Here is a 72,089-nt window from a genome sequence, read left to right as displayed (position 1 = left end):
GTCCCGTGGTTCTAACACGGTCGCTTTATTGATTTAAACTTGGCTTGAATTATTTTAGGATATTCTTGTATTTTATTAATTATGACTTGTCCATTACCACTTCACTTAATTTTATTTTATTTTATTAATTATTTTGACCTAGATGCGGTATGCACACAAGGACTTCCTTTGAAGGTAGATGTTAAACTAAGGTACGGAATGTACACATGGTTAAAACATAATTATTTTAAATTTAAAGGCATTGAGACGCGGGAATGCGCACATGACCTTTTTATTACTTAAGCATATCAATCCAAGGTTCGGGTATGAACACATGAGCTAATAATTAAAGTACATCCAAAACTTTTAAGCGTATTTAAAGTATTCCATTTATTAGTCCCTTCTTATCCAATACATATATTTGTATATTTTTAATTATTGCAACAATTCTTGAATTGGTTCATGACTATTTCACTCTCCCACAATTATTCTTTATTCTAATAATATATATATATATATATAATGTGAAATGTCCAATTAATTTACAAAGAACAATATTTATGCTAACAAAACAAACAACGAAAAACAATTCAAATAAAGTTCATAAAATGAAAATAAAACTCATGAAAATTAGAAGTTATTCTTCAACAGTGAATTAATAGAAGTATACATTCATAGACTAATTAAGATAGCTAATCACAATATTAAAGTAACTTACAGTGAAGTTAAAGGCATAGAGAAATTGATAGGTTTAACAAGATTTTCTAATTTATAAGGTATTCCTACTAAAATTAATACCTAATTTTTTTTTTAGTTTTCATGGCTAAATGGTTAACAGTTGTAAATATATACTCAAAGAAGAAAAACTTTTCATTATATAAAAGAAACTTACTACAATCTTATAAAGAAAAAATTATTATAGATTATGGCCTATTCATAAGAATGACTGAAAAATACGCTCATTTCTAATATCATAGTATAATTTGTGCAAGCTTAACTGACCACTAAGTTTAACACTATGCAAATATTTATATCATCACCGTAATCGTTTGTCTTCATCTCTTATGAAATCTCTTTCTTTTAGTCTTTCACCAAATAAACTAAATGATTAAAAAATTCAGAAACATATGCTCAAATAGGAAAATAACAGATTAAGGAAATAAATTACTAATAAAAGGAACCAAATCCTAATGCTCTAAATAAAACTAAGAAAATAACAGTGAAGAAGAATAGAATCAAAATCTTAGCAAAAGAGTTCCAGTAATACAAGAAAGGGAACCAGTACAACTCCAATCCAATATCGAAACTCGAGCCGGACAAAGTAGCAGCAACGTCGAACCAGAAGCCACGAACGAAAACTTGACCTCCTAATTATACGAGAATCTCTCAAACTTTTTATCTAATTGAATCTTTTCTGTTTCTTCCTTCCACTTTTCACGTCATTTTCCTTGTTCAAAGATCTCCTCCTATTTTATTGCCCCTTTTTCCCTTTTTTTTTACTAATCTAAATGTATGACTTATATAGAGAACGTGTAATAGTGTGTGTTGATAGAGAAGAAGAGTGGAAGGGTGAGGGGTCGTGGGTAGATGAGTGGGGAACATGAGTGGTGATAGTGGGTGAAGTGGATAGTTAGTGGAGAAAGTAGAAAAATGGGAAGTGAGTGGGAAAAGTGGGAATAAATTCAAACATGGTCAAAAATTAGGTGTTCACAGCATGCCCCTCTTTGCTGGAAACATGAAGAGTTTTCATGCAAAGACAAGATGAGAGATATGACTAATTTTTGGTCATACCATTATTCAAAAGGGCAGAGACAAGACAAAAGAGTGCAACCGAGTTCTGGTTTGGAAAACCTACATATCTCGGGTTATAACAGAATTAGGTCGCATGTAGTTCAAGAAAAAGGTTGGAATGGTGAGTTGAGAAGTCGAGTGAGTTCCCGTCGAGGCTCCGGTCCGTAAGTTTGTTATTACATCAAAAATCAAAAAGAAACTAAACAAAGCCTATCAGCTATGAGTTACCGGATTCCTATCTATGAGTTTTCTGAAACTTGTCCTTGAGTCTTGATTGGTTCTTCCTGCAGACTCTCATCTGAATCTTGATGCTCGTTAGCTGCAACCGCTGGTTCATCCTTCTTCAGATTTTCGAATCAAGACGGGACATGCAGAGCTTGTGACTTCAACTACGTCTTGAGCAGTCCACATCCGCTTTTGCACTTTGGATTCACTTCTTTTTATTATTTTTCTTTCTTTTATTTGAATCGAGACTTCTTTTGGTTGCCTCGAAACTTGTGTCTCAAGGTAAAAACCTGTTCAGGCACCAAAGCAAACAAACGAACGAAATTTTCTGTCCCAGTTTTCACTAGGAAAATTTCGTGAGTTATTCGTAACAAAAATCTAAACTGTTTCTTTATTAAAAGCACTATAGTGTCAGGATTAGTGTACCCTAGGAAAATATGATTCTTTGGGAATGGTGTACCCTGATTGTCTAAATGGTGTCTCAAATAAGGATTGATGTACCTTGTGTTGGAAAACAAAACCAGGGATTGGCGTACCCTATACTGGTAAGGAAATGTAACTAGGGGTTGATGTCATGTATTACTGAAAATGAAATGTAACCAGGGGTTGACAACCTGTATTACTGACAAAAATATTGAATCCCCCTGGGTGATAAAGTTCTACCTGGGTTAAGCTACGAAAACTAAGTATGGGCGAAGCGTACTTCTACCCGGAAATATGAGCTAGATCCCCCCTAGGAGAAAAAGTTTTACCTGAGTTAAACTACAAAAACTAAGCCTGGGCGAAGAGTACTTCTACCCGGTACTATGAGCTGGACCCCCCTAGACGAAAAAGTTCTACCTGAGTTAAACTACAAAAACTAAGCTTGGGTAAAGAATACTTCTACCCGGTACTATGAGCTGGATACCCCTAGACGAAAAAGGTTCTACCTGGGTTAAGCTATGAAAACTAAGCCTGGGCGAAAAGCCCGAAAATATGAGCTGGATACCCCTAGGAGAAAAGGTTCTACCTGGGTTTAGCTATGAAAACTATGCCTGGGCAAAGAGTACTTCTACCCGGTACTATGAGCTGGATCCCCTAGACGAAAAAGGTTCCACATGGGTTAAGCTATGAAAACTAAGCCTGGGCGAAAAGTACTTCTACCTGAAAATATGAGCTGGATCCCCCTAGGCGAAAAGGTTCTACCTGGGTTTAGCTATGAAAACTAAGCCTGGGCGAAATGTACTTCTACCCGGAAATAGGAGCTGGATCCCCCGAGGCGAAAAGGTTCTACCTGGGTTAAGCTATGAAAACTAAGTCTAGGCGAAGAGTACTTCTACCCGGAAATAGGATCTAGATCCCCCTAGGCGAAAAGGTTCTACCTGGGTTAAGCTATGTAAAACAAGCCTCGGCGAAAAGTAATTCTACCCAAAACTATGAGCTGGATCCCCCTAGGCGAAAAGGTTCTACCTGGGTTAAGCTGCATAAAAACAACCTCCGCAAAAAGTAATTCCAGAACTATGAGCTGGATCCTCCTAAGCGAAAAGGTTCTACATGGGTAAGTTACGTAAAAACAACCTGAGCGAAGAGTATTTCTACCCAGAACTATGAGTTGGATCCCCCTAGGTGAAAAAGTTCTACCTGGGTTAAGCTACGTAAAAACAGCCTAAGGGAAGAGTACTTCTACCCGGAATTATGAGCTGCATCCCCCTAGGCGAAAAGGTTCTACCTGGGTTAAGCTGCGTAAAAATAATTTGAGCGAAGAGTACTTCTACCCGGAACTATGAGCTGGATCCCCCTAGGCGAAAACGTTCTACCTAGGTTAAGTGATATTAGGCTATATAGATGATATTTACACCTTAATATTACCATGCTTTATTGTTGTTTTATAGGCGAATTGATAACAAAATGCTCTAATTGGTGTTCTTTTGCTTCGTAGGGAATGATCTAAGTGAGGAAGCACTACGGAGTGTTTTGGAGTCAATAATGTGAAGAAAACGCCCAATCAAGAAGCACCCAAGCATAAAGAAGCAAAAAATGAACTGAGGTGAAATCCACCGCGATCGTGGTGGAACCGCGGTTGAGTCGCGACAGACAATTACGCGAGGCAGAATGTTTAGCCTCCACCGTGGTCTTGCCGCGGCCGCGTTGAACTGTTCAGTTGCCAGAAAATTGGGGACCAAAGTGTAATTTGGGAAAAATTTGTTCCAAACCCTTATAAAATTTAGAAGCTCGCTCCAAACATAATTAAGCTTGTTTTTAGACTACTTTGGAGGCAAGAACAAGTGTGAGAAGATCAACCAAACACTAGAGTTTTTCTATCTCCTTTTAATTCTTGCAATTATACATTATGAACAACTTTGTAGTTTTATCTTATTTTGTTATGAGTAGATAAACAATTATCTAGTATTGATGGAACCAATTGTTGGTTGAAGTTTTGACTCAACTTGTTATAATCGAGACGGATTTATTATATGATTGTTCAACTACGTTTTGTATGGTGATTAATTGAACGGGCCCTTGATTAATCGTGTCTAATTACCTCATATTGCTTGAGAAAGAATATTAGGTTAGACAGCTATTGAACAACACCACTTTTGGGTAATTGAAGAGATTCATTACTTGAACTTAAAAGTGGGTTTAGAGATAACGAAGCTTTGGTGGGATAATTTAGAGCTGTACATATTGTCAGCTAGAGTAGTTCGAGAGAATGCTCTAGTAAATTATTGTAGTTGATCGAGAGATAATTATAATAACTCATAGCTCTTAATCCTCATAGAGTATTACGGCGAGGTTATAGCGAAAGAGTCAAGACCGAAGCTAGCAATTGGGGAAATCACTGCCCTAGATCTTTTTACCATTGAATTATCTTTAATCTAGCATATTGTTATTTTTAATATTATTTGAAGTAATTAAACAAAAACCCAAGATCGATTGATAAAAATCTTGCATCTAGAAATTGGTTGAGTTGATAATAGCATTGCCAAAGACTTGTAATAGATAGGTTAGTTCCCTGAGGATTCGACTCCGGACTTAAAAATCGGATTATATTTGCAACGACCGCTTGTCTTTTAGAAGGCGTAGTTGGGCATGATCATTAAGCTGCGTAAAAATAACCTGAGCAAAGAGTAACTTCTACCCGGAACTATGAGCTGGATCCCCCTAGGCGAAAAGGTTCTAGTTGGGTTAAGTTACATAAAAACAACCTGAGCGAAGAGTAACTTCTACCCAGAACTATGAGCTGGATCCCTTAGGCGAAATAGTTCCACCTGGGTTAAGCTGCGAAAATGGGAGGTATGCATGTTGAAAATAAAAGAAAAATGGAGATGTTAAGGAGCTTATGTTTGGTGACATTCATCTTTTGAGAATCTCCATTCCGCATGCTTTGTTCATGCTTCAAACAAAGAAAAATTTGTGAGTTTTCAAAGTGTTTGTTGGTTTGTGGCCTTGATGCCCTGAGTAGGTTGATTCACGGCCACTGCTGTCGAAGAACCGATTCTGTCAGCATGGTACCAAGATGCTCTGCCGCTCTATATAATTTTCTGGAGACCTTGGATTTGCAATATTTCCCCCAACTGTTTCATACCCAGATGTCCATGGTACCGCTACCCTTGTCTCAGAGGCAATGCATTTTTTCTTTAAAATCAAACTCAATTGTCTTGTACCCAGTATCAGTTTGTGTCCGTAGTGCTTATCAACTTTTCTCATGAAGCAGGTCCTGCTCATGTGACTTTTCAGTTTCTTTGAAACACTTTGTTCGCCTTATTGAATGAGATCTTAGATGTATTCGTGCCTTCGTCAATGCTATATATATCCCAAATTGTGCTCGATATCATGGGGAAACTGTAGCTAGTTTTGCAGCCATTTCTTTGCTTCGCCTTTGATGCAGGATTAGACCGAAAGGGACTTAAAGAAAAATTATGGTAAAAATAGAATAATAATTGAAAGTGAAAAAGAACTGTGTTTAAACAAAAGGTGTCCCTTTCGGGGAAAGGAATAGGGAGACTTATCTGGAGGTATGTGCCGACTTCAATGAATCATGACATGCATTTTGGACTGGACGCCTGATCTATCTAAGTTGTCTAATTCTCAAAATCCGCTGGAAATGTTCATCTTGAATTTGTCTTGGTTGTGCTCATGCCGGAGAATCAAAGGCCATCATTCTGCTAGTAGCGCCCTTTGCAGGTTTTTGCTAACTAACCTCTCTCATTTCTCTACTAATTGTCGCCTTATGGTGCCCATCTGAGTTTTCACCAATAAGACTCTCTCATTTCTCTACTCATTGTTGCCTTATAGTGCACGTACGGGTTTTCACCGATAACACACTCTTTTTTTTTTCTTTTTCTTTTTGATACTGCATGAGGGAGGTTACCCAACGCCCTTGGCATGGGGACTTCAAATATTCTCAAAAAGCATCGATCAGAAGTTCTTGAAGGGTAAAAAATGTGTAATGAACCTTGAACTGAATTACAACTTTTGGAACCGTTTTTACAGAAAAATTGTGAAATAAAACAAACTTCTGCCCCAGTTTTGGAGTATTGGGAATATGGATTTTTTGTTCTGATGGGACCGAACCCAGGGTAAGGCTGCCTACGTATCCTTTCGGAATCAGGTCGGACATAGTTCAATGACTCAGATATTTGTTGTTTGGTTTTATTTTTTTTAAAAGTACACTGGTTCCAAAAGTGAGAAACAAGGAAGACAAATATGGCTCAAAAGGATTAATAGAAGGGTGACACCTATTTGGAATAGCGAGAAAATGATAGCCTTCGTCACTTCGATCTGAGAAAATCAATGCATGAAAATTCTATAGTGGGTATATATCAGACATAATATCTTTTGACTGCATCTGCATTAATAGTCATGTCTGATACCCGTCCTTCTTCATCTACCAAGTGCAAGGCCCATTTTGGTAACACTTTCTTGATGATGCAGGGTCCTTGCCAGTTCGGGGCGAACTTTCCTTTAGCTTCTACCTAGTGCGGAAGGATGTGTTTCGAAACCAGCTGGCCTACCTCAAATTACCTTAGGCGCACTTTCTTATTGTAAGCACGTGTCATTCTTTGCTGGTATAACTGGCCGAAACACACTACTGCTAGCCGTTTTTCATCGATCAACATCAGTTGTTCTAATCAAGTCTTGACCCACTCAGTGTCTTCAATCTCTGATTCCATAATAATTCAGAGAGAGGGAATTTCGACTTCAGTGGGTATTACAGCTTCAGTTCCATATACAAGCAGATACGGAGTTGCACCAACAGATGTGCGAACAGTCGTGCAGTATCCCAAAAGAGAAAAAGACAACTTTTCATGTCATTGCTTGGAACCTTAGATCATCTTCCTAAGAATCTTCTTGATTTTCTTGTTCGCCGCTTCAACGGCTCCATTGGCTTTTGGCTGGTAAGGGGTAGAATGGCGATGCATGATTTTAAATTGTTCGCATACCTCCTTCATCAAATGACTATTTAGATTGGTTGCATTGTCAGTGATAATGGTCTTTGGGATACCAAAGCGACAGATGATGCTGGAACGAACAAAGTCTACCACTGCTTTCTTGGTGACTACTTTGAAAGTGACAGCCTCCACCCACTTGGTGAAGTAATCAATTGCAACCAAAATGAATCTATTCCCATTTGAAGCATTTGGCTTGATTGGCCCAATAACATTCATTCCCCAAGCGACGAAAGGCTAAGGAGAGGACATGGGATGCAACTCCGAAGGAGGCGAGTGAATTAGGTCACCATGAATCTGGCATTGGTGACACTTGTGAACAAATCTGAAGCAATCTCGCTCCATAATAAGACAATAATATCTTGCCCGCAGAATCTTTTGCGCCAAAACATATCCATTCATGCGAGGTCCGCATACCCCCGAATGCACTTCACTCATGATCTGCTCCGCTTCTGTGGCATCTATTTATCTCAACAAATTTAAATCTGTGGTCTTTTTGTACAGAATTTCCCCATTCAGGAAGAAACCACTGGCGAGCCACCTTATAGTTCTTTTTTGATCTCATTTGGCATTCTCTGGATATTCTCTTGTTTTCAGGAACTGTTTTATGTCAAATACCATGGTTCACCATCTGGTTCTGTCTAAATTGTATTGCAGTAACCTTGTTGATTCCAAACTTGGATTTCTATTGGATCAATATGCGTGTTGCCTGGATAAGGGAGCAGCAAGGCTAAAGTAGCTAAGGCATCGGCTAGCTCGTTGTGAAACCTGGGAATGTACCTGAACTCGATGGATTTGAATCTTTTGCTCAAGTCTTGCACACATTGTCTATACGGAATAAGCTTAATATATCGAGTCTCCCATTTGCCTTGGGCTTGCCGGATAAGCAAGTCAGAATCTCCCATAACTAATAGTTCATGCACATCTAGATCGATGGCCATTTTCAAACCCATGATACAAGCTTCGTATTCTGTCGTATTATTGGTACAGAAGAACCAAAGTCGGGCTATTGCAGGGTAATGATGTCCAATAGGTGAGATGAGGATTGCCCCGATCCCAACTCCTTTGATATTGACAGCCCCATCAAAATACATTTGCCATACAGGGTGATCATCTGGACCTACTTCCTCTATTGAGTTGACCTCTTCGTATGGAAAGTATGTGCTAAGTGGCATGTACTCATCATCAACTGGATTCTCTGCCAAATGATCTTCCAAGACCTGTGCTTTCTCGCGGTGCGAGTGACATGGATGATGTCGAACTCTGTGAGCAGGATTTGCCATTTTGCGAGCCTGCCAGTGGGCATTGGATTTTGGAATATATACTTCAAATGATCTATTCTGGATATGAGGTAAGTAGTGTAAGCCAAAATATAATGTCTCAGCTTCTGAGCGACTCAAGTCAAAGCACAACATGTCCTCTCTAAATGGGTGTACCTAACCTCATAATTGGTGAACTTCTTGCTCAAATAATAGACCGCATGTTCCTTTTTGCCTGTTGCATCATGTTGACCCAGAACGTATCCAAAGGAATTATCCATCACCGATAGATATAAAAACAAAGGCCTACCAGGTTCAGGTGGGACTAGTACATGTGGTTTTGATAGATAATCTTTGATCTTGTCAAAATCTTTTTGGCAATCGTCCGTCCACTTGATAGTGGCATCCTTTTTAGCAACTTAAAGATGGGCTCGCACGTGGTTGTGAGCTGAGCAATGAACCTACTGATGTAGTTCAACCTCCCGAGAAAACTCATGACTTCCTTTTTGTTCTTCGGTGGTGGTAGATCTCGAATGGACTTTATCTTAGATGGATCCAGTTCAATACCTCTCCGACTGACTATAAAACTGAGGAGTTTCCCAGATGGAACCCTAAATGCACACTTGGCTGGATTAAGCTTAAGGTCATACTTTTGAAGCCGTTCGAAGAACTTTTTCAAATCACGCACGTGATCAGCTTGTGTCTTTGATTTTATGATAACATCATTGACATGTACTTCAATCTCTTTGTGCATCATGTCATGAAAAATGGTGGTCATGGCCGTCATGTAAGTTGACCTTGAATTCTTCAAACCGAATGGCATGACCCTGTAGCAATAAGTACCCCATGGAGTGGTGAAAGCTGTTTTTTCTGCATCGTCCTCATCCATTAGAATTTGGTGGTACCCAGCATAGCAATCCACGAATGATTTTATCTCATGCTTTGCGCAATTATCTACAAGAATGTGGATGTTCGGTAAAGGAAAATTATCTTTTGGACTTGCTTTGTTCAGGTCTCTGTAGTCAACACAAACTCTGATCTTTCCATCCTTCTTTGGTACAGGCATAACATTTGTCACCCAGGTGGTGTATCTGACAGCTCTGACCACATTGGCGCTAAATTGATTCATTATTTCCTCTATGATTTTATAACTCATGTCTGTTTTAAATTTTTGTTGCTTTTGTTGGATTGGTGGAAAATCAGGATACATAGGAATCTTATGAACCACTAGATCAGCACTTAAACCTAACATATCATCATAAGACCAAGCAAACACATCTTTGTATTTCAAACAAAAGTTGAATCAACGCATATCTGGTATTTTGTTCAGTATGAATGCTTATTATTGTTTCTCTGATTTCTTCATAACTTCCAAGGTTGATTGGCTCAGTTTCATTGAGGTTGGGCTTAGGCTTGTTTTCAAATTGTTCTAATTCTCTTTTTATTTCCTCAACACCTCATCTTCTTCACATTCAACCTCTTGCTGCATTATTTCGAAATTAGACAGCTTTTTAAGCTTTGGGCGTGAATTCGTCATGCATGTTATGTTATTAAAGCTGGCATTAACAAAACTGAAATTGAAATAAAATGACAAGAATTAGGAAAAGGAAAAGATACAAAACTTAATACGAAACTGAACTGCATTTCATTGAATTCGAAAGGATAGAAGGGTTAACATCAAAACAATCATATTAAGATGCCTGGATTACAACCCTAAAAGTAATCTAAAATACCCAAAAGAAGCTGCAAAAGCGAACTACCAAGACTCCTTCCTTGTGGGGAAAGGAGTTGCTTCCCAGTTGTAGAGCATGGTGTCTGGGTCAATTAGTTGCACATCGTCACGACTAGTGCCTTCACCAGCCTAGATCATATTCACTTCAGAAAACATCTGGCTGAGGCCATGGCAAATTTCATCTATGTTTGCATGCGCCGAGGAATTTTGACCCTCTTGGAGTCGTGGCTTGACAAAAGTGTAGAAAATGTGAGGGATAAGTTGTTGCAAGACCCATCCATGCTTTTTGCGGTGCTTGGCTTTGTTTTTGTCTGCTTGTGTTGGCCTGAAGCCTAAGCCAATACTACCTTGGTTACTGAACAGAGAAATAGGCTCTGAAATTCCTTGCAATGATGCCCCCAAGCCTTTTCCTAGCTCATAACCTTGTCTCAACATAACTGCAGCCACCATTACAGATGTGGCATAAAGACGAGGATGCAGAATGGGTTTTCCTTCCTCAACATGGTCCACAGAAACCACTTCGAAAGCTTGATAAGCAATGGACTCACACCATTCCTTGGCCTCAATGCACGGGATTAATGGGTCTTTATAAATGGATGACTCGTCTTCACCGTGAACAATAATCTCTTACCTGTCGTGTTCGAACTTTACCATCTGATGCAATGTGGATAGGACAGCTCGCGCCATATGGATCCATGTCCTTCCAAGAAGAAAGTTATAAGAAGTGTCCATGTCTACTACTTGGAAGACAATTTCAAAGTCAACCGGCCCAATTGTCATGGTGAGGTTGATCTCCCCAATGATATCTCTTGTTGAGCCATCAAAAGCCCGAATGCTAACATTGCTAGGTCGGATTCTGTCTGTGTTGATTTTCATGCCTTGCAAAATAGAGAGAGGGCATACATCTACACTCGAGCCTCCATCAACCATGACTCGCTTTACATAATGACCCTCACATTTGACGACTAGGTGCAAAGCCCTATTGTGCCCGGCTCCTTCCTTGGAAAGTTCATCATCAGTAAAGGAGATTCTGTTCACCTCGAAAAATCTGTTGTCCATCTTCTCTAACTCATTCACTGTGGTCTTTTCTGAGACATGTGCCTCGTTCAGGGTCTTGATTAGTACACGGGCATGCTCTTTTGAATGTAGGAGCAGAGATAGTAGAGAGATTTAGGTAGGAGTCTTTCTTAGCTGGTCAATGATTGAGTAGTCATGAACTTTCATCTTTTTCAAAAACTCTTCTGCCTCTTCTTCAGTGACAGATTTCTTTATTGGCAATTGTCCTTCTCTGATTTGCTTGGCCTTCCTCAACTCCTCTGGAGAGTAACACCTCCCTGATCGAGTCAAACCTCTAGTTTCCCTAACTTCTTCTATGATTTCCTTGCCTTTGTATGTCATCACCGTTTTGTTGTAGTTCCAAGGAATGGTTTTTGTATTTGTCACAGGGGATTGCACGGTAGGTTTGATTATGATCGGCTCTGTTATACCCTTTGTACTGCCATGATTCTGCCTTGTGATGGGGTGGCCTCCGAGGACATATAACCTTGAGCTTGGAACATTAGAGCGAACTTCCAACCTCGTGACCTTGGGCATAAATAAAGTTACCTTTTCTGAGCTCGGGGCGCCTTTCACAATCAATGGCACATCTCGGCTTGGACTTACTTCCAGACTTGTTCCTTCTTGAATTGCTCCCACTATCATTTCTTCTTGACCGACCGACTTGTATTCGTGATATCGTCAAATCATTCCCACGAAATGAACATCATTGTGTGCTGGCAATGGGTTGTTTGTCACATTAGGAGGGTCCTCGCCATTCATCACTACAATTAATTTTTCAGAAATGAGTCTTTCTATGTCTCTTTTTAGAGTCCAACAGTTATCGGTGTTATGCCTCGGGGCACCTAAATGATATTCACATCTAGCATTTGCTTGAAATCCATATGAATCGGGATGCATATGGTAGGGGGCGGTGGGTCCAATCACGCCCATCTGTTTTAGCTTCTGGAAAGACTAGAGTATGGTTCAGCCAATGGGGTGAATTTTTCCACCGGCCTCTGTTCTCGACCGTAATCCTGCATGGGACGAGCATTATAAGGTGCCCGAAAATTTTGCTGCTGAGGTCGGGGGTTCCTTAGAGCTGGTACACATATCTGTTGATTGGTAGGCCAAACATAGGATTGAGCATTAAACACTGTATATTGTGGTGGGCCCACTGAGTATTGAGGAATTGGAGGAGGATAATAATGTTAAGGGTAGCTGGATTGTCCCTGTGGAACTCGTACATAAGGGTGCGATGCCCCTCTTTAAACTTCCCTAGATCCTGAAGTCATCATAAAGCCTTCATCTCTCTTTTTCCTATTTGCAAAACTTCCCGACCCATTTTGGATCGCTTGGGTAATGGCTTTGAGAGCAGCTTGACTTACAATCCTGCCAGTCTTTAGGCCATTTTTGACCATTTCCCCTATCTTGATTGCTTCGGCAAAAGGCCTACCCATTGCGGACATCATGTTTTGGAAATAATCAGGCTCTTGAGCCTCTAAAAAGACAATGATCAACTCATGATTATCCATGGGTGGCTTAACTCTGGCTGCTTACTCCCTCCACTTGATGGCATACTTCCTAAAGCTTTCCGTCGACTTTTTCTTCAAATTGGATAGGGAATTGCGATCTGGTGCAATATCAATCTTGTATTGGAATTGCTTGATGAAGGCCTGGGCCATGTCATCCCAGACATGCCAGTGAGAGATGTCTTGGTCAATGAACCACTCAGAGGCTACCCCTGTAAGACTTTCTCCAAAATATGCCATCAACAATTCTTCTTTTCCACCTGCACCCCTTAGTTGGTTGCAGTACCTTTTCAAGTGGGCAATAGAGTCGCCGTGTCCATCATACTTCTCGAATTTTGGGGTCTTGAAACTTGGTGGAAAATGGATGTGAGGGAACATACACATATCACTGAACGAGACACTTTTGTGACCACCTATTCCCTATATGTTCTTTATGTTTTGTTCAAGATTTTTCATTTTCCTGTCCATCTCATTTGGCTCACTTGTCTTTGCAGGCTTTTCATTTTCTGCTAGTGACTCATACTAAGGAGTCTGATTGTAGGGAGCTGAGCCCCTGAAAGCCATATTTGGGGAGTAGTATTGGCCATCATAAGCCTGAGATAGTGGCTCGTTGTTGGGCCTCGTCACAGGAGGTGGTGGCGAGATTGTATATACTGGTGCGCTAGACACGATGAGAGGGGTGTTCCTGACTGGTGTGACTGGAGGTCGCATATTAGAGGTACCACGATCGGCATGGAGGCTGTAGTTTGGCATATACCCTGGTGGTAGAAAATGATTGCTCGCCACGTGGAGCAATGGTTAAGTAGCTCGGGGTACGGTGGAAGTTCCCTCAGAGGGAACCTGGGGTGAAGGTTTACCAGAAACCCAAGCTTGATATACATCTGACAATTGTTGTCTCAATTTTCTTATTTCCTCTGACTCTTGCTCGGCTGATTGACCCTGCGGATTGTCACTGAGCAACTCGATTTCATCACTATTATCCATTACTACTGGTCCCTTATATCTTGTGAAGTAATGATGTGTTGCTAGATTCACCACAAACCAACCACCTTAAACTTACTGGATAAGAGACATCAAACGTGTTAGGGTTAGGCATTTTATAGATATGAATTACACATAATATGTCATGCTCCTAACATCATCACCATTTCTAAATGCTTTTTGGAAGGCTTCATGTTTCATTCCAGCTTATCAAGTTGCTTCTTATTGGCGCTCTTATTCTCTTCTTCTTTTTTTTTTGTTTTTACACTCCCCTCATTTTGATCCCTCAACTTAGATTCATTGAAAAAATTTTGATCGAACCTTTTATGGGTTGCCTACGTATCATGTTGCCACATGAATTAGATCATTACGTAGTTCAGGGATGCAAGACACTTGATTGATTTTTTTCAAAAAAAAAAACAAACACATACAACATTTTAAAAAATAAAATCTTTTTGGGTTTTCAATATATATTTTTTGTTTTTGGTACAAGATGTTGAAACAAAATGCGCAAAGAAAACTACAACAGACTCGACTGGATTGAAACAAGACTCCACAAAACCAAAGTCACAAACAGACCCCTCATAGACTCAAAAATAAAAATTCACCTACTAAAAAATGTGAATGCAACAAGGACTCTAAATTTGCAGACTATCCACTCGACATCATCTTGGTTAGGGCGCTCCCTGCCCCAATTGGATGGACATATCTTTGTATAGGGCCTCCAGATCTGTAGCAATGTGGCGAGCGGGGTTGATTGCGGATTCGATAAATATTTCTTATTCATTTTCTCACAATCTGTGCACCCCAGAGCAGTGTACTCGGCTATCTCAAGTATCCTTCTCTTGACATTCTCTTGGAACACAAACATGCCATCGATTTGCCGCCCACGGGCATCGGCCAAATTCAGTGCATTTGCCTCGCGGTCCAATGTTGAGTTTCTTTGTTTCATGTATTTGGTCAAATCATTTTGCAGCCGACCTATTACCTCATGATAGTGACATTTCTCCATCTCGAATTCGGCTAGTTGGTGATTCTTAATTGACTCGAACTTCTCCCTCTGGAGATCAAACTTCATTTGTTGTTGGTGCATTGCTTCCTCGACGATTCTCAGATCTTCTTGCAACTTGTGTATTTTAGAGAGTCGACCCTTCTCAGCTTTTTTTAGGGCCGACTTAACCCAGTATGCAAGTTGTTCCTCTAAACATGCCAGATTCATATGAGCAGTCTTTAAATCCTTAACCATAACCTGCAGGGTGGCTCGGTAGTCTTTATTAACCTATGATCGGATCTGAATGATGTTGGCCTGATATTGGGCTTGTTGTTGAAAGATGGTTTCTCTGGCTTGGTCCAGTTCTTGCTTTAGCATTTGTACAACAAGGTGGTCACTTCTTCTTCTGTTGGACCCTTCTGGCCTATCTGTCAATTATGAGGGGTCGTGAAACCAAGCAAGGTACCTGGGGGCCACCTCCCCTCTTTCACGGTCTTCTACCATATTACGAAACTCAGAAATTCCACCCTCAAACCAACTGTTCATGACTTCCTTATCATCGACCGGCTCTTCTGGAGAAATGTCATATGCGAACTTGCTCATGTCCCTTGTTGGTGGTATTTCTTGGCGTCGGCCTAATTGGCGCATCACCCGAAGAGGAGCGTAAGGTTGGACGCTGTTGAGCCCCATTAATATCAGGAAAGGTTGATGAGAGGATTCACAATTAACATCCTTCGTAGAAGGCCAATGGTAATTCCAAGTGACTCGATCTGCATGCTTTCCAAGCTCCAATTCCTTCAGGAAACTCACATGTTTCAATCCTTTATTTATGATTTTGTACAAAATTGGACCAATGCGGGTCGAATTTCTCGATGACAGGATGACGGTAGAAGTGTTCCAAAATCCACATCTATAGTAATATGTTGTAGCCCTCGAAAAATTTCTGTCCTTCTCGGCACTTGGTCAAAGCCCGGAATAAACTTGATAGAATCATAGGGACAAGAGTGGGTTTTTTCATGGTAGTCAAAGCTTGCACTACCCCATCTAATCGGATGTGGATACGCCCCTCTACATCTGGAAAAACCATACGGCCCAAAAATGCAACCATATAGGAAAAAATGCCTATGCATCTTCCATGTTTCTATGTCCCCGTCATTTTTGAGTTGACCCAAGTTGTTTTCAAAAGCATCTCTATCGCTATATCTGTCAAACAAGAATTTCAAAGTGACCTATCGATCGGATAACCCCTTATACTTTCCATGATTGATCTTCAAAAGTTCCAAAAATTTGTATGCATGTACCCTCTTTGGTACGATAGGTCTATCACGGGGAAGATATTGGCCTTTTCCCATGAAGCTCGCGACCTCTTCTAGTGTGGGCGTCATTTCACAATTATTAAAGCAAAATACGTTGTTATTCAGCTCCCAACAAGGAATTAGAGCTTCTATAACATCATTTCTTGGTTTGATCTCTATTATGTGAACCAAGTGTCCCAAAAAGAAGAAAAAATTCTAAGTGCCTAATCTTCCCCGGGAGCCTCATCTTCATCTCCACTCTCGGATACACTCGAGCTCCAGGAACCATCATCTTCAGAGAGTAAAGCTTTGGCTTCAGCCTCTAGCACTTTTGCATTCTCGATATCAGCAATAAGGTCAAAATCACGAGCATGAATCTTTTCGAGAGTCTCTCCGAGACTGGCATTTGGCATGCTCGGCAATGCAGTATGATCGGACCTGAGCAGTATCGGAAATATCCTTTGCTCAAGCGTGAGCGGCTTCAACATCAGCTCAGTAGACGGCCACGACTGCCTCTGCATCGACTTTTACTCGTTCTGCCTCAGATGTGGCCTTTGCAAGCCCAGCGGCCAACCGAGTCTCAAGCTCCTCAATTTTCTTGGCTCGGACCAAGCTCTCTTCCTTCATGCTTTGGAGTAGACTCTTAGTCGAAGATAGCTGGGCTCGAGCAGTATCTTTCTCCAAGGCGAGACAATCCATGTTCTTGTTCTACCCCAAAGTCTCTGCCTCTTTCATCTTAGCCTCCTCGCGAAGCTGCTCAATCTTTTCAGCCTTCTGCTGAACCTGCAGTATCAAAGTATTAGTCGCTATCCCCGAATTGACACACCAAACTTCTAAGAAAATTCTTCATTACCTGCTCGATCAAGTCAGTCTGCTCTTTGTGAGCTTTGGCCAGTTCAGCTCGAAGGTCCTTGATCTCCTATTCTTTTTGCCCACTGAAGAGTTTGAGGTCATCTTTCTCCTCCGTGAGCCTTTTGAGATCGGCCCCACGCCGGTTCAGCTCGGCTTGGGATTTGGAAAATACTTCTCGATGAAGCGTCATGGCCTATAGAGAAAGGAAGGAAATCGGGCAAAAGGAAATAAAGGCAAACGTAAAACTAATAATGGGGGCTAAAGTCTAACTAGTCGGAGTCGCTGAGCCTCATCGAAAATGATCAATGCATCCATATCGGAAACATAACCGACCCCCGTAAAGCAGCCACGAAATAGGTCATCTTTTTTGTGGGTCGTTCACATGCCGGGGGTCTCCATAGCCTGGGCCTCCTTAAATTTCCCCTCAGAAAATGTGGGAAGGGGCGGCGAATCATCAATGTTGATCTCTTAAGCAAGACACTTGGGCCACTCTCTCCTTTTCGGAGGGCCTCAGAACTGGACCCTTCAGGCACACCCGCTGATTGTTCATCACGGCGGACAGGCATACTCACCGATTGATCATCACGGTGGAAGACATCTTTGGCCTCTGATAACTTGGGGACTTCACTCGGACCATCTTTCGAGATCTCCTTGGTCCGAAGATGAGCCTCCTCGACCATCACCGGCTCAACTGCCCTTGAAGCTTCGGCGCTCTCCCTCTTTCGAGCCACCAACTCATAGTCAGCATCTTCTTTCTCCTCTTCTTCATCTCGTAGTTTCTGGGCTACGTCGACAGGCAGAGTGGTAGTTCCATTCTTCAACTTACGAGCCTTGCTCTTTTAAGGCTTTGGAGTATCGGAAGGCGAGACTCTCCTCCTCTTCTGATCCTTAGCCGGTTTTGGGGCCTCCTCTTCCCCAGGTAGGGGCGGCCTCATGAAAACATTTGTCTTCGAGACCTGTATGGGGGGAATCAAGTAAAAATAAAAAAGAAACATTTCACATAAGGGCATCAAACACGGATAGAGAAGCTTAACATGATTTTTGGCCACCCATCGGGCCTTTACCAAATCGCGCCACAAGCGCTCAACGTATGAAGAGGTCGAGGCCATTTTACGAACCCAGCTTTCAAGGTTCGGGAATGCAACGGTCACTTAAGAAACTGCTGCATCATAGGAAGGGATGTCAATACGAAAAGGCAAAAGAAACAAAACGGTAAACAAAAGCTATAGTTGGGTTTGTACTTACGCTTCACGTGCCACTCTTTAGGGAATGTCATCTTCTCGGCCAGAATTATGTCGGAGGTCCTCACTCAAACAAACCGGCCCATTCATCCTCGGTCCTTGTCCTCATCTATGCTTGAGAACAGTACCTTGGTAGCCCGACACTGAAGCCTTATTAGTCCCCCTCGATAAAGACGAGGGTTGTACATTCTGATGAGATGGTCGAGGGTAAAAGGCATCCCCTCGACTTTGCTTACAAAGAGTCGAAGCAAAATTACTATATGACAGAAGGAAGGATGGATCTGGCCCAGGGTTATTTGGTATTGGCGGCATAAATCAATGATAACATGGTCAACGGGACCCAGCGTAAAAGGATAAGTGTAAACACTCAAGAACCCTTTCACATGGGTGGTGATATTCTCTTCGGGGGTCGAAATCACCACCTCCTTGTTTTCCCAATGGCAATCTTTTTTCACCTGCTCAAGATCGCCTTCAGTTATCGAGCATATGTATCTCAACATTGGCTCACATCGACCAGGTACAGACGAGGTTTTCTCGACTTTAAAGTCGGAAGTAAGATCGCATGACCCAGGAACACACTCTTCGATGCGTGGCTCCACTGGTGTTTTGTCGCCGGCCGGCCGCAATGAAGAGGTTTTTTCTTTTTGAGGAACGGTTTTCGATGTTTTCGCTATTTTTTATGAGTTCAGGGAAAAAAGAAGATAAAACTTGTTGTTTGATGAGAAGGTTGGCAAACGGGATTTGAAGAATTGAAAAACTTGAATGGAGAAGAATCGCTTTGAAGATTAGAAGAGATTTTGGAAGTAAAGTTTGGGAAAAATATGAAGATGATCTATTTATAATATTTGCTATGACGGTTCAAAGGCACTAGTGGCCGACCATCAACTGGCGCTAATTAATGATCTTGGGAACCACACCGATGCGATGCTTCAGTCGTTTCTGTCGCTTACGTCATAAGAATGACGTCATAATTGGCCGAAGTATAAAATCGAAGACTCGGATCGTTTCTTCTCATTACACTCCAAAAAATGAAGAGACTATCTGTTGTGAGCACGTAATTTTTTCCCTATATGTATTACTCCAACAAATTCAAAACAAAATAATTTCTTTCAGTGTTTACAATTTTGTTGGATTTCGTGGCATTTTCTATTAATTATTTGCATTTGTCTATGCACGTTTATCTTATTTAATTCATGAAAAATACAAAAAATATGTTGCATCTGCATTTAGGATTTAATTTTATGTTTAGATTAATTAGCAAATTAGTTTGTTTTATAAAAAATGAAAATCGCAAAAATAATTCATTTTGCATTTTTTACTTTTAATTTTGAATTGTGCAATTTTTTCTTAAATTTAGGGTTTAATTAATTATCGTAAATACCATGATGAGTGATTAATCTATTTGGGTAGGTTAATTTAGTTTGAAAAATTATTATTAATTAATTTAGGATTTATTTTGATTTTAGAAAAAGAAAAGAATTGTGGATTGAAAAGGAAAAAGAAAGAATGAAAGAAATCTGGGCTCAAACCCGATTTTATTGCCTCAGCCCAAGTAATAACCACTCAGTACCCGGCCCAACCCACACCTGACCCGGTCTGGATTTTCCCCCCAAACGAAACGACACTGTTTCATTAAGATAGATCTGGGCTGTCGATGTTGTTCCATCCAACGGTCGAGAACTGCCCCCCCCCAGACTATAAAGTTATCTGAAACAGCCCTATGCCCCTCAGAACCCCCCCCCCCCTCTCTTTATCTTCATCGTCTTCAACCCCGAAACCCTAACTGAGCCGCCTCAAAACTCCACCGCCTTCCCCCGACGGTGCCACCGTGAACCGCCACCAAACTTACACCCTAAGACCTCCCTCATCTCCTCTTCCCAAATCCCTAACTTGTGTCCTTCGAATCCTACCAGTTAGTCTCGAATGTTAAATCAAAGACCAGACCAAAGGCTCAACTTTTCCCAAATGACCCCAGATTAACACCACAAAGCCACTACGACCCCCTCGTACCAAATCCTCACTCTGTTTCCCTCGAATCTTGTCGGAGCGTCTCGAATCTCAAGTCTAAGGTTCGAGCCTTAGTGGTCAGAGTCAAATCTGTGCATGCAATGATATTTTCCCAGTTGTTTTGAGTATCCTGGGCCAGTGCTACCACGGAGTAACGTTATTTGACAAAGAACAAGTGGTTGACGTTATTCGGGGGTTTACATCGAAAGTCAGTCAAAGGGTCGAGCCCGAGTTGGTGAGTTTCTTTCTTTCCTCTCATTTACGCTTGTGATTATTTCATCCTTCTTTCCTCTTATCTTCTTCTTTTTCCCTCCGATTAATGAAAATAAAATTGAACGAGTTTTCTAAACTGAGATTGAGTGTTGTCTGTCTTGTTCCGTCTCAGTTTTCCGTTCCAAGTTGGTTCTGTGATATTTGTTTAGTCAGTCTAGTTCTTTTGTTGACAACACGATTAATTTCTGACTTTACTTTGTGTGTTTATCCTTGTTAGTTCAATTAGGATTATATGATAATTTAGTCTCTTAGCTTAAGTTTTAAGTTTTGCGAAAATTGTTTAGCCATTTTCTACTGTTTGCCATAGTCTGCTCAATTTGGGTTCATTTCATTTGGGCTCTGAATTCATTTCATAAACCGTTCTAAGAGTTCGAATGGATTTTTCGAGCCCAGGTCTAGGTTAACCATTGGGTCATTTGACCCATAACCCATTTGAGGTCCCAGGGGTAATAAACAGGGCTGTTAAGGGTAATATGGGTAGTATAGGCAAGGGAATCTTTTATAACAGCCTAAGGAAACTTCTAGGAAGCTAGGGTTGGGGCTAATATGAAATCTGATGTTTTACCCTAAGGGTATGAGAGGAAAAACAAAAATGTCAAAAGGATTAGGGTACAAATCTTAACTTATTTCAGCAGCCCTAATGCCTTGCCTATAAAGGCATCATTACTTGATATTCAAGTCAGATGTTAAGAGATAAAAAATTTATCCAAGCACTGAAATGGCTGCCTTTCTTTAAGAAATTCTGAAATAACCTTAAATCCCCTGCATTTTCTGGAAAACTACATGAGAATTTTGCTCGGATTTTGGTTCTTTTGGTCCTAATAGTCTGGTTCAAATCATTGAAAGTTCACAGTCTTGCATTCTGGTCTAAAATGGTTTGATTTATGAGTATTTAGAGTCTGGTTTGGATTCTGTTGTGGTCTCTACTGTCCTATTGCTGGGTTTAGGGTTACCTTCTGCTGCTGCTTTTCTTCTACTGAACCTTTACTCATCTGTTCCCTTTATTTCCAGGTATTCATCTTCTTGACGTGTGAAATGGAGAAGCACAAGTTTGTTTGCTCGAAGTTTAAAATATAGACAACATCAGTTTTATTAAATGTCTAGTTTTTTTACATTTATGAAAACCTCCAAATTTCATAGTTAGTTTTGGTTCTCATTGTAGTTTGCTGATTTCTATTTCAGTTCTAAGTTCGTTTGCAATACTAGGCAAGTCGCGTGCTCTAGTTATTAGTGGTTTGCATGAATCTGAGTTAAGAGTTTTTGTATAAAAGGACTTCAAAGGCTATTACAGCAGACTATTTGATTAGATTGCTTGGGTTTTAGATGTTTTGCTTACTCTCTGTTAAATTCTGCATTGTTCAGTATAGGTTTCCTTTCGAAGTCGTCAAAGATGCCAAGCGTTAATGGAACAATGTTCAGAATTGCATGTTATGTCTTATAATCGTGTTAGGTTTTAGGTTAATGCTTAATTTCACATTTGTTAAGTGAATAATTTCATTGGATCTCTTTTGTCAATTGTATGTTCTGAACATAGGGTTGAGTAAACCTTGTTCTGGGAAGCATGATGGCTAAATAATTGTTTGGTTTTGAAATCCTTTAAGCTTCAGAATTGTGAGCTTGGTCACTTTGAGCTTAGAACGACCAAATTCAGAGGCTGTCTCCCTGGCATGTTCCTATAGCCTTTGATCGATTTGCTTTAATTGAGTTAGCACAATTGTTGGTTCTGAAAACTTGGGCCTGAAGTTGGCCCCAAATAACATACATCTGGTCTCTGATTCAATGTCACATGTTGAGTATTTGAACGTTTCTCCCTCATTAAGAACTGGGCTCACTTGGGCCCAAGCTTGAAGGTAATTGGAATGGATTCGATTCACGACAACAATTTGGTTTCGAGTTGATTGATTTCTTTTTTAATATGTTGTCTGCTAGTTAGTTAGTAGGATCGAGTTTTTTATTAAATAATTAGAAGTTCCACAAGCCTCCTTTAATTGATTAATTGGACTTTTAAATGTAGATTGGAGGTGCATATATTAGGCAAGACATAGTCTATGGCCCTCATGAGTTAGCTTAAAAGCCATTTGGTTAGAATAAACCGATGTGCGCAACGCCAAGTAAGATGACAAATTGCGTGGCCCTCTTTAATTAAGTATTTAAAAAAAATATTTAGAATTCGAGGCACTCCATTTAGTAAATTTCCATGGCCCTCGCAAAGTTAAAAATGCGTAGTTGCTTTAGGTGCGATATTTTAATAAAATTACTTCTCCTAAATTCGGGTGCACATTTATGTGACCCAAATTCAAATCCCAACGATGTTAAATCATGTCAAAAATCACGGGTGCATTTATGTGACGTGGTTCGAGACATGTTTTAATGACGTTGCAATTTCCTTTAAAAATCAATTAAAAGCGGTTAACAGCTAAAATTTGTACATAGGTTCATAATTGTTTAAAATCAGATAATCTAGCTAAATATAACAGTTGAGCGACCGTGATAGAACCACGGAACTCGGAAATGCCTAACACCTTCTCCCGGGTTAACAGAATTCCTTACTCAGATTTCTGGTTCGCGAACTATTAAACAGAGTCAATCTTTTCCTCGATTCGAGATTGGAACCGGTGACTTGGGACACATTAAATCTCCCAAGTGGTGACTCTAAATTTGTAAATAAAATAATCCCGTTTCGATTGTCCTTTAATTGGAAAAACACCCTTATATACCCCTTTACGGGGGTGTAGAAAAAAAGGAGGTGTGACAGCTCTGGCGACTCTGCTGGAGAACGAACCCAGAATCTCTGGTTCAGGGTTCAAGAATTCGAGCTTAGATGAATTGTTGTATTTGGCTTTATTTATTATCTGATTTTGTTCACATGTTTGGGCCTAATGTGCTAAGTGCTGCTTTTTACCGCTTTGATATTATCTGAACTATATATAAACTGCTACGAAACCCTTCTCTTCTCATCTTCGGGGATGTGCTCGCTGGTCGAGACTCTCTATTCTATTAGTGTCATACCCTGAAATAAGAAAGAGGCTCGGACAAGTTACTAAGCCGGATGACCTTTTTGTTCCCGGTACATAGCCCCCTCCTCGGCTCGAGTTGTCCGCTCGGGTACACAGTCTAGAACAAATACCCAGGTTTTGAACCTAGAATAACTCAGCTTCATGCCGGATCCCTAGTAGGAACGTTTGGTTGCACCATGTGGATTTGACTTTGGAGGCTCAACACACAGGTTGAGTCTGTCTAGGACAGGTGTACCAAAAATGAAAAATGACCATCTTGATACATCTTCTTGCTACTTGTGCATTTATTTGCTTCGGACTTGCATGCTGACCGGCTTTTGAATATTTGAAAAGTTGAGGAAAGAGAAATAGTTGTACAATGGTTAAAGAGAGTTAATCACCTATTTTGAAAAAAACCAATGTCCAAATAGTATCGAAACTCTGCCGAATTTTTGAGAAAATGAAAAATAGCTGTTTTATTTGCCAAACAAAAAAAAGGTTTGTTTTCAAAAATAGTTTATTTTATTTTCCAATGAAAAAAAGTCTTGATTTCAAAAATAGTTTGTTTTATCTGCCCGAACTACGCCAGTTTGATTCTCACAGGGCGTGAGATACGTAGGCAACCCCCATCGGGTCCAACTTCCCTTTTGGAAAAGTAACCCAAAAGAACAAAATTTTACTTTTATCTGAAAATAGTTAAGGTGATTCCATTCTTGTCAGAAATAGCCGAATGTCCTTAAAAGGGGCATCGGAAGGCTGTTTTGCAAGAACAGCCACATGTGGTCATTTTTTTAGTTTTTATCGGTTAGTCAACACAGCCTTAAAATATTCGCCCCGGAGGTGCTGGGAGGCCGTATTTGCAAAACCGGATTATATTTCCAAATGAAAAGAAAAAAAAAAGAGAAAAAAAGTGTGTCCATTTTATTTTGAGTCAATTGAATCGTGATATTTTGCTTAACCACCCTAATAAATGTGCAGAATGAGCACGAGTCAGAATTTGCCAATAACAGTACTGAGCAAGGTCCCTTTGGAATTACATATGTGGTGGGATGAGATCTGGGCAAATCGGGACAAGACACGGTCAATCAATATCTGGGAGGCCTCACTGGGTTGCTGAAGATTAATCCCAGGGGAGACATCGTGAAGGCGTTGGTTATATTTTGGGACCCGGCCCACAACGTATTTAACTTCTCAGATTTTGAACTTACCCCAACATTGGAAGAAATAGCCGGATATATTGGGAGTCCTAAAGTTCCTTTGAGACACCAGTACCTTATTGCTCCAAGGGCCGTAGCCGTGCACAGATTCCTAGACTCTTTGAAAATAAGCAGGGGGGTCCACAACCTAGACTTGGCAGCCGGTTTTTGTACTTTGCAATTTATATACAACAGATATGGTCATGTAGGGGGTTCAACAAGTCGGAAAACAAAATCTACAGCAAAGGAAATCGCCTCAAGTGGGAAGAACATAGGTATTTTGCTTTTATGGTGGCCTTTTTGGGACTCGTGGTATTTCCTAGAAAAGACGGGAATATTGACATACGAGTATCTGGGGTTGTTAGCACTTTGCTTACTCAGGCCAACAGCACCCTCGCGCCCATGATAGTAGCCGAGATCTTCCGTACTCTCATAGCTTGCAAAGCCGAAGGAGACTTTTTCGAGGGGTGCAACATGTTGTTGCTGATGTGGATGATCGAAAACTTGTGCCATCGACCTCAATTTATGAGTTATGGGTCGACAGAAAAAACATGCATAAAAGAATTTTACACGAGGTTTGACGGTATCAGCTTGCCAGAGGGGGTCACAGAGTGGGTAACGCGCCTCCGTTCCATCACTGCAAACCAAATAGAGTGGACATTTGGATGGTTGCCTGTGGATGAGGTCATATACATACTAGCCACCGGGCCTCATTTCCTCTTGATGGGACTCAGGAGTATCCAGCCTTATGCCCTATATCGGGTTTTGAGGTAGCTCGGGAGATGCCAGATAGTTCCGAGAGATGAAGATCTTAGTGCTCAGGTAGTTGAGATTGGACCTAACGGTCAATTTCATGAAGTAGTAGTCCGTCAAATCTGGAGCGAATGTCAATACTTAACAGCCAATACCTATATACCTGATCGATCTAAGGGTGAGGTTTCACCAGGATACCTTGCTTGGTACAGAAGAGAAATTGAGTTTGGAAGGCCGGCCAAAAGACCCCACCTTCAGGAATTTGTTGAGTCGTCACAAGAACAGTGGGTTTGGTTGGCCAAGGAAAACGAGTACAGAGCCACGATAGGAAAATTGGAAAAGTAAATCAGAGAAATTCAATTCGAGAGTAGCTTGCAAGTTGCGGCAGATGAAGGAGAAAAGAAAAGGCTAGCAAAAAAAAATGAGGCCCTTCTAGCTCAAATTCAGAAAATGAAAGTAGCGGCAAAAAATCCAGCCCGAAGCGACAGAGATGAAAAAACTCATAGCTAACCTGAGGCAGAAAGTGAGTAACTATAGTTTCGATTTGAACAAAGCAGAAAATGAACTAGCCAAGGCTCAAAAACAATTGGCTAAAAACGCAGATGAACGGGTATGCCTGGTTAAGCAGTTGAGAGAAAGGTACGACGATGAGGTCGCAGGGTTGAAGAAGAGGGTCATCGCCACGGAAAATAAAATGATTAAGCAGGCAAAAGACTTCAAGGTTGAAAGGGAACACTGTTATACGGCATTGGCGCAGTTAGAAATAGACTTGCAACAGCTTCAGGAACAAAATTATGCAGCTGAGCAAACTTTGGAGGCCAGGGCCCAACCATCCTCTCCCATCCCAAGCTCAAGTAACAGCGCCATTAATTAACCATAATGTTACAACAAATCCTACATTTCTGAACAAATTCATGGAAGACATTGACACAACATCACTACAACAAGATTTAGTCGCACAAATGGCACATTCCTTGACAAGGAACCCTAATTTCACGGCGGCAGTCGCTGCAGCCATCTCCGGGAATTTTTTTGAATATGATTAATTAGTTTTCAGATGAAGCAAAATTACAGCTATTAACGGTTTTTGTTTTTCTATTGAGAAGGAAATGAACATGATGTAAATCTACCATTTGGAATGGATGTTCCTTTGCTATAATAAGTGTTTCTTAGCTGTGTTTTTTGAATATTTGGGCTGTAATTAGGATAAATTTGCAGAATAGTAAAGACAATATTAGGCAAAAGATTGTAAAGACAATAGTGGGAGTAGATGTTAGGATTGATTCATAGATTTATACGCCATAATAGCATAAGATTACGTGATGTTAAAAAAAAACAGACTTGCTATATAGTATGATGATTTTTGATTTTTTCTTGAATGCTCTTTTGTCAATGTAATCATCTTGCAAGACTTATAAAAGGGAGGGCTTTCTTTCTAGTTCCACTCTCAAATATAACTCTTCGCTGCCAGGGTATGGAGCAACCCAAGTATATATAGAAATATGGAGGGGATTTATCCGAACAAAAAAGGTTAGGACGACTTCAAACCTCGCATCGTCGCAGTAAGTTTGTACGTATACCATGCTTATGTCTAAGTCTATGAGATTTCTGAAGTCTCGCAGGTACAATCTCAAGCTTAATCCTGCAAAATGCGCGTTCGGGGTTCCGTCTGGAAAGTTGTTGGGGTTCGTAATCATCCACCGGGGTATCGAACTGGATCCATCGAAAGTCAAGGCCATCTAGGAATTGCCACCTCCAAGGAACAAGACCGAGGTAATGAGTTTTTTGGGGAGATTGAATTATATCAGCAGGTTCATCGCTCAACTCACGACAACTTGTGAGCCTATCTTCAAACTATTAAAGAAAAACGCTGCGGTCAAGTGGACGGATGAATGTCAGGAGGCATTTGATAAGATAAAGGGGTATTTGTCAAACCCACCCGTGTTGGTCACGCTAGAACCAGGGCGACCTTTGATTCTATATTTGACGGTTTTGGATCATTCATTCGGTTGTGTATTGGGTCAACATGATATCACTGGCAGGAAGGAGCGGGCCATCTATTACCTTAACAAGAAGTTCATATCCTACAAGGTTAAGTACACTCATCTTGAAAGGACATGTTGCGCCGTAACTTGGGTGGCACAAAAGATGAAACACTATTTGTCATCTTATACTACTTACTGGCAGGAAGGAGTGGAAGGAGCAACACTATTTGATATCACTGGCAGGAAGGAGCGGGCCATCTATTACCTCAGCAAGAAGTTCATATCCTACAAGGTTAAGTACACTCATCTTGAAAGGACATGTTGCGCCCTAACTTGGGTGACATAAAAGCTGAAACACTATTTGTCATCTTATACTACTTACCTCATATCTCGCTTGGATCCATTAAAGTATATCTTTCAGAAACCTATGCCCACAGGGAGGCTTGAAAAGTGGCAGATCCTGCTCAGAGAGTTTGACATTGTCTACGTGACTCAAACTGCAATGAAAGCACAGGCCTTGGCGGACCATCTGGCCGAGAATCCGGTTGATGAAGACTACGAACCTTTGAAAACTTATTTCCCTGATGAAGAGGTGATGCACATTGATGAGTTTGAGCAAGTTGAGAAGCCGGGATGGAAACTTTTCTTTTATGGGGCTGCAAACATGAAGGGCGTGGGGATAAGAGCGGTAATTATTTATGAAACAGGGCAACACTACCCTGTTACGGCTCAGCTTCGTTTTTACTGTACTAACAACATGACTGAATACGAGGCCTGCATTCTGGGTTTGAGGTTAGCTGTGGATATGGGTATCCAGGAAGTCTTGGTCTTGGGTGACTCGGACCTCCTGGTGTACCAAATTCAGGGAGAATGGGAAACACGGGATTTGAAAATTATACCGTACAGACAATGTTTGCATGACCTTTGTCAACGGTTCCAGTCGATAGAATTTAAGCATATCCCAAGTATCCATAATGAAGTTGCCGATGCTTTGGCTACTCTAGCGTCAATGCTACATAATCCAGATAAGGCTTATATGGACCCTTTGCAGATTCAGGTCCGTGATCAACACGCTTACTGTAATATGGTGGAAGAAGAACTTGATAGGGAGCCATGGTTCCATGATATCAAAGAATACATCAGGATGGGGTGTACCCGGTACAGGCCACAGGTGATCAGAAAAGAACAATTCGACGATTGGCAAGTGGATTTTTCTTCAGTGGAGGGATATTGTACAAAAGAACTCCAGATCTGGGGTTGCTAAGATGCATAGATGCAAGACAGGACACAACTATCTTGACCGAGGTACATTCCGGAGTTTGTGGACCGCATATGAGTGGGTACGTTCTGGCAAAGAAGATTCTCCGAGCAGGTTATTACTGGCTCACTATGGAGCGGGATTGCATCAGTTTTGTGCGTAAATGTCATCAGTGCCAAGTGCACGGAGATTTGATTCATTCTCCACCATCTGAATTACATACAATGTCTGCACCATGGCCTTTTGTTGCTTGGGGCATGGATGTCATTGGGCCAATCGAACCAGCAACATCAAACGGACACAGGTTTATTCTGGTAGCCATTGATTATTTCACCAAGTGGGTTGAAGCAAAAACTTTCAAATCTGTGACCAAGAAAGTAGTGGTCAATTTTGTACATTCAAATATCATCTGTCGGTTTGGGATTCCGAAGGTGATCATCACGGACAATGGCGCTAATCTCAACAGTCATCTAATGACGGAAACATGTTAGCAGTTTAAGATTATACATCGCAATTCCACCCCATATCGCCCTAAGGAGAATGGAGCAGTCGAGGTAGCAAACAAGAATATAAAGAAGATACTTCGAAAAATGGTGGAAGGTTCTAGGCAATGGCATGAAAAGCTATCGTTTGCATTGCTAGGTTATCGCACTACTAGTCGCACTTCAGTAGGGGCTACTCCATATTTGTTGATGTATGGCACAGAGGTAGTAATACCCATAGAAATTGAAATCACATCCCTTCAGATTGTTGCTGAGGCAGAAATTGATGACGTTGAATGGGTCAAAACCCGCATGGAGCAACTAAGTCTGATTGATGAAAAGAGATTGGCGGCAGTATGTCATGGCCAATTGTACCAACAGAGAATGGCGAGAGCATATAACAAGAAGGTACGTCCACGGAAGTTCGAAGTGGGTCAACTACTGTTGAGACGTATCTTGCCTCATCAGGCTGAAGCAAAAGGAAAGTTCGCCCCAAACTGGCAGGGGCCATTTGTTGTATCCAGAGTATTGTCCAATGGCGCATTATATTTGACAGATATAAAAGGCAAATGTGTATAAATGGCTATCAATTCCGATGCAGTCAAAAGATACTATGTATGATTCCCTTGTTTGATTGTACTTGTTTGTACTTGGCATATTTTGAAGATTGAAATGACGAAGGCGTTTTGTTCTGCTATCTAAACACTTTATCCCTTGTCACCCCTTTTTTAGCCTTATTTATTTTCTTTCATACCCCTCTTTCGGGATCAACGGCACAATTCAGAAACGCAAGTGCGCAGGATAAGTAAGTGAAAGGAAAAAGAAAGAGTGAACAAGAAAGGAAAAGGAGAAGAAAAATGAAAAAAGAGAAGAAGGAGAAAGAAAAGAAAAGAAAAGAGAAAAGCAAAAAGAAAAAGAGAGAAAAAAAAAGAAGAAAAATAAAAAAAAAGAATAACAGAAGAAAAAGAGAGAAAGAAAAGAAAGAGAAAAGAAAAATCACAACAACGAAGTAATTTCTATGACATGAACTACGTTCGACCTGATTCCTTTTAAGGATATATAGGCAGCCTCACGGTTCGGTCTCATCAAAACAAAAATCCAAAAGTCCCCAAGCAAGAAACTGGGGCAGAAGTTGTGGTTGTTGTGAGAAATCTGATTCCGAAAGTTGTAATTCTAACCCATTTGAATTGTTTGAGCCTTTTATACCCTTTCTTTCTAACCCTGTCCAGAAGCTCATATTACGGTCCAAAGAAAGACCTTCTGATCAGTCTTTGAGAAATGCCAAGTCGAGCAGGTAAAGGTAATTCATGTCAAGGGCAACACTCTGGTTCAAGCAGGAAAAATAAATGAGAGAGTCTCATTGGTGAAAACCTTCACAGGCACCGTAAGGCAACGGGAGTTGAGAGAAATAAAATGAGAGAGTCTTATTGATGAAAACCTTCACAGGCACCGTAAGGCGACGGGAGTTGAGAGAAATTAAAACGAGAGAGTCTTATTGGTGAAAACCCTCACGGGCACCTTGAGCCGAAAGTGAGTTGAAAAGTCAACAAGTGAGAAAGGTATGTTGGTGGGAAAACTGTTTCAAGGCACCGCAGGACGAACAAGGTCAAGGTTTGGGTAAAGTAATCAGGTCATGAAAATTCCGGGGCAACAAAGTACGGCAACTGAAAGTTGATTGGTTGGACAGATTGGGCTGATTAATCCGAAATGCATGTCATGATCAATGGTACCAGCTGTTCCACTCATATAAGTTTCTTTTTCTTTTTCCCTTTTGTAGCAGTCATCTAGTTTTGGATTCTTCTTATCCTTAACTCGCAAAGTCATTGCATTTCATTTCTTTTTGGTTTATCTATCTAAGATGTTTCAATGTCAGATGTTTCAATGTCAGTCTTGTTCAAATCAATTCAAAACTCACTGCCAACTTCCAAAATTGCAAAGCACATCGTAGTCGGAGCATACTAAGGATAACACGATGTAAGGGGAGGGTACAAGGAATCACCGAAAGTCTCATCGGTGGAAGGGACTGGTAATGTCATGGGGGATGCAAAGGTTCAGATAAAGGGGTTAGAGGCAAAACAACAGCACGGGTATAGAACACTCGGTTCCTCAAAGGTCATGGGGGTTTGAAAGTCACTCAGAAAGTCAAAGCGTTTCAGGGCCAGTTCGGGGAAGCCAGTCAGAAAAAAACAATGCAGCGGAAAGATCTTCAGCAAGAATGCCATCAGCTAACCACCATTTTAAACTGACAAAATTTTCTTTGATCAACAGGGGCAGAAAATTTCGGTTGTTTCGGAGAAACCTTCCATAAAGAAAGAAAGGCACCAAACAAGTTTGATTTTTAATTTTCAGGACCCTCCTAGAAAATGGGACCTAGTTTAAAGTTCAGAAATAGCATAATCTAGCATAAATGTATCCCAAAGGAATATAAGTTGGCTTAGAAGTTTGCATGTTCGAGATAGGATTCAATTAGGAGTTTTCAGGACCCTCATGAATAATGGGACTTAGCTTAAGATTTCGATTAGATACCAACATTTAGCGTAAACTCTGCTGTAAGGTAGTATAATTCAGACATGAAAGCTGTCATCTTTAAGATAAAATTTGACCTTTGAGTTTCAGAACCCTCCTGGATAATGGGGAGTAGTTTAAAGATCCTCTTAGATAGCAAGATTTAGTAGAAATCAAACCCATAGAAGATATAACTTAGATTTTAAATTGTCATTAGTTAAGAGTTGTCAGGACCCCCCTGGATAATGGGACCTAGCTTTCAAATCCTTAGTAACAATTGGTAACATGATTTAGTATTACAATCACATCTGTCCCCAGCCGCCAAACTGGAGCAGAATATTTTCTTTGTTTTGTCTGTTTTGTTGAAGTCAGGAGCCCGCCTGGAGAGCAGGAAATACTTTCAAGTCAGCAATCAAGATCTCTCCTAGAGAACAAGGGATTGCAATTGAAGTTTTAGTTTTCAAATTCTTTGCTTTGTTTATTTTGAAGTCAGGAGCCCGTCTGGAGAACAAGGGAATACATTTCAAGTTGAAGTCAGGAGCCCGCCTAGAGAGCAGGGAATACTTTCAAGCGCAGCAATCAGGATGCCCGCCTGGAGAACAAGGGAGTACAGTTTAAATTTTAGCTTTCAAACTCCTTGTTTTGTCTATTATGAAGTCAGGAGCCCGCCTGGAGAATAAGGGAATACATTTCCAGTCAGAAGTCAGGAGCCCGCCTGGAGAGCAGGGAATACATTTCAAGTTAAAGTCAGGAGCCCGCCTGAAGAGCAGGGAATACTTTCAAATGCAGCAATCAGGAGCCCGCCTGATGAGCAGGGAATACTTTCAAATGCAGCAATCAGGAGTCCGCCTGGAGAACAATAGAGTACAATTTAAGTTTGAGCCTTCAAATTCTTTGCTTTGTTTATTTTGAAGTCAGGAGCCTGCCTGGAGAGCAGGGAATACATTTCAAATTGAAGTCAGGAGCCCGCCTGGAGAGCAGAGAATACTTTCAAATGCAGCATTCAGGAGCCCGCCTGGAGAACAAGGGAGTACTATTTAAGTTTAGCTTTCAGATTCTTTGCTTTGTTTATGTTAAAGTCAGGAGTCCGCCTGAAGAGTAGGGAATACATTTCAAGTCAGCAGTCAAGAGCCCGCCTAGATAGCATGGGGATACATTCACGTTTTGCAGTCAGGAGCCCGCCTAAAGAGCAGGGAATACATATCAAGTTCAGCAGTTAGGCCCCACCTGAATAAGGGAAAAACATCTCAGTTTACAATTCAAGGTGGCAACAGATGGATGCCTCCGGGAGGATGAAGGACAACAAGGCAACAAGAAACACAAGAGCAAGTTTGAAGATATAGATAGGACTTTTGTAATCCATAGACCATAGTCTAGTCTAGCTTCTTGTTTTATTTTGACATGGTGTAATAAGGGGGTTCAGTAAGCAGTAGCAACAACAACAGTAACATCGAAATCACAGCTTCATGGTAGTCCCAGCTACCAAAACTTCTCAAACTACACTGACCTGATTCCTTTTTTATCCAAGGATATGTAGGCAACCTTGGAAGTAGAGTGCGGTCAACTCTTTCAAAATGCTTCCCACGGAGTATTCAAACGGGCAAAAATCGCTCGTATCCGCTCACTTTATCTTTGCACGAAAACTCTTCATGTTTCCTGGCAAAAGGGGGCAGCTGTGAGCACGTGATTTTTGCCCTATATGTATTAGTCCAACAAATTCAAAACAAAATAATTTCTTTCAGTGTTTGCAATTTTGTTGGATTTCGTGGCATTTTCTGTTAATTATTTGCATTTGTCTATGCACGTTTATCTTATTTAATTCATGAAAAATACAAAAAAATATGTTGCATCTGTATTTAGGATTTAATTTTATGTTTTAGATTAATTAACAAATTAGTTTGTTTTATAAAAAATGAAAATCGCAACCATAATTCATTTTACATTTTTTACTTTAAATTTTGAATTGTGCAATTTTTCCTTAAATTTAGGGTTTAATTAATTATCGTAAATACCATGATGAGTGATTAATCTATTTGGGTAGGTTAATTTAGTTTGAAAAAATATTATTAATTAATTTCGGATTTATTTTGATTTTAGAAAAAGAAAGAATTGTGGATTGAAAAGGAAAAAGAAAGAATGAAAGAAATCTGGGCTCAAACCCGATTTTATTGCCTCAGCCCAAGTAATAACCACTAAATACCCGGCCCAACCCACGCCTGACCCGGTCTGAATTTCCCCCCCCAAATGAAACGACACTGTTTCATTGAGATAGATCTGGGCCATCGATGTTGTTCCATCCAACGGTCGAGAACTGCCCCCAGACTATAAAGCTGTCTGAAACAGCCCTATGCCCCTCAGAACACCCCCCCCCATCTCTATATCTTCATCGTCTTCAACCCCGAAACCCTAACTGAGCCGCCTCAAAACTCCACCGCCTTCCCCCGGCGGCGCCACCGTGAACCGCCACCAAACTTACACCCTAAGACCTCCTTCATTTCCTCTTCCCAAATCCCTAACTTGTGTCCTTCGAATCTCACCAATTAATCTCGAATGTTAAATCAAAGACCAGACCAAAAGCTCAACTTTTCCCAAATGACCCCAGATTAACACCACATAGCCACTATGACCCCCTCATACCGAATCCCCACTCCGTTTCCCTCGAATCTTGCCGGAGCGTCTCGAATATCAGGTCTAAGGTTCGAGCCTTAGAGGTCAAAGTCAAATCTGCGCATGCAATGATATTTTCCCAATTGTTTTGAGTATCCTGGGCCAGTACTACCACGGAGTAACGTTATTTGACAAAGAACAAGTGGTTGACGTTATTTGGGGGTTTACATCGAAACTCAGTCAAAGGGTCGAGCCCGAGTTGGTGAGTTTCTTTCTTTCCTCTCATTTACGCTTGTGATTATTTCATCCTTATTTCCTCTTATCTTCTTCTTTTTCCCTCCGGTTAATGAAAATAAAATTGAACGAGTTTTCTAAATTGAGATTGAGTGTTGTCCGTCTTGTTCCGTCTCAGTTTTTCGTTCCAAGTTGGTTCTGTGATTTTTGTTTAGTCAGTCTAGTTCTTTTGTTGACAACACGATTAATTTCTGACTTTACTTTGTGTGTTTAGCCTTGTTAGTTCAATTAGGATTATATGATAATTTAGTCCCTTAGCTTAAGTTTTAAGTTTTGCGAAAATTGTTTAGCCATTTTCTACTGTTTTCATAGTCTGCTCAATTTGGGTTCATTTCATTTGGGCTCTGAATTCATTTCATAAACAATTCTAAGAGTTCGAATGGATTTTTCGAGCCCAGTTCTAGTTTAACCATTGGGTCATTTGACCCATAACCCATTTGAGGTCCCAGGGGTAATAAACATGGCTGTTAAGGGTAATATGGGTAGTATAGGCAAGGGAATCTTTTGTAACAGCCTAAAAAAACTTCTAGGAAGCTATGGTAGGGGCTAATATGAAATCTGATGTTTTACCCTAAGGGTATGAGAGCAAAAACAAAAATGTCAAAAGGATTAGGGTGCAAATCTTAACTTATTTCAGCAGTCCTAATGCCTTGCCTATAAAGGCATCATTACTTGATATTCAAGTCAAATGTTAATAGATAAAAATTTATCCAAGCACTGAAATGGCTGCCTTTCTTTAAGAAATTCTGAAATGACCTTAAATCCCCTGCATTTTCTAGAAAATTACATGAGAATTCTGCTCGGATTTTGGTTCTTTTGGTCCTAATAGTCTGGTTCAAATCACTGAAAATTCACAGTCTTGCATTCTGGTCTAAAATGGTTTGATTTCTGAGTATTTAGAGTCTGGTTTGGATTTTGTTGTGGTCTCTACTGTCCTATTTCTGTGTTTAGGGCTGGCTTCTGCTGCTGCTTTTCTTCTACTGAACCTTTACTCCTTTGTTCCCTTTATTTCCAGGTATTCATCTTCTTGACGTGTGAAATGGAGAAGCACAAGTTTGTTTGCTCGAAGTTTAAAATATAGACAACATCAGTTTTATTAAATGTCTGGGTTTTTTACATTTCCGAAAACCTCCAAATTTCATAGTTAGTTTTAGTTCTCATTGTAGTTTGCTCATTTCTGTTTCAGTTCTAAGTTCGTTTGCAATACTAGGCAAGTCGCGTGCTCTAGTTATTAGTGGTTTGCATGAATCTGAGTTAAGAGTTTTTGTATAAAAGAACTTCAAAGGCTATTACAGCAGACTATTTGATTAGATTGCTTGGGTTTTAGATATTTTGCTTACTCTCTGTTGAATTCTGCATTGTTCAGTATAGGTTTCCTTTCGAAGTCGTCAAAAATGCCAAGTGCTAATGGAACAATGTTCAGAACTGCATGTTATGTCTTATAATCGTGTTAGGTTTTAGGTTAATGCTTAATTTCACATTTGTTAAGTGAATAATTTCATTGGATCTCTTTTGTCAATTGTATGTTCTGAACATAGGGTTGAGTAAACTTGGATCTGGGAAGCATGATGGCTAAATAATTGTTTGGTTTTGAAATCCTTTAAGCTTCAGAATTGTGAGCTTGGTCACTTTGAGCTTAGAACGACCAAATTCAGAGGCTGTCTCCCTGGCATGTTCCTATAGCCTTTGATTGATTTGCTTTAATTGAGTTAGCACAATTGTTGGTTCTGAAAACTTGGGCCTGAAGTTGGCCCCAAATAACATACATCCGGTCTCTGATTCAATGTCACATGTTGAGTATTTGAACGTTTCTCCCTCATTAAGAACTGGGCTCACTTGGGCCCAAGCTTGGAGGTAATTGGAATGGATTCGATTCACGGCAATTCGCCGATACAATTTGGTTTCGAGTTGATTGGTTTCTTTTTTAATATGATGCCTGCTAGTTAGTTAGTAGGATCGAGTTTTTAATTAAATAATTAGAAGTTCCACAAGCCTCCTTTAATTGATTAATTGGACTTTTAAAAGTAGATTGGAGGTGCATATATTAGGCAAGACATAGTCTATGGCCCTCATGAGTTAGCTTAAAAGCCTTTTGGTTAGAATAAACCGAGGTGCGCCGCGCCAAGTAAGATGACAAATTGCGTGGCCCTCTTTAATTATGTCATTAAAAAAATATTTAGAATTCGAGGCATGCCTTTTAGTAAATTTCCATGGCCCTCGCAAAGTTAAAAACGCGTAGTTGCTTTAGGTGCGATATTTTAGTAAAATTACTTCTCCTAAATTCGGGTGCACATTTATGTGACCCAAATCCAAATCCCAACGATGTTAAATCATGTCAAAAATCACGGGTGCATTTATGTGACGTGGTTCGAGACATGTTTTTAATGACATTGCAATTTCCTTTAAAAATCAATTAAAAGCGGTTAACAGCTAAAATTTGCAGATAGGTTCATAATTGTTTAAAATCAGATAATCTAGCTAAATATAACAGTTGAGCGACCGTGCTAGAACCACGAAACTCGGGAATACCTAACACCTTATCCCGGGTTAACAGAATTCCTTACTCGGATTTTTAGTTCGCGGACTGTTAAACTGAGTCAATCTTTTTCTCGATTCGGGATTGGAACCGGTGACTTGGGACACCATAAATCTCCTAAGTGGCGACTCTGAATTTGTAAATAAAATAATCCCATTTCGATTGTCCTTTAATTGGAAAAACTCTCTTATATACCCCTTTACGGGGGTGTAAAAAAAAGGAGGTGTGACATCTGTATACGGTTAAAATCGGGCTTGCCCGATTTTGCTATTTAATCGAGACCAGGAGATCACGCCGAGGGTCAACTTCGCAATGGATCGGGCTATAACACGAAGACGAGGTGTCGAGTTCAAGAATCGAGATGTCCGTCAAGACCGAGGCCAGCAGCAATCGAGACTAAGTATGACCAATTTCGAGTGATGTGCAATAATGCAAAGGTAAGATATCCGTAACCGGTCGAAGATCACAGTGAAAATCTCGGAACAGATCAAATCAATGGCGGTTATTCGTACCAATCATGGAATTTGCTTCCATAATTAGAATTGTACCATAATTAGGATTTCTCTAGTATATAAAGGGGAGTCCCCATCATTTGTAAAGGACCTTACATTCACGAATATCAAAGCAATATAATATTTCTTTCTTTTGCTCATCAACTTGCTGCTCTTTAACTGTTCTTACTCTACCGAGCTTGAGGGTTCATTAGCTCGAGGGCATTAACCAAACACTTGTTTGCTTTGTATTGTTGTCAATTTGTATCATTTATCTTTATGTTTATCAATTAATATTAAGTGAAATCTCATATCCTTAAAATCACTTTACAAGTTTAGTTGTTATCCGAATTTTATGGTAAACAATGTAGTAATTGAATGTTAGCGGGAAAGAAAGGGTTCCGTGCTTTGCAGCCAAATTCATCTAGCAAGGCTCGAATTTATATGTTTCCAATATCTTGCTATATCAGGTAATTAAGTAATAACAATAATAATAATAATAATAACAATAATAATAATAATAAAGAAGCTTCTAACCTTGCATATATAGGTAATTTATTTTTTTAATAAGGCCAAAAGGTTGAAAAACTAAAGACGGGCTAGCGTTGAATCGAGGATTCCGAACGGAACTATCGAGACCTCTCTACCAAACTCAACAATCTTGTCGTGAACTCTATAATCCACCGATACTTTTTCAAAAATCTCCCACACGTTTTCCCGCCACCCAACTGATTATTAAGCTTCTTCGACAATCTTCTTTTCGGTTAACAACAGAATAAGATTGACGAAATGAGAAGCTGATAAATGGGAATCCATGGCTACTCAAAGAAATAATAGTAACCCGAACAACAGCTCTAAATCCATGAACAACAAGAAGAGGCAACCCTTATCCGACATCTCCAATTTCAATCTCATACCCACTTCCACTCTCCGCAAGCTTGTCTCCTCCTCCGCCGCTTCTTCTTCGAAACCTCAAAATGTTTTCCGAAAACCCCCAATTTCTGTTTCCAATACATCAAAACCTAACAACAACTCGCCCAATAACAATTCCACGGAGGCAAACTCTGGAACCAGCGTCGCATCTTCCAATTTCAACTCTGCTCAAAACCCTAACCCCGCCGATATTTCTACTGTTCGTTATGTTGCTCGTGTGCCTGACTATTCATTAACCACTCCAGGTATGATCTCTCTCCCCCACTCTCTATCCCCCTGTGTGTGTGTGTGTGTGTATTTGCATATTCCAGTTTATTTGGATTTATTGTTTGAATTTTGACATTTAGGTTTATTTTACTCGCTTTCCTGTTTCCACATTAAGTCGCGGTTAATTGTCATGTAGGGAATAAATATATTGCTTATAAGCAGCTCCTGATATTTCCAACCTTGCTATCTATTTTTCTTTATGTGTCGTTTTCGTTGGAGGATTATAGTAGTGTTAAATAATCTGTTAAGTGTGAAGAACTTGATTATGAAAAAGAAATTGATATCTGTAGGATTTTAGCTCCTTCCATTCAGAGTTACTGCGACTCAGAAGTACATTGATGGACAACTAATTCTGCTGCCTTGTAGAAGACTACAATGTAGATTTTTTTTTTTTTGGGGGGGGGGGGGGGGTTTACTCCATTAGTTATGCGTTCATCGGAACTCTGAACCTAGTAGCTTTTAGACCCTGTAATGTGTTAAATATCCACTAAATAGTACTCCCTCTGTCCGAATTTATGTGTCATACTTTCTTTTTTAGTCTGTCCCAAAAATAATATCATACTTCCTTATTTAGAATTATTTTAATTTTAAAATTACCACTTTACTCTTAATGAGATAATTTATAGTCGCATAAATATTTATTGCTTGTATTAGACCACACGTTTTAAAAGTTTTTCTTTCTTCTTAAACTCTGTGCTGAGTCAATTACCGCCACATAAATTAGGAAAGGGAGTATAAGAATATAGATTACAAACCTAATAAATCAAATGAGTTGTGGTGGACTTCCATACTCGAACCCACGAAGTACGAATTCTTGATCCTCCTCTGGGATTTGGAACTCCAAAAGTTACAAACGAAATTATTAACCTACTTTGTTTAAAATCTTAGTAGCAATAGCTGTCTTTACGTCCATCTGAACTTGTGAAACATGGGATATAAGTAATCTCTTCTTAATAATTTAACTATTGAGTACCTCTTAAGGTCTTTAGTTCAAAGAAATCATTATTATTGATAAAGTAATTATTATTGATACAGTAATGATGATAAGTTTGAACTTTGCGTATGTGAGATTCATATAGTCAGTTCCAAGTCTAGATGAAGGAGGAGGATTGTGTTAGATTAATCACAAGCCTACAAATAGTCCGAGTATGATGTATAAAAGTAGCTTAATATATTGTGAAACATGATCTACAGGTGCCTACCCCTAGCAAATTGAGGTTTATGTTAAAAATTGTAAACACGTTCCTGCCATGTGAGCAGAAGCAATCTACATAATACCTAACATTGATTTGGTTGATTCTTCATTTGCTCTAATAAGTTTGGCTTCCCAATATTGAAATGCTAAATGCAGGAATTGTGTTACTATGCTTGCTTTTGCTCAATTTCCAATGTCTGTATTTGTTTTAACGCCTGGGGCTAACCTGTCTAAGTTTGGTCTTGTTTGTTACTCAAGCAGGCAGGGATAATGAAGCTGTAGTTTATAATCGAAGGCAGACTACAGAGAAGTCTAATTTGGAATCTACTGCTCCGAACATCACTCCCAGTCTTCATGAAAACAAAAAAGACAAAAGGAAAGAGATTGATGAGCCTTTCCTTTCCCTGCCTCCTACAATCACAAAGGATAAAGGGAAGGCAATTGCCGAGCCTTTCAGTAGCTTGTCTCCTGAGACCAAGGAAGATAAGGGGAAAGGAATTGCTGTTCTATCTAAGGGGAAAGGAATTGCTGTTCTATCTACTCCAGTTTCAGGAAATAAGAAAAAGAAGGGAATAGTTATTCATGAGCCTTTTGTGTCTTCATCTCCTCAGAGAGTAAAGGCCAAAGCTAAGGCAATTTCTCATCAGCACTTTCCTACAGATGAAAAAACAGCAGAAGAAAAAGTTGGTGTTTTGACTCGGAGTTTCACATCTTTAAAGAAAACAAGGGGAAAAGGGATGGAAGACGCATCAGTTTTTAGTTGCCCTACTTTTCCAAAGACAAGAACCAATAGGTCTCTCTCTCTCTCACACACACACTTTTTCTATTTATGTCTGCCGCTGTGCATGTAATCTTGAGGAAGCAGTTTTCTTTCCCCCTTTTTCTTATATCAGCTTCTCCCCCCCCCCCCCCCCCCCCTTTTTTTTTTCCCTTAGGTTACTCACGTGAGATTTGAAGCTTGTTGTGGTGATATCATTTGCTGATATCCTGTACCAAATATAGATTGTTGGTTGATTGAACTTTCATGCTCCTGACACCGCACATGCAGTTTTACCTCTAGTTTTGACCCTGAGAAATTTTCAGTGGCACTTCCCAGCTTGAGTCTGGCTGAAAATTTTTCTGTCTTGGCAGTGCACTCAAGCTACTATTTATTTCTTTATCTACTGAAGTAGCATAATCTTTAATGAATTGGGTGTCTTAGTTGTAATTATGTTCACTTTAAAGGCTCCGCACATGCTTAATATGCAAGATAGCTCTGCAGCATGCACATTAGCAACACCTTCCCTTATTCCCATTTCTTTCCTGCGGCACATCTAAAATCGAGGCATTTTATGTTTTGAATGGAATAAAGACATTTTAAACGTGAAAAGTGACATAGGAGAATGCTCAATACTGATGCTCTCTTGATTCTTGTTTCTTCTATATAGGACTGAATTCAATGGAGCTGGTAATATTAAACCCTCAGGTTCATGGACGGATCCTACTGGAAAGCGTAACAAGGTTTGTTAACAATCTCTTTTTGTATTGATCTCTAATGAGAAGCATCTGTAACTGGCTTCTTTTATACTTCCTTCTCATTGCTGTTGAGATCTCATGGACTACCAGTAGTAATGGGTACTGGCCTCTTTCATTTTCTATTTCTAGGTTCAGTTTCAGAGCTTTGGGAAATAATATGCTAAAGTTTGTCTCATCCGTATCTTTGCACAATTATCTTGTAATATATATGTTTCATATATAGGAAAATATGTAGATTAGATATGAGAGACATTCATGACATGGAGGTTCGTTAGCGTTCTGAAACATTTCTTTCTAAAATGGTTCCAATAGCAAGCCTAAGCTTACATCGCTGACCCCTGACCTGATTTTCTTCGCCAACCATGTCAAAACAATATTAGGGCAAGATGAACTAAAATATGGCTCAGTGAGTTACCTAAAACTGAGGAGTTGGTGTTTAAAACTAGTAATAAATTCCTATTAATATTGCTGAGAACTGCTTTCTGGAATGCGGGCTGTGCATTCTTTCACTTATATCATAGCCTACCATTTTGATGGCTAACAACTAAAATGTTTCTGCAGAGGAGGCGCACAGAGCAGAAACCTGTCGTTGAAGATCCCTTGCCAGAAGATTTTGTCAACTACTGGCGAAAGCATTTTCAAGAGGTTGATGACTTTGAATTGCCAGAAGAGGAAGCATCGTACAGTGATTTGGACTAGAAGGAAAGGAATAGTGTTTGACAAGTAGCAGATCTAGTCTGACCAATTGACCCTCCCTGTATAGTAATGCCCATATACTTCATAAACGTGTTGATGTACCAGACTTACATAGTTATCAGTGGTAACTCTTCATAGTTGTTGTAACTGTTATTTGTATTTGTTATGTTACACGTAAAGTGGTAAAAAGTTTTTTTTCCTACAGATCAGGTATCACGTTCGCGACAAACAGACACTCGCATAAAAAGTCACATTTCGAAAGCCATAAAATTTGGTGAATTTCTTGATCAAAATGGACGTCGTTATAGGAGTTTCTGTAGCTTTATACTTTTCTTTGGCATGAGAATACCTATTTTTGCTTGCGCAAGGGAATTCATTTGCGAAAAGGACAAGGCAAAAACCTTTAGAATGCATTCAACAGAGACGCACAAACATGAGCGTGCATGGATGCACATATAATTGGTTGAAGTGTTGATTTTGTTAACTTCACATCATGGATGCTTGTCCTGAATTAATGAATATTGGCTTGATAATTTTGTGAAACTAAGAACAACTATTCCTTAAGTTAAATTCTTAACCTTGTAACTGTAACATAGTATCTAACCAATCAGGTTAGAACATGGGAGTAGGAAGGGCTTGGAGGACTGTATCCTTGAAATGGCTTATAGGCTTATGCAGAGTGTGGAGATAGAAGCCCATCCCAGTAGAATTTGTGCAAACTGTGTATTTATATTAATAAATTCATTAAATATGTACACATTAAATTTAGAACCCAGTTATTAATATTTGGGAGCATCATTCTAATATCGAGAGCCCATAAAGTTGAAATCCTGGCTCTGCATCTGGGCTTATGGTGTTGCTATTAATAGTTTGTGTTGCTTGTATTAATTTATTATAAATATGCATAGTTGGAAGAACTGTTTAAGCAAACAGAGATTTTGGAACTACAGATGTATAGTACAGTGGAAGCACTAGTATGTTGATTAGAAGATGGAACTGTTAAGTGCTAAATTCAAATCTTTTGCGGATTTCTCTCTATGCAAGCATGTTGCCTTCATTAAATAAAGGTACATGCTGAAAGGTTAATGTGATGTCAATAAAGAATGATGTTTGTCAATGTGGTGGTGTGATACTTTAATTTGTTTTCATCGCTTTCTATTGTATGTATAAAATAGAAACGCTGTTGATGGTTCAAGCATGTCATATTCAAAGCTTCAAAGGCTTTATATTATCACTATGAAATCATCGATCTTTATTTAGTTGTTTACTTTTGATAAATATTGACGTAGAAGGATATTTAGAAACTTGTGACAATATTGAACCTTGTGCACTCTTATCAAGTTTGGTGGCTTATAATTTCATTACTATCTTGGAATCATTCTAGAGACAAAGGCATTTGGTTTGGGGCTTTCTATAAAGTATCGTATTTTCTAATACCACTTCAGTTTATTAACTAGCTTGTGTTCTCTTGGTTTACCATCCTTAGCTTGTTCTTTGGCAGCATGGAACTATACACATAGTTGACATATGTTTGCAGTACGTTGAAGTTTCCATTGGAACATTATGTTGCTCAGACTCTCCTAAAATGTCGCAAGGTGCGTGTCGGATACTCTAAAAATAATCTATTTTTGGAGAATCCGACACGAGTGCGGCAGTATTTTGGAGAGTCCCCGCAACAATGAATTCTGAAACGCGGGTCCGGGGGTCGGGTTTTGATAATTTCGGGATTTGTGTCATATATTGATTGTTTTCGCTTGGACTTCGTTCCCTTAGCATATTTTGACGTCCTCGTTCTGATTTTGGATAGATTCGACGCGAGTGGAGGCTGATTCGAGGGGTAAAGGCATCGCGAGCTAGAGATTTAATCGGGTCGAGGTGAGTAATGATTGTAAATGATGTTCTGAAGGTTTGAAACCCTGGATTGCACATCGTAGTGCTATATTAAGGAGAGGCACACGCTTGATGACGAGCGTGGGGTAGTGCACTATTGGGGATTGCGACTTGGTCCATCCTGATTGATGATTTTACCGCGTATTTGACTGAAATCTATTTGTTATCATCATCATTGGGGTTGAACGCCATATTTGGGGCCTTGTGCTAACTATTTGAACCTTTCGGGGATTTTTACTGGTATTTCCTCACTATTTTGACTTTATACTTGAACTCAGTCATGTTATATTTCATTGTTTTCGTACTCAGCCATGTTTACTCTGTTTTAATACTTATATGATCTTTTAAATGATATTTTGGGCTGAGAATCATGTTTTACTATTGTCCAAGTGGATTGTGAGGATTTTGACTGGGTAAGGTCGAGGGCCTATGTTGTGAGGAAACATTTGATACTGATTATGAGGTCGAGGGCCTGAGATATGTACGCCACGAGGTGGCTTGATTGATATGAGGCCGAGGGCCTAGTGATGATACCACGAGGTGGCTTGATATTGCGCTTGGGCCGTAAGGGGCCCCTCTAGGAGTCTGTACACTCCCAGTGAGCGTGGGTACCCATTGTGATGTGAGATTGAGCCCGATGGGCTGGTATTGTTCTATGTAATTGCCCGAGGGGTTGGTATTGTTATGAGATATTGCTCGAGGGGCGAATTTGTCGATATTGTGCCCGAGGGGCGAGCCTTCATGTGTTTACTTTTCATAATTGATTGTCAATTACCTGCTTAATTATTGAAAAAGGCTTTTCATGAAACTGCATTGAGTTAAAGGATTTTACATATCTTTTACTGATTTACTATTTTTAAATGGTTTTACTGCTTCATTGTGGAATGTTTTGTGCCTTACGTGATTTCTTGCTTTCAGTCTTTATTTACATTTGTTACTCACTGAGTTGGAGTACTCACTTTACTCCCTGCACCCCTGTGTGCAGATTGAGGAATTGCTGATCCTACCAATGCGAGTTGAAAGCTCCCGGCGGATATTCGGAATTCACGAGCTAGCTGTTTGACGTCCGCAGACCTGTGTTTCTCCCTCTTTCCCATTTCTATCTCTTATCAGACATTTGTAATAGTTTGCGAATTTTTCAGACGTGTATTAGGTTTTATAGATGCTCATGACTAGTGACACCCCGGTTAGGGCTGTGTTGGGTTGTTCTTCTGCGTATTTATGATATTATCTGCTACTTTGGATTATTTAGTCATGTTTCGACTATTTCTAAATGCTTAACTGTTAATAAATTGGAGAATGGGAAGTGTCGGCTGGCCTTGTCTTCACGAGAGGCGCCATCACAACTGAGTCCGGGTTTAGGGTCGTGACAAGTTGGTATCAGAGCCTAGGTTACATAGGTCTCACGAGTCATGAGCAGGTTTAGTAGAGTCTCGCGGATCGGTACAGTAACGTCTGTATTAATCCTTGAGAGGCTGCAGAACCTTTAGGAAAAGCTTCACATTCTTGAAATTCTTATCGTGCGTCCTTGATTCAGCTTGAAATGTAACTCTTTCAATTCCTTCCACGTGTTCGTATGCACACATGAGCGCTCAGTATCAGATGTGTATCGATGGCTTGTGATTCCCTGATCGAGGGGCGAGATGTGATTTTTTATGTGTTGAGGTTGGTCCTGTTTGGAGGACTTGAGGCCGGGTTTTGCCTGCAGCTTGAGCACGGAGGTGCTGATTGTGTGAGCACGTGTATCTGGATTTATATGTTCGCTAGTGTACCTATTAAGGGAAGTGATGACTATATGGCTTCGTGATGAGTATGATTTGACTGCGAGATGTGTTCAGATTGTTCGGACGTGGCAAGAAGAGGTTGCTTGAGGGTAGAAAGAACTATTTAGTGCTTGATTTCCATCTTGATTTAATGTGTAGTCCCGAGTGTGGGTGTGTTGAATGACCTTTTCCTGTTGTCTAGTTGGGAAGTGAAGTAGATTTCATGTTGTGATATGGGTTCGAACCCAAGAAGATTAAGTGATTGTGCAATAGTTATGATTATTGAAGAGTATAGAGAGATACCAGTTTGAGGAGAAGCAGGTGGGTTATCTCCTGCGGATTGTTCTGAAGTTTGTGTGATCCTTATGTCGTTTATTGGTAGATCTCTGTTACCTGTGAAAGATATGTGTCACAATTGAGTTTGATTTGCTTAAGAGAGTAGGCATGTCTGTTACGAGGATGAATGCGAGATTTTCAGAAGATATAAAGTACCTGATGATCTGTGTTCCACGAGCTTATGAAGGATTGAGTTTAATCTCACTATGGTATTATGGCAGCAATAAAGTATATGCGTTATGAGTTATTGTGTATGTTTTGGTCTATGGCTTCGAGCCAAGTGGGGGAATCCACTATTAATTAGTCGATTGCACGGTTATGTGCTATGTTGGTTCTAGTTTGAGGCGTGCGGGTGAATCAGTCATCGGCTTCAGCGCCAGTTACTTCACCAACACCCACCCAGCCAGCTAGAGGTGGAGGTTAGTCAGCTAAGGGTCGCCCTAGAAGGAGAGGTAGATCAGGTCGCGGTCAGGCCCGTTTCTATGCACTTCCAGGCAGACCCGATGCTATTGCTTCAGATCCCAGTTCCACCTTTTCTTATGTGTCATCATACTTTGTTCGTTATTTGGGTACGCCCCGTGAGTTTCTTGCTTCACCTGTTCATGTATCTACCCCGGTGGGCGATATTGTTGTTGTAAACCGTGTGTACCGATCGTGTGTGGTGACTATTGGGGGTCTGGAGACCCATGTGGATCTTTTATTATTGTGTATGGTGGATTTCAATGTCATTTTGGGCATGGATTGTTTATCTCCGTGTCGTGCTATTCTGGACTGTCATGCTAAGATAGTCACATTGGCTATGCCGGGTGTGCCAAGGATTGAGTGGCGAGGTGTGACTGATTATGTTCCTAGTAGAGTGATCTCATTCTTGAAAACCTAGCGTATGGTTGGGAAGGGTTGTCTTTCGTATCTAGCCTTTGTGAGGGATGTCGGTACTGAGACTCCCAATATTGATTCTGTTCCAGTTGTGAGGGATTTTCCCAATGTGTTTCCTGCAGACCTGCCAGACATGCCACCGGACAGGGATATTGATTTTGGTATTGACCTGGTGCCGGGCACTCAGCCCATTTCTATTCCGCCGTATCGTATGGCACCAGCGAAGTTGAAGGAATTAAAGGAGCAGCTTCAGGAACTCCTTGATAAAGGGTTCATTCGGCCTAGTGTGTCACTTTGGGGTGCGCCGGTTCTATTTATGAAGAAGAAGGATGACACTATGAGGATGTGCATTGATTATAGGCAATTGAACAAAGTAACAATTAAGAACAAGTATCTCTTGCCTCGCATTGATGATTTATTCGACCAGCTTTAGGGAGCGAAAGTGTTCTCCAAGATTGATCTATGTTCAGGTTATCATCAGTTGAAGATCAAGGACTCAGATATTCTTAAGACAGCTTTCAGGACCCGATATGGTCATTACGAGTTCTTGGTGATGTCTTTTGGGCTGACCAATGCCCCAGCAACGTTCATGCATTTGATGAATAGTGTGTTCCGGCCTTATCTTGACTAGTTTGTCATAGTCTTCATTGATGATATTCTGGTGTATTCGCGTAGTCAGGAGGAGCATGCAGAGCATTTGAGAGTTGTGTTGCAGAGATTGAGGGAGGAGAAGCTTTATGCAAAATTCTCCAAGTGTGAGTTTTGGCTCAGTTCAGTGGCATTCTTGGGGCACGTGGTGTCTAGCGAGGGTATTCAGGTTGATCCAAAGAAGATAGAGGCGGTTCAGAGTTGGCCCAGATCGTCCTTAGCCACCGAGATTCGCAGTTTTTTTGGTTTGGCAGGTTATTATCGCCATTTTGTTCGGGGATTTTCATCTATCGCATCGCCCTTGACCAAGTTAAATCAAAAGGGTGCTTCATTTGTATGGTCGGACGAGTGTGAGAAGAGCTTTTAAAAGCTCAAGATAGCTTTGACCACAACTCTAGTGTTAGTTTTGCCATCAGCTTCAGGTTCAAATACTGTGTATTGTGATGCTTTGAGAGTCAGTATTAGTTGTGTATTGATGCAGAAGGGTAGAGTTATTGCTTATCCTTCTCGTCAGTTGAATCCACATGAGAAAAACTACCCCGTTCATGATTTGGAGTTGGCTGCCATAGTTCAAGCGTTGAAGATTTGGAGGCATTACTTGTATGGTGTGTCTTGTGAGGTGTTTACTGATCATCGTAGCCTCCAGCACTTGTTCAAATAGAAGGATCTCAATTTGAGGCAGTGGAGATGGTTGGAGTTGCTTAAGGATTATGATATCACTTTATTGTCCCATCCGGAAAAGGCCAATGTGGTTGCCGATGCCTTGAGCCGAAAGGCGGTGAGTATGGGGAGTTTGGCATATATTCTAGTTGGGGAGAGACCTCTTGCAGTTGATGTTCAGGTTTTGGCCAATTGGTTTGTGAGATTAGATATTTCGGAGCCCAGCCGGGTATTGGCTTGTATGGTTTCTCGGTCTTCCTTATATGATCGCATCAGAGAGCGCCAGTATGATGATCTGCATTTGCTTGTCCTTAAGGACAGAGTTCATCATGATGATGCTAGATATGTGACCATTGGTGATGATGGGGTGTTGAGGATGCAGGGCCGGATTTGTGTGCCCAATGTAGATGGGCTTCGGGAGTTGATTCTGGAGGAGGCCCATAGCTTGCTGTATTCCATTCATCCGGGTGCCGCAAAGATGTATTAGGATCTGAAATAGCACTATTGGTGGCGGAGAATGAAGAAAGACATTGTGGGATTTGTTGCTCTGTGTCTCAATTGTCAGCAGGTGAAATATGAGCATCAGAAACCGGTAGCTTGCTTCAGCAGATAGATATTCCCGAGTGGAAGTGGGAGAGGCTCACTATGGACTTTGTTGTTGGACTTCCACAGACTTTGAGGAAGTTCGATGCTATTTGGGTGATTGTGGATCGGCTGACCAAGTTCGCGCACTTCATTCCTGTGTGTACCACTTATTCTTCAGAGCGGTTGACTGAGATCTATATCCGGGAGATTGTTCGTTTGTATGGTGTCCTAGTTTCCATCATTTCAGATAGGGGCACTCAGTTTACTTCGCAGTTTTGGAGGTCTGTGCTGCGAGAGTTGGGTACTCAGGTTGAGTTGAGCACAACTTTTCACCCTCAGATGGACAGACAGTCCGAGCGCACTATTCAAATATTGGAGGATATGTTGCGTGCTTGTGTCATTGATTTCAGAGGGTCATGGGATCAGTTTCTACCGCTTGTGGAGTTTGCTTATAACAACAACTACCAGTCGAGTATTCAGATGGCTCCATATGAGGCTTTGTATAGGAGGCGATGTAGATCTCCCATTGGTTGGTTCGAGCCCTGTGAGGCTAGGCTATTGGGGACAGACCTGGTGCAGGATGCTTTAGAAAAGGTAAAGGTAATTCAGGAGAGGCTTCGTATAGCGCAGTCGAGACAGAAGAGTTATGCTGATAGGAAGGTTGGGGATGTGTCCTACATGATTGGCGAGAAGGTTCTGTTGAAGGTTTCACCCATGAAGGGTGTTATGAGATTTGGGACGAAAGGGAAATTGAGTCCTCGGTTCATTGGGCCTTTTGAGGTGCTTCGGAGGATTGTAGAGGTGGCTTATGAGCTTGCTTTTCCACCCAGCTTGTCGAGTGTACATCCGGTATTTCATGTATCTATGCTCTGGAAGTATATTGGGGATCCGTCTCATGTTCTGAATTTTAGCACGGTTCAATTGGATGATAATCTGACCTATGATGTTGAGCTAGTAGCTATTTTGTATCGTCAGGTTCGAAAGTTGAGGTCAAAGGATATAGCTTCAGTGAAGGTACAGTCGAGAGGTCGGCCCGTGGAGGAGGCTACCTAGGAGACCGAGTGGGAGATGCAGAGCAGATATCCTTACTTGTTTGAGGCTTCAGGTATGTTTCTTGATTCGTTCGTGGACGGCCATTTGTTTAAGTTGGGGAAGATGTGACGACCCGACCAGTCGTCTCATTAGTTACTATTCCGTTTCCCCATTTCTGCTTCTTTATGCTTTGTTTATCCGTGTTATGTGGTATTGGGTTAGTCAGATCGAATCCGGAATGATTTTGGTAAAGTTTGAGACACTTAGTCTCTTTTAAGAAAGTTTAAGTTGAAAAAGTCAACAGGATGTTGACTTATGTGTTAGAGGGCTCGGATGTGAGTTTCGGTGGTTCGGTTAGCTTCGGGAGGTGATTTGTGACTTGGGAGCATGATCGGAAGGAATTTTGGAGGTTCTTAGTAGATTTAGGCTTGAATTGGCGAAGTTGAGATTTTGGCGATTTCCGGTTGGTAGGCGAAATTTTGATATAGGGGTCGGAATGGAATTTCGAGAGTTGCAGTAGTCCCGTTCTGTAATTTGGGATGTGTGTACGAAATTTCAGGTCATTCGGACGTGGTTTGGTTGGGATTTTGATCAAAAGCGAAATTCGGAAGATTTTTGAATGTTTGACTTGAATCCGATGTGTTTTGGGTGATTTGATGTTACTTGAGGTGTTTTGATGATTAGAACAAGTTTTAATAAGGTATTGGAATATGTTTGTGCTTTTGGTTGAGGTCCCGGGGGCCTCGGGGTGATTTCGGATGGTTAACGAAGAAGTTGGATTTTTGTTGTAGCTGCTGAATTTGTTGTTTCTAGTATTTTCGCACCTGCAGATTGGGGACCGCAGGTGCGGCACCGCATATGCGAGAGAAAGGGGCTGCAGAAGTGGATTTTGGAAGAATGTCAGGAACCGCAGAAACAGTCAGGATGGCCGCATCTGCGGAGTCGCAAATGCGGAAGGCTTATCGCAAATGCGATTTTTGGGTTGGTTAGTGATTCCCACAGAAGCGGAGGATTTAACCGCAAATTTGATACTGCAGATGCGGTTGAAGTACTGCAGATGCGGAAAGGTCTGGGCAGAGCATATAAGTTATTTCATTTCGCGAAATTGAGCTATTTCACCATTTATGACTTCGGCTTTAGAGCATTTTGGACAATTTGAAAGAGGGATTTCAAGGGAACTTCATTGAGGTAAGGAATTTGGACCTAAAACTCGTTCCTATTGCCCAAGTGGCTTGTGAGGATTTTTGACTGAGTAAGGCCGAGGCCCTATGTTGTGAGGAAATATTTGATACTGATTATGAGGCCGAGGGCCTGAGATATGTACGTCACAAGGTGGCTTGATTGATCTGAGGCCGATGGCCTAGTGATGATGTCACGAGGTGGCTTGATATTACGCTTGGGCCGTAAGGGGCCATCCAGGAGTCTGTACACCCCCAGTGAGCGCGGATACCCATTGTGATATGAGATTGAGCCCGATGGGCTGGTATTGTTCTATGTGATTGCCCGAGGGGCTGGTACTGCCCAAGAGGCGTATTTGTCGATACTGTGCCCGAGGGGCGAGCCTTCATGTGTTACTTTTCATAATTGGCTATCAATTACCTGCTTAATTATTGAAAAAGGCTTTTCATGAAACTACATTGAATTAAAGGATTTTACCTATCTTTCACTGATTTACTGTTTTAAATGGTTTTACTGCTTCATTATGGAATGCTTTGTGCCTTACGTGATTTCTTACTTTCAGTCTTTATTTACATTTATTACTCACTGAGTTGGAGTACTCACTTTACTCCCTGCACCTCTGTGTGCAGGTTCAGGCATTACTGATCCTGCCAGTGCGAGTTGAGAGCTCCCGGCGAAGATTCGGAGTTCACGAGGTAGCTGCTTGACGTCCGCAGACCCGTGTTTCTTCCTCTTTTCCATTTCTATCTCTTATCACACATTTGTAATAGTTTGCGGATTTTTCAGACTTGTATTAGGTTTTATAGATGCTCATGATTAGTGATACCCCAATTAAGGTTGTGTTGGGTTGTTCTTCCATGTATTTATGATATTATCTGATACTTTGGATTATTTACTCATGTTTCGACTGTTTCTAAATGTTTAACTGTTAATAAATTGGAGAATGAGAAGTGTCGGCTGACCTTGTCTTCACGAGAAGCGCTATCACGGCTGGGTCCGGATTTAGGGTCATGACAACTGTGTAGGAAATCATTTGTAAATCATAAACTCTTGTGTTTGTGTCTTGGCTAGAGTTAGTCGAGTTGTAAATTCTTTGTAATAGAGTTATTACAAAGTGGTTTGTAATAGAGTGTTACAAGTTAGTGAGAGATTAATAGGTTAATTTCTAGGTTACATAGGTTGTAATCTAAAAGTTGCTCAGTAGTGAAGTTGAATACTACAAGGGTAGGTCGTGATTTTTAATCCCGTTGAGCTGGAAATTTTCCACGTAAAATTCCTCTTGTCATTTACTTACTGCAGTATACGTAGTTTCTGTGGAAACTAATAGAGAACCTAATTCTCTGTAGAGTTTGGTGGACCCTTAAAAGATTTATGTCACCATGCAATCATCAATCTTTATTTAGTTGTTTATTTTTGATAGGTATTGATATAATATGAAATTTAGAAATTTGTGACAATTTCGAACCATGTGCATTCGTATCAAGTTTGATGGATCCGTAAGGCAAGGGCGTTTGGTTTGGGTTTTCTGTCAAAGTATTGTATCATCTAATAGCACTTGAGGTAATTAATAAGGGGTCGTTTGGTAGGAGGTACTAGAAAAAATAATGCAAGTATTAGCTTTATGCATTACTAATATTTTATTTGGTACATTTTTTTAACCTGTTGTAGTAGTTATACATCATACTTGGTATTATATTATGTATAAGTAATGCATAGAAAATTATGACATTAGTAATACCAAGGCTATTAATGCATGTATTAGTATGGTTAAAGACAAAATTGTCTTTAAAGTCCCTTAAAGCTAGAGAATATGAAGGACATTTTTGTAAACAACTATTTTTCTTAAAAATTATGCAATGCACTATAATTTTAATACACCACACCAAATAGTAAATAAAAAATAATATTTGCGTAACTAATGCTTGCATTACTAACCCATGCATTATTAATCCATACATTACTAATACACCTTATTCTGCACTATTCTTATACATCCTACCAAACGACCCCTAAGTGTTAGTTTTGTGGTTTACCATCCTTAGCTTGTTCTTGTAACTATAAACATAGTTGACCACGTGTTTGCAATTTGTTGAAGCTTCTATGAGAACAGAGTAGATTCCTTTACAGTCAGGGCTTTTAGTGTCTAATGAACAATATCTAGTTGTAAGTGATTGGTGCTATCAACTTGAATTTCATAGGCTTGAATGCGCGAACCACAATATTGTCTTTGCTAACCTGCTGATGGGATCATTTATAATTCAAGTTTGTAGAGTAAAGAGTATTTGGTTACCTTACAATTAGTAGATGTTTTTGCTGAGTCATAGATTAAGATATCTATTGTTGTGCACCTTAATTCAAGTCCCACCTATGCCAAAGCAGTGCTAATTCTAGTTGCGCTTAATATTAAAGCCTTTTTCGCCAAGATTAGACCAAAGCAATGTAGCAAGATTAGACCAAAGCTTGTTTCAAAAGTAAGAGCTTTGGAATCCACATAATGTAGAACATTGAACACTCGAAACTTAAAACCAAAAAGAAGGTTTAAGGCTGGAATAAAAAGCACTCTTTCGTTGGAAAGGCCTGGCCACATCTGCGACAAGTGGATGATGAGGTTCAGGAAAGAGAATTTGTTTATTATATGAATCGTAGTAATTTCCTGGTGACTAGAGTAGTCTAATTTTGCACTTAGAATAGTACTAACATCGATATGTATCCATTCCATGTGCTCCACTCCAGTCCTGCTGAAGCATCTTTGTCAGTTTCAAGTTGCAAGTTGCGCTTGAGCCCACAAATTCTTAGGCAGAGTTTGCATGTCTAAAACGTCACTTCGCCAAACACACGAGTCAGTTGTTGTCCAAGAACAGGGTAAATTGGGGTGTCCACATCTATGTCTTTGCTGTGTTGTTCTTGTCAATAGAATGCTCCGTCTAAGGTAATATGGAACCTCAATAATCCACTCTAGGTAAGGTGTTATCTCTATCCTCCCCCCCACCCCCACTCTTTATTGGATGACTCTTTCATCTCAACTTGTTCCCTGTTAGTGGTAATGCTTATTTTTGTAAAGTAAAATAATGATGTTGCCATGGATACAACAACACAACTCAGTAAAATTTCACTGGTGAGAGATTTGGGGAGGGTAGTGCATATGCAAATTTACCCCTACCCTCGGCTTAAGAAAACGAAAAAGACGAAAAGAGATAATATATCAATACCACTTCCTATTAAAGGCCATTTCCTCGAAAATTTGAATCCACGTCATATCCTGCCACCTTATGTATATAAAACTGAAATTTCCTTTTGCTAGCAAAGTAAACGGTTCTAGGATTTTCCTATATTTCGGTGGCTTGAGGTCTTCAATAGCAATGTTATTTTGTCTTTGACCTAACCTACTGATGAGATAAGGAAAACATTTCAAACTCCAAGAGTATTAAAGAGTATTTGATTGCTTAATGTGTACACAAGTATGGGCAAAAGCTATAGGTTTCACTGAACACGTCACTTACCCTCTAGATCCTGCCCCTAGGTTTTGCTAAATCTTAAGATTGAGATATCTATTGCTGTGTAACGTAATTGAGATTCCTGCTTTTTATTTTAAGTTGAAGTGTAAAGCTTTCATTGCCATGAGCTTGAATTCTTAATTACTCGTGCTTCTGGGGATGATATATTCCAAACTGTAGCGAGATTAGACCAAAACTTGTTTCAACATCAATAACTCTGGGGTCCATAATATTTACTACTTTGAACACTGGAGTTGAAAACCAAAAGAGACATTTAATGCTGCAAATACAAAATATTCTTTCCTTGGTGCTGGATTTTGAGAATAGTACTTTCTCTGATCCATAATAAGTGAGTTTTTGAGTTTTTTATTTTGGTCCAAATCCATTATTCAAATGGTCACTCAACTATCCCAAATTATCTGCTAAAGTCACTTTTCTTTCGTTTGTAGCAACAAAGTCACTTAACTATGCCTATAATACTCAGAAAGTCACTCAACTAGATTTTTCAAATTTTGGATTGCCAAATACCTATTTTACTGTCTAAATTATAAACATTTATCATTTTTTATAACTTTTTAATGTTATGATTTTTCCCTTTTAATTTATATTATGGACTTACCTATAAAATAAATAAATTTTATTTATAAATTAAAAAATATATAAAGTATTTAAGCATATATAATGCTGGAATAACAAAATAATGAGCATAGTAAAAACATTAATTAGAATAATTTGTTCGTAATAATAATTTTAGTATTAACAACTAAAATTCAAAAATTTGCTTACACAATTGAGAATGAAAGAAAATAAAGTTTGTAAAATATATATTCCATGCACGTAATATAAAAATAATTATTTAAATAAAGGTATTTTTATAATATACATTATATATTCTTGAAAATTTTGCTCAATTATATTATTATTACGTCATTATATGAGCTAAAAACTAATTATTTATTTATAAATAAAATATATTTATTCTATAGGTAAGTCCACAATATAGATTAAAAAGAGAAAAAAATTATAGTATTTAAAAGGTTTTAAAAAATTGATTATTTAGAGGGTAAAATAGGTATTTGACAATAAAAAATTTGAAAAATTTAGTTGAGTGATATTCTGAGTGTTATAGGCATAGTTAAGTGACTTTGTTGTTACAAATGAAAGAAAAGTGACTTTAGCAGATAATTTGGGATAGTTGAGTGACCATTTGAGTAATGGACTCCCAAATTAAGTATCTTTTTTTACATAATCAAGAATGAATTAACTATAGTTTTTCAAATTTGTCCCTATTTACATATTCCAACGTGTCAAGTTAACAATATATAAAATTTAATTAAGGGTAAATTAGTCAAAATATTTATTTGTTCTCTAGGAGTTTGTATTTTATTAAAGGGTGTGCCAAAGACAAAATAGTCAATTATTGTGGACCGGAAGGAATGATGTTTTAAGGTCATATTGATCTCAGCTTGGTAAACAAAGTTATTAACTTTTTGTTTTGTTTTTTTTCCCAAGAGAAATCCTGTTTTATTAGGATTTGATGATCCCATCTTCAAGCAAACGGAAGATGAGGCTGATGAGAGGAATAGGTTTATTTAATGAATCCTACTAGTGGCCAGAGTCTAAGTTTGCCTTTGAAATTGTACCAACTTTAGATAAATATTCATTGAATAGTAGTACCAATATCATATCAAATAACTATCCAATCAACTTGCTTCATACACGTTCTCCATGTGCTTTACTCCATTTCAACTGAGAAGCATCTTTATGAGTAATTTCAAGTTGCAATTTGCATTTGAGACCACAAAATCTTTGGCATGGATTCTATATCGAATATGTTCATTTCGATCGCCGAGACTCACAATCTCATCTTTACTTGTTCACTTGTTCACTGTGGCACTTCCTTTTTCCTGTTTCAATTTACGCAACACTTTAATTTTTGCTTTTAATTATAATTACAATCTCCAGCTGTCTAAGCCTTCTAAAGCTATTGTGGTAAATGCAGAAGAAAAACGTCAACAGTTTATCAATTTTGCTTCAGGGTGGATATTGTGATGCAAATTTAACCAACATAGAAACTATACATGTCAGCAGCTTGAAAAGTTAATTTTCTACCTAAGCGTGACCAGAAAATGCTTCTGAAAACAATATAAATCATTGAGATAGTTATGACATATATTCCTTTAAAATTTTCGCTCACTGCTGCTATGATCATGATTCATGTCCTCCATTTTTCTCTTGATCCAAATTGTATAGGCAAAAATCTGCCTTCAGGAAATTTAGCGTGAAGCAGCATTTAGGAAAGGATCGGTCAAGGTCGACCAGGAAGCATCAAGGTTCGTGACCGAGGAGTCAATCATGGCCGAGGTCGATTGTTGCGTAAATAGCTGTAGCGGTCATTATTTGAAATAAGACATTGATGAGAATATGTCTTGTATAAATAGAAAAAGAGATAAGGGAATAAGACATGTAATATTCACTTGATAAGAACACTTTTTGAGTAGAGGATTCTCTCTGTCTAGCAAAGATACAAACTTTACCTTTTCATCAAGATTCTTGCTCACATTATTCCATACTTTTCTATCAGATCCGAGAATAGTTCAAACATTCTAAGATTTGTCTGTCATTCATTATTGTCAGAAGGAAGAATCATCCACCGCATTCATTATTGGGTGAATCTTTCTCCTTATTTACATAAATGTCATTTATTGCTTGATATCCTTCTATTATTACTCACATCTTTTGGAATATTAAATGTGCATTACTTTCAGTTTTACACCAACTTTATCTCACGATTCCATGCCATCAAGTTTAAAATCTAGAGATATTATTATTAACTAAGCTTAATCCCTCATTACATAAAACTTAATAGTTTAACCGAAAATCTATATTTTTTGGTCAAACAATTTGGCGCCGTCTGTGGGCATTTTCTAGTTAAGTTTTTAATATCCTCTAGATCTACAACTAGCACGGATTGCTAAACAAAAAAATAATAGAACAAAATTCCTTTTCCTTGTACGCACAAATCTGATATGGTAGGTAACAGAGAAGAAAGAACGAGGGTAATAGGCGACCTCACAACTAAACTCCTGAACACCATCAATGAGGTTTCCGAAACAGAAGGTGAGGATATAACACCTAATGCCTCTCCCAAGCGACACGGGTCACCTCCTCCTCATGGCAGTATTGCAACATCCCGTGGTAAAGGAGCTTCCACGTCCGTGATGGAAGAGACGCCACCAACATTAAAAAAGCTCCTTGAGGCTTGGCTAACTGACGTGCTAACCGGCATCCTCCACAAGCCCGCTCAGGATATAATTATGGAAAACGTAAGGAGCTGTGTTACACCAGCAACGGTCGAGCGGCATGACCCGTTCCCTCATCCAATGGCAGGTATTACTCACAACACCGTTAATAGTGCAGGTGACGACACCCTCACAACCATTTTGAAAAAGATGGAGAAAATGGGGAACGAGAACAAGGTGCTTCGGGACCAAATGAGAGAACACCAAGAAAGGGTCGACAAAATACCGGGTGCCCCAAAGCTCTTGCCAAAGAGAGATGCTGATCGATTTGTCGAGCAACCATACAGTGATGAAGCTGCCCCGCATGACCTTTAAAATTCCACCCTACTTGAAAATATATGATAGTACGACCGATCCCGAGGACCATGTAACTCACTATGTCACTGGCGTGAAAGGCAACAACCTCGCCAAGGAACAAGTATCCTCCATTTTGTTGAAAAAATTCGGCGAAACTCTCACTAGAGAAGCATTAACATGGTATTCTCAGCTACCCGCACGTTCCATTGAAACATTCGAAGAGATGGCCAATAAGTTCGTAACGGCCCACGCCGGGGCCAAAAAGGTAGAGGCAAGAGTGAACGATATATTCGCTATCAAACAATCACCAGGAGAAGGATTGAGGAACTTCCTCGCACGATTCCACCGAGTATGAATGACTTTACCTAACGTATCGGAAAGAATGGCCATCGCAACTTTCCAAAACGGGCTAAATAGAAATGGTTCAAGGGCGACAAGAAAGTTGTTAAGTTGGCTTATGAAGTACCCCTCGACTATTTGGGTTGAAATACACAATGCCTATTGTGCCAAGGTTAGAGTAGATGAGGACAACCTCAATTCGCCGACTCACCTATTGACCTCGGTACAATCCGAGTCCAAGAAAGATCTAAAAATGATACCAGAAGGGACTTCGTAGCTCCAAGGCCCAACCGGGAACAACATCTACCATATGTCTAAAACGCCATTGAACCTCCCTCCCGCCACGAAGAAGGCCCACCTAGACCAAAGACAGGGACTCACCGGAACGAGAGAGGTATACCCCCTTTGTTATCTACTCACAATTTTTGTGTGTCACCTTTAGAAATAGTCTACGCATTGGAGAAGCTCGGGCCGAAGGTAAAGTGTCCACAAAAGATAAGGTCAGATCCAAGCACCAGAAAGTCAGACGCCCTTTACGAGTTCCACCAAGAGTGAGGTCACAAAATCGAGGACTGCATCGCCCTAAGACAGGAGTCATCATCATGCTTCGCCAAGGACTCCTCAAAGAATCGCTGAGAGACCGGGGATGGACCAACTTCGCTAGAGGATGCGAACAGCATTATGGACCGCCAAAACCGCCCTCACCAACCCGCACTATCCAAATGATCATCGGTGGAGGCGACGATGCTTCTATCAATATCGTAAAGTTCACCACAAACCATAAGCTCAAACGGTCTATCACTCACGAACGATATGATGAACTCGAAGAAAGTATCATCTTCAATAAGTCAGATACCTACGGTTTGGTTTTCCTTAACTATGATGCCCTTGTTATCACTTTACTAATTCTAGATACAGATGTGAGGTGCATTATGGCAGACAACGGGAGCGGCACATGCATTATCCACCCTCGGGTACTTGCACAAATGAAACTCGAGGATAGGATAGTATCGCGTTGCATCACGCTAACAAGTTTTAACAATATAGTTGAATGAACATCTAGAGAAATCACACTCTCCGTCCTGGCCGGCGGCGTCACTCTAGAAACCAAATTCCATATCATGGACCAGGACACGGTATACAACGCCATAATAGGGCAACCATAGATACACGCCACAAGAGCCATCCCCTCCAGCTTGTACCAAGTCATCAAATTTCCAACTCCATTGGGAATATTCAACATACGAGGAGAACAACGCATATCTTGGGAATGTTACTGCATCGCCCTAGATTATATGGTCACTTAATAAATGAAGGGCAAACCAAAAGAAGCATAGCAATTAGCAGGGCCGAGGTCGATCTGTGATGAGAGGAAGGACGTCATCAGAGATCCTGATACGGTAGAAGCCGTGGAATCGACCATAGAAGACCTCGACCCTGTTCAACTAGATGGTAGCGACCATATCAAGAAAGCTTACATCGGCTGCAAGCTTCAAGAACCAGGTAAATTCCGTTAATTCTTAACTACTAACGCAGACTTATTTGCTTTTAGCTACGTAGATATGCCACATATCCGAAACAAATTGCTACACACAAGTTGAACGTCGACTCATTCCATCCCCCGATGATGCAGGTTCAGCGCAAGTTCAACTCCGCGATAAACGACGCAGTACTCGAGGAGGTCAAAAAATTATTGGAAAATGGCTCTATCAGGTAGTCAAAATACCTCCAATGGGTCACCAATGTGGTCATGGTAAAAACGAAAAATGGGAAGTGGCGAATGTGCGTAGACTTTATAGATTTAAATAAAGCATGCCCCTAAGATTCATTCCCATTACCTCATATCGACCAACTCATCGATGCAACGGCCGGGTATGAACTGCTGAGTTTTTTGGACGCTTACTCAGGTTATAATCAGATACTCATAGAAGAGGAGGATCAAGAAAAAGCCACTTTCATCACCCATCAAGGAAAGTATTGCTATAGAGTCATGCCTTCTGAACTGAAAAATGCAGGGGCAACGTACCAAAGGTTGGTAACAAAAATGTTCAATAACCAACTCGGCAAGACGATGAAAGTCTACATAGAGGACATGCTAGTCAAGTCCAAAAGTAAAGAAGATCACATCAACCACTTGAGAGAAACCTTCGATATACTCAGGCAATATGAAATGAAACTAAACCCCGAAACATGTGCATTCAATGTGGCTTCAGGAAAATTCTTGGGTTTCCTAGTGTCACAGCGAGGCATCAAGGTCAACCCCGACCAAATCAAAGCCATCGAAGGTATACCAGAGCGCTTAACCACTAAAAAATAGGTTTAGAGGTTTACTGGCCGTATCGCTGCCCTTTCAAGGTTCATCTCACGATCATCTGATAGGTGCCATAAATTCTTCGGCGTACTCAAAAAGGATAATGACCTCCAATGGACCTCCGAGTGCACCCAAGCCCTAAAGGAATTAAGGATTTACTTGTCATCGCCACCATTGCTTTCAAAACCAGAACTCGGGGAGCGACTCCTCGTCTACCTCACTATATCCGAAGTAGTGATAAGCGCAGTCCTGGTCCGAGAAATTAAAGGTATGCAATCTCCCATATATTACATTAGCAAACACTATTCGACGCTGAGACGAGGTACCCTCACCTCGAAAAATTGGCCCTAGCTTTGGTCGTAGCTTCACAAAAGCTTAGACCCTACTTCTAGTACCACCCTATCTCGGTAGTCACAACTTTTCCCTAAAGAAGTATTTTGCATAAACCTGAACTACCGGGCAGGTTAGGAAAATGGGCCACGAGAATGATATCACATATCAATCGCAAACGGCGATAAAGTCACAAGTCCTTGCCGACTTTGTCACTGACTTTAGTGCAAAAATAATACCCAAAGTCGAAAAAGAAGCCACCCACGCTTCTCTCCAAACACAAGACCTCTGGATTTTGTACACCGACGGTGCTTCTAACACGTCAAGGTTCGGACTAGGACTCGTAGTCGAGGTCCCGACAGCCGAAGTGATTCACCAGCCTATAAGGTGCCCGAACATGACTAACAATGAGGCCGAGTATGAGGCTATAATCGCACGGTTAAGGCTAGCACTCAAGTACGGGGCTAGACGAATAAGACTACGCTGTGATTCTCAACTTGTCATCAACCAAGTCACAGGGACTTTCCAGATCAAAGAGTAGAGGTTACAAAAATACTAGGCCGAGATCTGCAAGCTGTTGCCCGAGTCTGACAAATGTCAGATCAACCAGATCCCCTGAGCACAAAACACCGAGGTGGACGGCCTGGAAAAATTAAGAGCGACCACCAAAAACATTACAATCGGAGAAAGAAACATGGTCACTCTCCTCTACTCGTCGATAGATCAAATCGAGGTAAGAACCATAAACCTAACTTGGGACAGGCGCAACCACATTATCACATATTTGTAGGATGGAGTACTCCCAGATGACAAAAAAGAAGCCAAGAAACTTCGAGTGCAAGCGGCTAGGTACAACATCATTCACAATGACCTGTACAAAAGGACGTATGGAGGCCCCTAGTGAAATGCTTAGGCCCAAATCAAACACGACGCATCCTTGAAGAAGTCCACGAAGGTCATTGCAGAGCTCATTCCGGCAATCGAGCTCTGGTCAAATGCCTCATACGGGCATGTTACTACTGGCCCACCATGAAAAAAGAGGCCGCAGACTTCGTGAAAAAATGCGAGCAGTGCCAAAAGTACGCCCCAATGATCCACCAAGCCGGCGAGCACCTCTACTCAGTCACTTCCCCCTGGCCGTTCATCAAGTGGGGAATGGACATTGTGGGCCCCTTCCCCAAGGGGCAAGGTAATATACGATTTCTTTTGATTTTAACTGACTCTTTTTCTAAATGGATAGAAGTAGGAGCATTAGCCCAAATACGCTAATAGAAAGTGATCGCCTTTATATGGAAAAACATCGTATGCCGTTTCGGTCTCCCCAAAGAAATCAGTTGCAACAATGAACCCCAATTTACAAGAAAAAAGGTCGCCGAATTTTTTGAAAAGTGGCATATCAAAAGAATACTCTCACCACCATATCGCCCCGCGAGTAATGGACAAGTAGAATCCTCCAACAAATCAATACTGAACATCATGAAGAAAAAACTCGAAGACGCCAAAGGGGCTGGAATTACTACCAGAAGTACTTTGGGCCTACCAAACAATGCCAAAGACAAGCACATGAAAGACGTTGTTTACCGTAAAAATGGTAACAACAATTAAATTTGTAAATGAGATTCTAAAAATATGTGATCTATTCTTGAGCTAGTTGTTAGAGCAGTTGATGCTAATAATGTGTAGTTTAATGATGAAATGAAGCTAAAACGAGATAGAAATCGAATCGAAGGGCCTGCTGCCCGGATATAGGTCTGGTCGATGGGGGACCTCGGGGTCAACGTTAGGGTCGAATTCAAGCTATCGGGGATAGTCGGGGATGGGATAACAGTTGAAAATATAATTAAACAAGGCTCTTTATGGCCAATACAGAGTTATATGATGAAGAACAAGTAAGGAAACGATGGATATCAAGGTAACCTCGGGTCAGCAAGAACGAACAAGCTAGAAAGAAAAGAGAGAGAGAGATATTATTGCACTTGTGGAGAAATGGAGCAACATCAATCCGTTACAAGGTAGTGTGAGTCCCCTTTATATTGGAGGGGAGCTCGGCTACGAGCACATGTGCATTAATTACAAAGTATGGAGATAGGATGGCTTGACGCGATGTCTCAGCATAGGCTCCAGATAGGCCGGTCCTGTTAGACTTAGCCGTGTGCCTTGGGAGCTTCCCCCTCTGTCCTGGCTTCGATCTCCGTTTTCTCTGAGTCGAGACTCGACGAGCCCCGAGGTCAGGAACTTAGTCATGGCCTCCCATCCTCGGGGTCTCAAAGCGTTCTTCCAAAATGACTTTGGCAGTGAGAAACCAAGTCCTCTGATTTTGCCGCGTACAGATAGTCTCCGTGTTTCCCATAACGAAGTGATGGGAAATGATTCTAACACTTGACTCCTCGAGCTTCTTTCGGCGATGCCATACCGGTGATGCAACTCCTGGCGTGAGTTTTAGGATAACCAGGCATCCACGGGCTTGTGTATTTTTGACTTCATTCAATGTACTCCGATTCTCGTTCTCCAAGTTGATGGTACCACCACCGATTCGGTTTTCCAAGGATGCATTAATTGCGTCCGTCGATCAATCTTTCGAAGCCTTAACGATCGTGTCGTAACCCCCTATAAATGAGGGTGCTTTGGCGTTGTTTTTCCCATCCTAGTGCCTTTATTGATTTGCTCGCCTATTCCTGCTAATCATCTTCCTTCATCCTTGAGCATTATGCTTGGGGCTTATAGCTTCAAGCCCGTTTGGCAAAAGCTCCCTTAGATCGTGTTGCAGCCTTCTGCGGTGCTTCCCCTTGTCGAGCAGAATCACGATATCCCGTCACTGCTGTGGTCGTCGACATACTTGTCTTTACTGCTGCTGTTGGACCGAGATGATGATGGACAAGGAGTCGGTTTCCCCCTTATGTAGACAGTCATTCGGACTATGCACCGCTGCTCACTCTCCTACCCAGGCCTGGTGTGGCACTTCATCCCTTGGGTTTTTCCTTTCCCAAGGGATAAAGTGGCACTACCGGCAGTTGAGGCTGAGGCCCGCCGAATCTTCAACCTTTGGCGGGCTATGTCTCTTTTCTCTGCCTCCTCTACGTCCCTCCTTTTCCTCTTCTTCATCTTCTCCGGTGGGGATCCCTTGGGGGATTGAGCTGGGAGCCTAGAGGAGGTGGCAGTCAAAAGAATCACCCTCGAGGGTGCGTGCTCGAGGGGGTAACGCTCGAGGATGCTGATACCGGAGATGGATCTTCGAGGGCGGACCGGGCTCTCGGGTTTCATCACATGTACATCCTTCCGTTCCTACGCTTTAGGTATAGACTTCTATAGGCTTTTGTAATTGTATGTAATGACCCCTCGAGGGCTGTTTTACATGGATCTTTACGAATATGAATATATTCCATTGACTTTTGCTTTCGATTCTTGCTTTATAATTTCATGCTTTCGTGCCCTTGGAGGCCTTTTGGATGTCTTCTTTTATTCGTCGACAGCCGATATCTAACTTGGGCGTCAGCGTTATTTCTGATCCTCTACTGATCGATATGGCTCTCTTTCGAACCTATGTTCGTAACTCGGACCAATCCTGGATTGATTTGATAGGCCCGGGCTGCCGGGGCCCTCCGAGTTGTATGGAGATAGTACGCCGAATTTCGGGGCCTTCGAGGACGTTATCCTAAATGAAGGTCAGTTTCGGGTACCTGGAGGTCCCTTTCGATCTTGATGTGATAGATCCTTTAAAACGTATAGGATAGACTTCTGCTGAGGAATTGCCTGTACTAAGGTGCTGCCTCGGACCTTCGTGGAGCTTTCGTGATTGGTGCTTCCTGTGCTTGTTCCTAATTTTTAGAAAGGAGGAACCATAAGACCAGGTACTTGCCTTGCGTCGAGTGATGGCGTTGAGAGCTTCCCGAAGTTCGACTTCTTCTGGTCGGGGATCCTCGAGTTAGAATGCTATCTCGAGCTTGGAGAGAATACGGACGGCTCCTCGAGTCTTGGCTTCTCGTCGAAGGATGCTTTCGGAATCAGGTATCACCCCGTCGATCTGCATCGAGGCTGTAGGTTTCTCGGGGTTCACTCCGGGTAGGCGAGTCACCGCTACTTCTCACATATACGTGGGGCAGCTTCGGCTTTTTCATAAGACCTCACTGTTTTAGATAGCTGCCCTTCTACTTTGGCATAGGGTTCTTCATTTCTTCAGGCGCAAAAAGTGTTGGCACGCCCTTGCTTTAATCTGTTAGCTTTTCCATAGTCATGGTAACCACTTTGGGGCCGGCCCAGCAAGGAGTGGGGAGTGCTAATCTCGACACTCAGGTACCGTAGGAGTTCGCTCTAAAGATGGTGTCTTTGATAAGAGGGGAACATCTGGAGATGGAGAGGAGATACTATGGATGGAGCAAGGGGATAGCGCTGCAGGTGCTTCCCCCGGATGAGAGTATTATGAACTCTGCTGATGGATTCTTGAGCATATACCTATATCCTTTCGCATTCGATCCCCTTGATAGGGTTGTTCGTGATTTTTGCTTGAAGTATCGGGTTACTTTGGCGAAGATACATCCGTCATTTTGGCGAGTGGTGCTGATGATGGGGTTCTTTGTGGAGAAGGCTAGGCTTCAATTCACGCTTAACCATCTCGTCAGGCTATACCGGCCCTTTCATTACCAGGTCCTGCTAACCCTGAGGTGCCGTTCATCCATGCCCTTTGTAGTTGACGATGAAGAGGATAGGGATCAAGAGTGGGACAGTTGGTTTATTCGGGTCCGGACGGTCGACATTATCCTTGCGGTGCTTTTTCCATTTCCCGAAGGGTGGAATTATGCACGTGAGCGGAGTGTTTGGTGCCTTTTTAGATTTTACCTATAGCAAAAATTAGTTGAATAATAGTGTTTTGTCCCTTGTTGCAACAACTTCATGGACGCTGGGCGAAGTCCTTGACCTGCTCGGCTGGGTCCGGAGGCTGGTGACCCATTTGACCTGTGATGAGCGTCGGTGGCGAGCTATATTCCATGCCAGATGGGGAGAAAAATACCAAGGTATGCGCGCACGCTGCCTTTGCCTTGGCCTTCGTATATTTGAGGTAACATTTCCTTCCTTTTTTTTGTATCTGCTTTGCCGTTTGTAGGTATTGGGCAGTTCTTCGGGATGATGCAGTGCTCTTTCGAAGGGGAGAAAGAGGCATCGGTCTCTGAGCCGAGGGACGACGACAATAAACGAGATTGGCGCCCGTAGTGTGATAGAACTTTTAGTGGTGCTGAACGGGCTCATGTTTTCAAGGATAAGGCATTGTCCGAGTCTGCTGCTCCCGGAGTATCTGATTCTTGGTTGGCGGCTCCTCCGAGTGAATATGCTTTGCCCGAGGTCGGTTCTTCTGGGGCCGAAGAGGCAGGATCGACAGAAGTATATTCTGACTTCGAGGAAGTTCATCGGCTTCACTTCGTGGTAAGTTTAGGTGCAGTTTTTCTGTATTCCGCGTCCTCCTCCCTCTATTGAGCTTTTCTTGTGTAGGCTTGTGATAGGATTATGTCTGAGCTGCTCCATCAAGGGTCCAGGCTTCAGAAAATTCTGAACGAGGGCGAGTCCCTTAGGCTCCTTAGCAAGGATAAAGAGGTTGAGTTGCAGCATTGGCGATACGAGGCATACCGGAGCTCGAATTACAAGAGCTATTTGATGGTACAGGTAGCTTTTTGCAGCTTGCGCTTTGCTCTCTTTACCCTTAAGGTTAACCCCTTTTTGTTGTATTAGCTGCAAAAAAAGACGGAGGCTTTGGAGTACCTCAAGGGCAACATCGACCGCGTCAGAGCTTCTTGTGGTGAGCTAAGGGCTCAGGTGCAAGCTCAAGATTTAGAAGAGACAGACGCCTCAGTCAAGGTCCCTGCCTTCGAAGCCCAACTCCACTTGGCTCGTGAAAATGTCAAAGTTCAAGTGGACATGATCGGGAAACTTGAATCTGATCTCTCGAAGATCCGGGCTGAGATAATTGATGCCCCGGCTGAAGCGACACTAAGCCGAACCAAGGCTGATCAGGAGATGGCGATTCGTATGAAAGACGCTGCGGATGCTCAGGCCGAAATAAAGCGAGCCCTCTACCGAGAGAAGAGGGTCAAAGAATATGTTCATTGCAGATCCCAAAGAGAGGTACTCGAGGGGATCGGTGCGAGGGGCTTCGCTCTCTCAGAGGAATTGGATCAAGCAAGGGCGGACGAGCGTGACGCGCAATCATTTCTTGCTAACGATGCGAAGAGCAAACCCGACAAGCTGTAGCCCTTTGGAGCGGAGTGTATATTTTGCCATTTTCCTGCTTTGTATTTGATATATGTAGAGCATGTCTATAGATGGAGAGTGCGCCTTTTTTGTGTATGTAAGATAAGAGGAAATTTGAAGCTTTATTTCTTCTGCATCTCTTTCTGTTATTTCTTTTGACTAGGCGGGCTGGTTTCGGTGCTTGGCCGGATCCTTGTAGGTCCGGAACTGATCGGGCTGGCCTAGAGGCTCTTAAGTGCGATCCTTGATGTGAGCAGGTGTCGGGGCTTCCGTGCTTTGCCTAGCTGTTTAGGATTAGTCTCTGAGTCAGGCCCTAACTCGAGCTTTCTTGCCCTTAAATCATCTATGCCCGTGCTGGCAGGTAGTAACTATTTCCATTTCTTGCCCTTAGGCATTTGCTGCTTCGACTATTTTGGGTTCAGTCTCCGAGTCGCGTTGCGATTCAAGCTTCAATTGACCCTCAAGTTTTATCCTGTTTGCATGGGCGGATGGCGATAACCTTTCGTGCTTCGGGTCGAAGTGATCTTACAGGTGGGTGGACCGGAGGCTCACTCAGCTGGCAATAGTGGCATTTATGCTGTTCCCTTAGGCATGTTTTCAGTTCAACTATTTCGGGTCTAGTCTCCGAGTCACATTGCGATTCGAGCTTTAATTGACCCTTAAGTATTTTTAGACCGGCGATAGTGCCTTTTACACTATTTTGGTCGTTGAGACCTTTCAATATGTGGCCCGGAGGCTTTCATAGTTAATTATTTTGGATCCGGTCTCCGAATCGAGTTACGATTCGAGCTCATTTTAATCCTCAAGTTGTCAATTTTTTAGTTGGTGACATGGCTCTTACGTTGTTTGGTCATAGAGACCTTTTAATATATGGCCAGAGGCTTGCTTAGCTGGCGACAATGGCTCTTACACTGTTTTTGCCCGTGGGCTTTTTGTAGGCTTTGTTTTCCGCTCGTTAAAGTCTTTAGAAAGATTTTTGCCTGACCCGTCGTCAGTTCTGAAAGAACCTCGATTTCAAGTCGTTATCGGCGATATTTGAGCACCTCGGAAGGTTCATAGCTCGTAGGCTGAGTAGGTTGAAGCCTTGTGATTTGGAGCTGATATGGTCGAAGCTCGTTTTTGCCTGTAGAGGGAAGCCTGTTTTAACCGATTTTTTCCGAAGTATATTCGAAATAGTGGCCTACGATTTTTGTTTAGCGACGCTCGGGCGGTAAGAGATATGTTATGGTGCTTGTTGATAATTACTCTAGATTTACTTGGACATTGTTTTTAAAATCTAAGGATGAAGCATTTGACATGTTTACTTTTTTTGTTAGAAAAACTCAGAAACAACAAGGTAATCAACTTCCATCAATTAGGTCTGATCATGGAACTGAATTTGAAAATGCTAGGTTTGCCAAATTTTGTGATGAGCATGGCATAGATCATAATTTTTTTGCCCCTAGGACTCCACAACAAAACAGAGTAGTTGAAAGAAAGAATAGGACACTTGAAAATATAGCTAGGACTATGCTTCTTTCTAGTAAACTGCCCAATAGCTTCTGGATAGAAGCTGTAAACACTGCATGTTACATCATTAATAGGTGCATGACTAGACCTCTTATGGAGAAGACTCCCAATGAGTTACTTAAAGGGAGAAAATCAAATATATCTCATCTTAGGGCATTTGGATGCAAGTGCTTTGTGCACAACAATGGAAAGGACTCCCTAGGTAAGTTTGATCCCAGAAGTGATGAGGGAGTATTCTTGGGATATTCTTCATATAGCAAAGCTTATAAAGTGTACGACAAAAGAACTATGTGTGTAGAAGAAAGTGTACATATAGTTTTTGATAAAAGTAACATTCTTTCTGAGAGACAAAAACATGAAGATGAAGCTATTGGGTTGGTAAAAGGTTTAAATAAAGTCACAGCCCAAGTTGAAGCTGCACCAAAAGAAGGAACAAATGATGGAACAGGTTCTTCCATCCAGGGCAACCTGACAGGGGGAACTGAACAAAGAAGAACTGAATCTAATTCCCAAATGGAACCTGTCCATGAGCATGTTCCTCAGCAACAGAACATGGGAGAAACATCAAACAGAAACCGGTTGGTTGTGAAACCTTACAAGTATCAAAGTTCTCGTCCCATTGAGAACATAATTACTTATCCAACTTCTGAAAATAAAACTAGATCTCAATTAAAGAATCTGTGTGTTTTTGATGCTTTCCTATCTCTTATTGAACCTAAAAATGTTGCTAAGGCTTTGCAGGATGTAGACTGGGTAAATGCAATGCAAGACGAACTCAATCAATTTGAAAGGAGTCAAGTTTGGCATCTGGTTCCAAGACCCAAGGACAGATCATTTTTTGGCACTAAATGGGTCTTCAGAAGCAAACTTGATGAAGATGGAACTGTTACAAGGAACAAGGCAAGGTTGGTGGTTCAAGGCTATAGCCAAGAGGAAGGCATAGACTATGATGAGACTTTTGCTCCAGTTGCAAGGCTGGAAGCAATAAGACTCCTCATAGCCTTCCTAAATGGCTACTTAAAGGAAGAAGTGTTCGTCAAACAACCTCCAGGGCTTGAAAGCAAGGAGTATCTAGATCATGTATACAAACTAGACAAGGCACTCTATGGACTCAATCAGGCTCCAAGAGCATGGTATGAACGATTATCCAAATTCCTGCTTGAATATGGCTATAAGAGAGGTAAAATTTATAGCACTCTATTCTTGACGGAAAAAGGTAAGGATCTTCTTGTAGTAAAAATATATGTTGATGACATAATTGTTGTTAAGAGAATATTGAGATACTTGAAAGGCACTACTGACCTTTGCCTTTGGTATCCAAAAGGTAGTAATCTAGTGTGATATGTTAATGCTGACTATGCAGGTTTTCTTGTGGATAGGAAGAGCACCTTAGGTATAGCACACTTCCTTTGTTCATGTCTTGCGTCATGGGACACTAAAAAGCAAAATTCAGTGGCCTTATCTACTGCTGAAGCTGAGTATGTTGCTGCTGCTGCTTCCTGTTGTGCTCAATTACTGTGGATCAAACAACAGTTGATGAATTTTAGTATTGAAGTTAGTTTCATCCCTATTTTCTGTGATAACACTAGTGCTATTAGTATGACTAAGAACCCGGTTCATCATAAGAGAACTAAGCACGTAGATGTTAGACACCATTTTTTGAGGGACAACTATGAGAAATGATTGATTATTATAGAATTTTGTGCTACTAATAAACAGATTGCTAACATCTTTACAAAAGCACTGAGTAGAGAGCACTTTGAAAGAAATATGTTAGAATTAGGGATGATTAAGATCACCTAATGAGATCAGTTTAGAATGCACAATGGAAAAAACAATTGAAAAAAAATATATTTTTTGGTTAGAAAATCTGGAAAGTGTGTAAATATCTAGATTAATCTTTGCTAAGTCTCATACTATAACTAGTATACTCTTGTGCCATGTGTAAGGTTGGCAAACGGTCCGGGCCCAGGCCTAAACGGGCCTCGTGGGTTGGTCCTAAGTGGGCCAATTCTATGTCGGCCCAGGCTTCGTGGGTCGTGCTTAAACGGTCCCGGGCTTCGTGAGCTTTTGGATGTAACTGGACTGGGACCACGAACTAATGGTCCCGGGCTAAGTGGTCCGGGCTCGGGCCTAAATGGGTCTGGCCTATTTTTTTAATTTCTTTATCTAAGGCAATTTCTTGTAAATTATATAGCTTATATATATTATATACACTATATCTATATCTATATATATGTGTGTGTGTAATTTCTTGTAAATTATATTATATAGTTGTGACTTAAAAAAATTTAATTCAAATTTAAAAGACAAAATATTGTAAAAAGATATTCAAAGGAATGCGTTATAATTTTTATTAGTATGACATTAACAAAATATGGCCCAATCTTTCTTAGTCTTCCCCCCTCCCCAATGGAATGAGCACAACCAAGGTGCTAATACCACCATTGAGAAGAAAAAGAAACTAATCAAAATGTGCCAAAATACAAGTTACATATTAATTTTATATGGTATCTCTTACAAATTTCATAAATCCATCAAGGTTCAGAGGAATTTCTGTTGGTGGTGGCGGAAAAGAAGCTTGTTCATCACCGCTTCCGGGCGAAGCTTCATCCTTCGCAAGTTCATCTAGCATTTCTTCGTAAGTTACGTCTACCCCTGGTTGTGATTCAGCAAGTCCAAAATTTCTTCGTTCCGAACGGATTCAGTCTCTAAAAAGTACTAATTTTCCAAGCTCTCCCTCATAGACGCTCTATAATCACCGAGTTGAAGTCTTGCTTGACTGAAAGCGCTCTCCGATGCCATTGTAAAAGCTTGAATGGTTAAAATATCTCGGGCCATCCTTGAAAGGACCGGAAAGTATTTTTCTTTGTCTCTCCACCATTCCAAAAGATTAAATGAGCCGTCGGGATTCACTTCCTCAAGTCCCTGTGACAAATAAACTTCAAGCTCATTTAGTTGTGAACAATC

General features: G+C 40.8%; 2 protein-coding genes across 2 annotated transcripts; one reads left to right on the top strand and one right to left on the bottom strand.

Moving 5' to 3' along the window:
- Positions 1-8,065: 8,065 nt before the first annotated feature.
- On the bottom strand, positions 8,066-8,707 carry LOC138887791 (uncharacterized). Its single transcript, XM_070169578.1, has one exon. It carries the CDS (start codon positions 8,705-8,707, stop codon positions 8,066-8,068), a length of 642 nt encoding a protein of 213 aa, XP_070025679.1.
- A 29,609-nt stretch (positions 8,708-38,316) lies between these two features.
- On the top strand, positions 38,317-42,533 carry LOC104242449 (uncharacterized). Its single transcript, XM_009797498.2, has 4 exons — positions 38,317-38,903; positions 40,382-40,913; positions 41,548-41,620; positions 42,197-42,533. Exons 1-4 carry the CDS (start codon positions 38,540-38,542, stop codon positions 42,332-42,334), a joined length of 1,107 nt encoding a protein of 368 aa, XP_009795800.1. The 5' UTR covers positions 38,317-38,539; the 3' UTR covers positions 42,335-42,533.
- The last annotated feature ends 29,556 nt before the right edge of the window (positions 42,534-72,089 follow it).

Source organism: Nicotiana sylvestris, chromosome 3 (assembly GCF_000393655.2).
Source record: "Nicotiana sylvestris chromosome 3, ASM39365v2, whole genome shotgun sequence".
Taxonomy (NCBI): Eukaryota; Viridiplantae; Streptophyta; class Magnoliopsida; order Solanales; family Solanaceae; genus Nicotiana; species Nicotiana sylvestris.
This window is presented reverse-complemented; position numbering and strand designations above follow the sequence as displayed.

Coding starts and splice junctions, on each gene's coding strand:
- LOC138887791 (XM_070169578.1), bottom strand. CDS start 8,707: ATGGCAAATCCTGCTCACAGAGTTCGACATCATCCATGTCACTCGCAC.
- LOC104242449 (XM_009797498.2), top strand. CDS start 38,540: ATGGCTACTCAAAGAAATAATAGTAACCCGAACAACAGCTCTAAATCC. Junction 38,904..40,381: donor CTATTCATTAACCACTCCAG/GTATGATCTCTC, acceptor TTACTCAAGCAG/GCAGGGATAATGAAGCTGTA. Junction 40,914..41,547: donor CCAAAGACAAGAACCAATAG/GTCTCTCTCTCT, acceptor TCTTCTATATAG/GACTGAATTCAATGGAGCTG.